Below are 72,089 nucleotides of genomic sequence, written 5' to 3' on the forward strand. Positions count from 1 at the left end.
CATATTGTAAGTTAATTTTTACATGGATAATAAATTCACATGGTTAAACAATAAAAAAAATAAAGGTGAATGTTCTCCCTGGCACCCCACTTACATCTGTTACTGATATCTTGGTACTTTTGTAGTTTCTTTATGCATGTAGATAAATTTTTTACCCCTCTCCCAATGTCTTTAGACAAAAGATAATATTTTACTGTTCTGCCCCTTGTTCTTTTCATATAAACATATCCTGTAGGTTTTTTGGGGGGGGTATTGGCACATTCTTTCTTAATAGTAGCATAGAGTTCGGGGCGCCTGGGTGGCTCAGTTGGTTAAGCGACTGCCTTTAGCTCAGGTCATGATCCTGGAGTCCCTGGATCGAGTCCCGCATCGGGCTCCCTGCTCGGCAGGGAGCCTGCTTCTCCCTCTGACCCTCCCCCCTCTCATGTGCTCTCTCTCTCTCTCTCATTCTCTCTGGCTCAAATAAATAAATAAAATCTTTAAAAAAAAAAAAATAGTAGCATAGAGTTCAAAGTATAAATAAACTATTATTTATTTAACCAGTCTCCTATTAATGGATGTAAGACTTGTTTCCAATCTTCTGCTACTATAAACAAAGCTACCGTGAATAATTGGACGTATTTATCATTTCACCCTCATGCAAGTATGTCTACAGGACAAATTCCCAGAAGCTGAATTGCTAGGTCTGAGGATGAATAAAAGGTAGTTTTAATGATGCTGCCGGAGTGCCTTCCACAAGGCAATGAATTAAGATGGTTATACCAATTTTCACTCTTACCAGCAATGTATGAAAGTACCTATTTTCCCACAGCCTCACAAACAGTGAATCTTTTGGATTATTACCGACCTAATAGGTGAAAAATTGTTGGCCTGTACAGTTTTAAGTTGCACTTATATTATTATGAATGAAAATGTACATATTTTCGTATGTTTAAGAGTCATTTGTATTTCCTTTTCTGTTAACACACTTTATATACTTTGCCCATTTTTCTCTTGGATTGTTGGTCTTACTCTTCCCGATTTTCTGATTATGACCATTATTGCTTTATTATTTGATACATGTATATTCATAATCTTGTGTCTTCGTTAGCATTATAGTTATCTTTTTTTCCTGTTTAATTCTTTCTTTCTTTATTTTTTGGTACACAGTGCAGTTTTCATCAGTTTATTCCCAGAGGCTTTTACACATCAGTTTACAAACACTTAAATCTTAATGAATGAAGATATTACTTGACACACACAGTGTAGGTTTAATGAGTTAACAATAAGGCTATTACCATATACATCTTTTCAAAAATTTTTATTTAAATTCTAGTTAGCTAACATACAGTATAATATTGATTTCAGGTGTAGAATTTAAATGATTTAACACTTCCATACAACACCCAGTGCTCATCATAACAAGTGTACTTCTTAATTCCCATCCTCTATTTCACAACACCCCCCCCCCCGCCCACCTACCTCTCCTCTAGTAATCCTCAATTTGTTCTCTATAGTTAACAGTCTGTTTCCTGGTTTGCCTCCCTCTTTCTTTTTTTTTTCCTCCCTATGCTTGTTTGTTTTGTTTCTTAAATTTCACGTATGGGTAAAATCATATGGCATTTGTCTTTCTCTGACTTATTTCACTTAGCTCCCTCCATGTTGATGCAACTGGCAAGATTTCACTCTTTTTATGGCTAAGTAATATTCCATTGTATATATATATACCACATCTTCTTTACCCATTCATCAGTTGATGGACACTTGGGCTGTTTCCATAGTTTGGCTATTGTAGATAATGCTGCTATAAACATTAGGATACATGCATCCCTTTGAATTAATGTTTTTGTATTCTTTGGGTGAATACCTAGTAGTGCAATTGCTGGATCATAGGGTAGTTCTATTTTTAACTTTTTGAGGAACCACCATACTCTTTTCCAGAGTGCCTGGACCAGTTTGCATTCTGACCAACAGTGTAAGAGGGTTCCCCTTTCTCCACATCCTCGCCAACACCTGTTACTTCTTGTGTTGTTGATTTTAGCCATTCTGACCAGTGTGAGGTGGTATCTCATTGTGGTTTTGATTTGTAATTCCCTGTCGATGAGTGATGTTGAGCATCTTTTCATGCATCTATTGAGCATTTGTATATCTTCATTGGGAAAATATCTATTCCTGACTTCTGTCCTTTTTAAATTGGATTATTTGGGTTTTTTGGAGTTGAGTTTTAGAAGTTCTTTATATATTTTGGATACTAACCCTTATCAGATATTTCATTTGCAAATATCTTCTCCCATTCTATACGTTGCCTTTTAGTTTTGTTGATTGTTTCCTCCACTGTGCAAAAGCTTTTTATTTTGATGAAGCCCCAATAGTTTATTTTTGCTCTTATTTTCTTTGCCTCAGGAGACATATCTGGTAAGTTGCTGCAGCTGATGTCAAAGCGGTTACTGCCTATGTTCTCTAGGATTTTAAGAGTTTCATGTTTCACATTTAGGTCTTTAATCCATTTTGAATTTATTTTTGTGAGTGGTATAAGAAAGTGGTCCAGTTTAATTCTTTTGCATGTTGCTGTCCAGTTTTCCCAACACCACTTGTTGAAGAGACTGTCTTTTTCCCTGCTTTGTCAAAGATTAATTGACCATATAGTTGTGGGTTCCTTTCTGGGTTTTCTATCCTGCTCTATTGATCTATGTGTCTGTTTTTGTGCCAGTACTATACTGTTTTGATTACTACAGCTTTGTAATATAACTTGAAGTCCAGAATTGTGATGCCTCCAACTTTGGTTTTCTTTTTCAAGATTGCTTTGACTATGAGGGGTGTTTTATGCTTCCAAACAAGTTTTAGGATTGTTTGTTCTAGCTTTGTGAAAAATGCTCGTGGTATTTTGATAGGGACTGCATTAAATGTGTAGATTGCTTTGGGTAGTATAGACATTTTAACAATATTTGTTCTTACAATCCATGAGCATAGAATATCTTTACATTTCTTTGTGTCCTCTTCAATTTCTTTCATGAGTGTTTTATAGTTTCCAGAGTATAGGTTTTTCACCTCTTTGGTTAGGTTTATTCCTAGGCATTTTATGGTTTTTGGTGCAATTGTAAATGAGATTGATTCCTTAACTTCTCTTTTTGCTGCTTCATTATTGGTGTATAGAAATGCAACAGATTTCTGTACATTGATTTTGTATTCTGTGACTTTACTGTATTTGCATATCAGTTCTAGCATTTTTTTGGTGAAATCTTTCAGGTTTTCTATACAGAGTATTATGTCATCTGCAAATAGTGAAAGTTTTACTTCTTCCTTACTGATTTGAATGACTTTTTATTTATTTCTGTTGTCTGATTGCTGTGGCTAGGACTTCCAGTAGTATGTTAAATAACAGTGGTTAGAGTGGACATCCCTATCTTGTTCCTGACTGTAGAGGAAAAGTTCTCAGTTTTTCCCCATTGAGGATGGTATTAGCTGTGGGTTTTTCATATATGGCCTTTATTCTGTTGAGGTGTGTTTCCTCTAAACCTACTTTGTTAAGGGTTTTTATTGTGAATGGGTGCTGTGCTTTGTCAAATGCTTTTTCTACATCTATTGAAATGATCATATGGTTTTTGTCCTTTCTTTTATTATTGTGGTGTATTATGTTGATTAATTTGTGAATATTGAACTACCCTTGAAACCCAAGAATAAATCCCACTTGATTGTGATGAACGGTTCTTTTAATGTACTGTTGGATTCAGTTTGCTAGTATTTTATTGAGAATTTTTGCATCCACGTTCATCAGGGAAATTGCCTGTAGTTCTCTTATTAAGTAGAGTCTTGTTTTTTTCTTTTTTCTTTCTTTCTTTTTTTTTTTAATAGTGGAGTCTTTATCTGGTTTTGGTATCAGGGTAATGCTGGCCTCATAGAATGAATTTGGAAGTTTCCTTCCATTTCTATTTTTGGAATAGTTTGAGAAGAATAGATATTAGCACTTCTTTAAATGTTTGGTAGAATTTTCCTGTGAAGCCATCTGGCCCTGGACTTGTTTGTTGGGAGATTTTTTATACTGATTCAGTCTGTTCAGGTTTTCTTTCTATTTCTTTTTGGTTCAGTTATATGTTTCTAGGAATGATTCCATTTCTTTCAGGTTCTCCAATTTGTTGGCATATAGTGTTTCATAATATTCTCTGATAATTGTTTGTATGTCTGTGGTGTTATTTCTCCTCTCTCATTTGTGATTTTACTTATTTGGGTCCTTTCTCTTCTTTTTTGGTAAGTCTGGCTAAAGGTTTATCAATTTTATTTTTTCAAAGAACCAGCTCCTAGTTTCATTGATCTGTTCTATTGTTGTTTTTTTGTTTGTTTTGTTTTTAGTTTTGTATCATTTATTTCTGCTCTAATCTTTGTTATTTCCTTCCTTCTGCTGGCTCTAGGCTTCATTTGTTGTTCTTTTTTTTAGCTCCTTTAGGTGTAAGGTTAGGTTGTTTGAGATTTTTCTTGCTTCTTGAGATAGGCCTTAATTGCTATATACTTCCTCTTATGATCGCTTTTGCTGCATCCTAAAGGTTTTGGACCATCCTGTTTTCATTTTCATTTGTTTCCATGTACTTCTAAAATTTCTTCTTTGATTTCCTAATTGACCCATTCATTCTGTAGTAGCATGTTGTTTAACCTCCGTATTTGTGGTCTTCCCAGATTTTTTATTTCAAATTTCATAGCATTGTGGTCAGAAAATATGCATGGTATGATCTCAGTCTTTTTTGTACTTGTTGAGGCTGGTTTTGTGGGCTAATATATGATCTATTCTGGAGAATGTTCTGTGTACACTTGAAAAGAATGTGTAATTCTTTCTATTTATTTATTTAGTTAGTTTATTATATTCAGTTAGCTAGCATGTAGTACATCATAAATTTTTGATGTAGTGTTCAATGATTCATTTTAAACCTGAATTTCACCTTGTTTGCTCTTAAGATTATAATCCTGGTTTGTGATGGATCATGAACTTGCATTTGCCCAGTTCTCCTTTATTCATCTGTTTTATTTCCAACCTTGCTGCGCCATATCTTGTGTATAGTTAAACTTGTTTTTATTTGTTGCTATTAGAATTTTGTTTTGTCTTAGTTCTGCCAGTGTATTTTATATTATATTTTCTTTTTAGAGTTCAAGAGCCTTTTACTCTATAGGGTCTGTTGCTTTATTTTGTGTCTCAGTGCGGAATGTTGAGAGGCAATTATTCTGACACACAGTGTGCCTTTTATTACTATATATGTAATTATGTATACATAGTATATATATTTCACATTTACTATTACTTCAAGATTTTTGTCTTGATATATACCTTTAATTATTTGTTTAGTTCTTCCTTAGGCACTCCAATTGTGAATAAATTAGATCACCTTTGTCTTCTTTCCCTATCATTGTGTGTATATGTGTAATCTTTCTTATCTCTTTATTTCCATTTTACATTGTTCACTTTTCATATATTCTATGTGTCACTAGTGCCTTTTTCAATGTCACTTCTCTCTTCTAATTCCAGTTTCATTTTTATTTCTGTGACACTTTTCATTTTTTTTCCTATTTGTTTCCTGAGTGAGTTCTGGTACTTTAATTTCATGCCCTGATATCTTACTCTCCTTTTAATTTCTATATTTCTTCAATGTGGTTTTTCTTCATTGAAATGACTACTTTATTACATGCTTTTAAATTCAGAGTGAATTATTTGGGCACAATTTTTATTTGCTGCATGGCCACATTTTTTAGTGAGTATTTTTGTTTGTCCTAAATTCTCTCTTTCTCCCTCCATATTTTTTATTTTATATTCTCTTTGATTCAGTGCTTTGCCAGTGACTTTTTCTTATAACTCATCCAAATACACTTTTCTTCGACTGGATTTTTGCTGAAGTTTGGTGTGTGTGTGTCTGTGTGTGTGTAGGTGTGGTGCAGCCTTCCAGGCTTCAAATCCTAAATGCTTTCTCCTTCTCTACCACACAAATTGTTTTATGCTAAAATGGTTCCTCCATGTTATTCTTTGGTCTTTTATCCTTTCCTTCTCTGAGCCAAATTGTGTCCAGGGAGACTTGTTCAAGCATTCCTGCTAATCCCAATTCTTACTCCCATTAATAAAAATGATCTATATTGGTTTGCACATTACAGTGAGACTTCTTATCTTCAGAAAGTATATTTTTCTTGGAACTGAGACATCTAGCCATCTTTAGGTTTTCTCCGAAATTTTATTGCTTTTGCCTAGTCTAAGCTCATTTGGCATCCCCACATATATTTTGAAGTATAGATAATAATTGTATCCTAGTTTTCCTAAGCACAAAGTTTGTGTTTTCCCCCCCTTTCTCCCTGTTGGCCTTCATATGACTTCCAGGATGAGAATAGAAAAGATACTGACCCAGCCATGTTTATCCTGGAAGTCTCTCCTCCTGTATTTGTTTTAATTATGTAGCTCTGAAACCCAAACGAGGAAACCATTGATCTAAACAGTAGTCTCTGACTTAGTTTATGTAGATTTTAAAAACTGAATAAATTCTTAAGATTCTCAGGTTCCAGTGATGCAACTCAGCACCACTGAGATACTTAGCAACTGATCCTTTATTTAATCTATCAATTTAGATAAACACAAGTACTATATCCAAAGTACCATAACAAGAAGGTGCCCTTTACTTGTTATAGGATGACCCAAGTACATGAACCAGAGTTCAATGAAGAATCTGAACCTAATGAGTTTTAGCTAAATAGGAAGGTGAATAAAGGAACTTTGTCAAACATGAGTGTTCAAGAAAGAAGGAAAAAAAAAAAACTACATGTAATTTGATCCACAAGAAAAACTCTCAGACACATTTAAATGCATAGTTTCCATTCAATTAGCTATATCTTTCCCACATTATTTCCATTAATAGAACATGTTTTCAACTATTCTTCTAAGCTGGAGCAGAAAGGTTAAAGCTATTACTGTTTCTGTATCTCTAAGAAGTGGAGCAAGAGTTGTTTTTGCTTTCATTACTTATTTTTTCATCATATGTACTTATTCAAGTGTCTGGGAGAGAGGCTTTCTTTATTATCTTCTGGCAATGATAAGAGATGATGGCCAATACAGATAGTTAAAAATAATTAAATTGTGGCTTGTTACTAGTCAATGGATACTTTATTTTAGTTTTAATCATAGATTTCTGTTTATTTTGTATGAAATTATACATCATTTGAGTTGGATAGATTTTAATATATAAAAGGGTGAAAAGAGCATCCATGACCGTGGAAATGACTTCACCCTTGCCCTTTACTTTTGCACATCTACAGAAGAAGAATAGACAAAATGATCCTAAGGTCCTTCCCTCCTAAGGTGCTGTTCTCTGCAATACTGCTCCAAAAGCAGTGTAAGAGACTGGAACTAATAGATAATTCAAGCCAACTTAACCTTCTGTCCCATTCTCTAAAGACCTCACATGAGCACACCCCAGGCAAAACCATCTCATTGTACTCTGGGAGTGTCTATCCTTACCTTGATCAGAGACCCAACCTTTGTTATAGTTTCTCAAGTGATCTCCTGGATTTTTTGATCTGGTTTCCCTTTAGTGGAATATTTGTATGCCTAGTCAAAACAACATCAATCATAGCCAAACTATGCCAAGAAGTCTGGGAAATTACTTTGCTGTTTATATTGAAAAAAGTCTTCAGTTGAAACCCCCTTAGCCCCACTTTGAAATCTAAAGTAGAATTAACTCTAAGGGGAAACCTTTTTAATGGGAGGTCCCATGTCATAGAAACGTAGGCAGCATAAAACATGCCCCTCAGCCTCACACAACAACCTCCAAACCACAAGGAAGTTATGCCTGCCATGTCTTTGAAGGTTCTTGAAGCTGTTGGCTATGAAATCTAAAGCCCTGCTATACAGATGTCAGTATAAATCAGAGGGTATTTTGACACAAGACAAATTATATTTGAAAGTTTTCAGTTCAGTAGCCAGGGTCTAGGTTTCACTAATTAAAAATTCTGTTTCTCATTCCATATTCCATGTGAGTCCCTCATACGAGAACCTTACAATCAGCATTCAGCCTTGGTGGCCTCTAATCAGGCTGCATTTTGCCAGCACTGTGGTCATTTTAAAACACTTGTGTATCTAATGGTCAGGGGTGTTGTCTTTGGAGTCAGGTGATCTAAGACCACATTCCCCTCCAATACTTAATAGCTGGGGGATTGTGGGCCAGTTGTTTAATCTCTTTTGGGTCTCTATTTCTTCATGTTGTGAGGATCAGATATGACAGATGACCTAAAGCAGAGTCACTGGCACAAAGTCACTTGACTTTACAAGGAAGTTACACCACACATTCAAGGAAAAGATCCTTCCATTTGCACAGTTCTTCCTGGTACATTTTATAAAGCTAGTAAAAAGGTTTTATAAATTCCACACAAGGAATATGGAAGACAAATCTCACTCATAAATGGTGATTTAAAAAAAAACAACTCCTGGGGTGCCTGGGTGGCTCAGTTGGTTAAGCAACTGCCTTCGGCTCAGGTCATGATCCTGGAGTCCCAGGATCGAGTCCCGCATTGGGCTTCCTGCTCGGCGGGGAGTCTGCTTCTCTGAGCTCTGACCCTCCCCCTTCTCATGCTCTTTCTCTCTATCTCATTCTCTCTCTCAAATAAATAAATAAAATCTTAAAAAAAAAATAAAAAAAAACTCCTGAATTGGTAAATTAAGTCCAATCTAGCTGTGTGTGTGTGTGTGTGTGTATAGCACATCATTTTAGGTTTATTGCAGGAATTGCAATGTTGATTTATAAGTAGAAAAATCTCCTATAAATTCAGCATGTTAATATATTACTTATGGAAGTAATATATTACTATTTTACATAATATATACTATATTACTACATTACATAATATATTACTAAAAATTACTTATGGATGACTGTATGGAAGAGCCATACAGTCATCTCAATAGAGGCATAAAAACATTCAGTAAAACTTAGCCCACTTCATGATAAAGTCTTAGCAAACTAGCAATAGAAAAGAACTTTTCAAACAGAGAAAGACATGTATCATATGATCTCACTGATATGAGGAATTCTTAATTGTAGGAAACAAACTGAGTGTAGCTGGAGTGGGGGGTGCGGTGGGAGGGATGGGGTGACTGGGTGATAGACACTGGGGAGGGTATGTGCTCTGGTAAGTGCTGTGAATTGTGCAAGACTGTTGAATCTCAGATCTGTACCTCTGAAACAAATAATGCAATATATGTTAAGAAAAAAAAAAAGATAGCAGGAGGGGAAGAATGAAGGGGGGGAAATCGGAGGGGGAGATGAACCATGAGAGACGATGGACTCTGAAAAACTGAGGGTTCTAGAGGGGAGGGGGTTGGCAGGATGGGTTAGCCTGGTGATGGGTATTAAAGAGGGCACGTTCTGCATGGAGCACTGGGTGTTATGCACAAACAATGAATCATGGAACACTACATCTAAAACTAATGATGTAATGTATGGGGATTAACATAAGAATAAAAAAAATTAAAAAAGAAAAGAAAAGAACTTTTTACATCTGCGGTGTATCTCCCAAAATAAGCACTAGCATTATTGTTACTGCTGAGGTTTTAGAAACATTTTCATTTATAATTAGGAAAAAGTCAAGGATGTTTATTGTTTTCTTTTCAATATTGAATTGTGATCCCAACCAATGCATTCGAGATGAGAAGAAATTAAGGTTATAAGGGTTGGAAAAAAGAAATAAAATGTCATTATTTGTAGAAGTTATGATTGTCTACATAGAAAATCCATAATGACTTTCAAATAAATTATTAGATTTAACAAGAGGTTTTAGCAGGGTTTCTAGATATATATCAATATACCAAAAATTACACTTCTATACAGTAGAGACAGTTAGAAAATATTATTTTTAAAAAGATATAATTCATTAAAGCCAAAAATAGTCATCTTAAAATAAATCGCATGAAAAATATGCAGGACCATTGTGCAGATACGTATAGAACTTTGTTGAGAGATAGTGAAAATATCTAAATAAATTAAAAAATATATTATGTTAATGTATAGGAATATTTACTACCACAAAAACGACACTTTTTATTCTAATAGACCCATGGATTCAAAAATAATAAAAATCCTACCGAAGTTTTTTTGAGGATTTGAATGAGTTGATTCTAACATATGTGTGAAACTCTGGGAAACAGGGTGGAGTTTCCTCAAAAAGTTAAAAATAGAGCTACCCTACAACATAGCGATTGTACTACTTGGTATTTACCCCAAAGATACAACTGCAGTATTCTGAAGGGGCACCTGCACCCCAATGTTTATAGCAGCAATGTCCACAATAGCCAAACTATGGAAGGAGCCCAGATGTCCATTGACAGATGAATGGATAAAGATGTGGTGTGTGTGTGTGTGTGTGTGTGTGTGTGTGTGTATGGAATATTACTCAGCCATCAAAAAGAATGAAATCTTGCCATTTGCAACGATGTGGGTGAAACTAGAGGGTATAATGCTAAGTGAAATAAGTTAATCAGAGAAAGACAATTATATGATTTCACTGATATGTGGAATTTAAGAAACAAAACAGAGGATCATAGGGGAAGAGAGGAAAAAATAAAACAAGATGAAATCAGAGAGGGAGACAAACCGTAGGAGACTCTTAATCATAGGAAACAAACTGAGGGTTGATGGAGGGGAGCCGGGTGGGGGGATGGGGTAATTGCGTGATGGGCATTAAGGAGGGCATGTGATGTAATGAGCCCTGGGTATTATAAGCAACTGATGAATCACTGACCTCTACCTCTGAAACTAATAACACACTGTATGTTAATTAATTGAATTTAAATTTTAAAAAATGAATATGAAACAAAAAAATTAAAAATAAAGATTAAAAAAATGAAATGAAATAAAATATGTGTGAAAAAGCAAAATCTAAGAATAGCCAAGACTCTCTCAAATAGATAATTGGGGGAACTTGCCCTTCCAGAATCAAGATTTTCTATGAAACATCAGTGATGATGAAGTTATAGCAGCAAGGAAGAGAATAATGGAGCAGATTGGAGGGGTCAGGAACAAATTTATGCAGATATGGATAAGATGCATGCCTGTACAGCAGGGCAGATCAGGGAAGGAAAGTCAGGCTGTTCACAAATATGCTAGACACTTGGTTATTCACCTGGAAAAATGTGACACTGGAGTCCTTTCTCATACACAACTCAAAAATTAATTTCAGTTGGATTAAAAATTTAAATTTGAGAAGTAAATAATGTAAACATTTAAAAGAAAACATTGGATGATTTCTTTCTGACTTTGGGGGTAGGGAAACTTTTCTTAAACAAGAAAAAAAATATACACAGACAATATAAATCAAAGAGCATATATTTGTGTAAGAATTGAGAAACTCCCATTAATAAAAATGATACTATAAAGGAAGTAAACAAGACAACCCATAAACTAGAAGACCTTTGTAGCACACATAATACAAGGCATTGTGTCCAGAACCTATAAAAAGTCTCCTATAAATCAATGGATTTTAACATACGCAAGAATTTTTACTGCAGTATTGTTTATAGTAGCAAAAAAACTGGAAGCAACCCAAAAGTCCTCATTTGAAAATGGGTAAATTTGATATATTCATATAATGGAAAACTGAACAGTAGTGAAAATGATTAAACCATATAAAGTATGGACAAATTTCAAAAACAATGTTGAGTGAAACTTATAGAAGACTATTTGTAGTATGATATCAATTATAAAGTCTCAAAGGCATAAAAACAAAAATATATAGTCAAATATACATACATATAAAATATGATTATAGGTTAAAAAAATGGCATGATAAATGTAAAAATAAAGGTAATGGCTACCCCTAGGAGTCAGAGAGTAGAATGTGACCCAGAAGAGACACATAGAGGCTTCAATGATACTGATGCTGTACTACCTTTTAATATGAATTGCTGTCATTTAAATGATCACAGAGATGTTAAAGTGTGAAAAGATGTGCCTCTTAGAATTCTTAAAATATTGCATGTCATAATAAAAATTTTAAGACTAAATGTGTATAGTATATATATACATAGATATTTTCTCAGACCTTTCCCATATTTGCTTTCTCAGACATTTCTCATATTTAAAATATTTTTAAGAACTCCTCATCTTCCTCTTTTAGTTTGTCACTATTCCTCTTAAATAAACTATTGTGGGCAGAACTGAATACAATACTCATTTAAAGAATGGATTCTACTGTAGCTGTCCTTACATAAGTGAACAAAGACTTCTACTTTATTTCCCTGAACAAAAAGATCACTATAGAAGTTGTGATATTTGCCCTACTATTATTAGAGTTTCTGTGGAGCACAGATTTCTAAATGATTGGTCTGGTAGACGGGAGAAAGGATGGGAAAGAAGCTCACAAAAGAACACGTGCTACTTGAAGGGTATGGGGAAGGAAGAACATGCAGTTGCCAAGCAACCAGCCTGTATCCTTCACCTTGAAATGCTGACTTCAAGTGGCACATGGGCCTCAGGTCTTTCTCTTTGTGACAGTGATGTAGCCCTCCTTACACCTCTAGCCTCCTTTTTCCTTTTGCAAAAGTGCCTTAATTTTGCATTGTCTATTGACCTCTTTGCATCTAGCTGCCCATGTTGACATGAGTTTGATTCACAAAAATAATCCTTGTCTTTATAGGATTCCCTAGATTAAAAGTATAAAAATTCTCCGGAAAGATCTTTTCGTGTGTGTGTGTGTGTGTGTTTTGTGTTTTCCATACCTTTCCTAGAAAGGTTTGAGGTTGCTAGAGTGTCATATGTTTTATTCTTAGTTGATAAAACCAGAAATGAAATTAATCCCCTTTTCCATGATGCATTCTGGAATAAAAGTGAGATTTTCAGCAAGAAAAGTGTATAATGTAAAACCATCTATTCCAGCTGCATGATAACGATGGCTGAGTTTGGGAGATGGAGGAAGATAGAATTATGAATAGGTGTTTGCCTTCATAAATGCCAAGGAATTTCAAAAGGTCTTGTGCCAGAAAATCCTATTAAGTCACTGTTTCCCAAGAGTGATCTTGAATGTCCTGTATCAACATTGCCTGGGATGTTGGATTAAAGTGACCATTCCCTATTCACTCCCAATCTTATTGGATAAGGCCCTGGGATTTGCATTTCTAATAAGTTTTCCAGGCAGTTTTTGGGACACACCTCTTTAAGTGATTTTTAAATGTCCCTAATCATGAAGTGTCAGAATTGTTACTAGCTTGGTGGTCTCTCTAAACAGAGGATTTACCATGCAATTAGCAGAGATAAGCCTTCACGGCATTTAATGAAATATTTTGCCAACAGTGCCCTAATACAATTATAGTAACTACATTTTCTCCAGTTCCAAATAATTTACCCTCTGGATTCTAAAATCTCTTACTTCTGAGACCATAAGCCTGATTGTTTTTTTTCATTGTATATTCGAGCTCTCTGATAGCAACTGACCCATACCTATACTTGAAGCCACGTTATGCCATTTACTTCTTGCCCTTCAGACAGTAGATAAAGGGGAAGACTATCAACCAGAACTTAGGGCAAATGCTCAGATTCACCACCTGTTTGATTCTTTTATTTTATTCAAGTGTAATTGACATACAGTGTTATATTAGTTTCAGCTATATAGTATAATGATTCAACAACTCCATACAGTACTCAGCGTTCATCGTAAGTGTACTCTTAATCTGCTTTACCTATTTCACCCATCCCCTTACCTACTTCCTCTCTGGCAGGCACAGGTTTGTTCCCTACTTGTGAATGTGGGGTTTTTTGTCTGTCTCTTTTTTTTATTTGTTCATTTGTTTTGTTTCTTAAATTCCACATGAGTAAAATCATATGGTATTTGTCTTTCACTAACTGACATTTCATTTAGCATAATGCCCTCTAGATCCATCCATGTTGTTGCAAATGGCAAAAATTTCATTTTTTTCTTTTATTTTATTATGTTATGTTAATCACCATACATTACATCATCATTTCTTTTTATGACTAATATTGCATCGTGTATATATATATACTACACCTTCTTTATTCATCTGCGGATAGACACTTGTGTTGCTTTCATATTTTGGCTATTGTAAATAATGCTGGGATAAACATAGGGGTGCATGTATCTTTTTGAATTAGTGTTTTCATTTCATTTGGGTAAATACACAGTAGTGTGATTACTGGATTATGTAGTATTTCTATTTTTAATTTTTTAAAGGAAATTCCATACTGTTTCTCCACAGTGGCTTCACCAATTTACTTTCTCACCACCAGTACATGAGGATTCCTTTCTCTCCACATTCTCACCAACACTTATTTCTTATCTTTGTCACCTTAAGTATAAGTAGTTTTTATTTGCATTTCCCTGATGATTAGGGATGTTGAGAATTTTTTCAAGTATCTGTTGGGTTGTTGTATGTCTTTGGAAAAATGTTCTTCTGTCCATTTTTAATTGGACTTCTTTTGGTATTGCTTATATTTTGGTGTTGGTTTGGTTATATAAGTTCTTTATATATTTTAGATATTAACCCTTTATAAGACATATTATTTGCAAATATCTTCTCCCATTCAGTAGGTTGTTTTTTTGTTTTATTGATGGTTTCCTATCACCTGTTTGATTCTGATGTGTTTTTACATGGTTGTATCCTGTCAGTTCTTCACTTTTTGGCCTTCCTGATTTGGAGCTCATCCCTAGTTTTCTTGGCAGTCAGGTCTAAAGTTTCTATTATTATTCTAAACTAATCTGGCTCTCTGGTATCACCCATTGTCAGGAGAGTAATCCTTGTTTCTACCTCATGCTTTTGGAAACCAACCCCAATATGGTCATGGTGAGCTCTGCCCTGTTTCTCCTTCAACAAAAGAAGCTGGAAGCCTAACTTGGTATGTGCCATGCCTTCCTACTGCTACAAGGTATTCCTCCCCACTGTCTCAAATTTGGTTTAGTATAGCTGACCCTAAGTATCCAGTCTTGTGATACCAGTTGAATTGGGCATAATATAAGGTGAGGCAGTTGTGTCTGAACTCTGATGTACATGGTTACTTGGTCTACTGCTACCTGCTGTGGGAAGGGCCTTCCAGTCTACAAAAGATCATATATCCTGGTGGTAGGGTTGAAACCTGCCTAGCTTTGTATCGTATCCACACTGAACTCCAATCCCCCACCAAAGTATATGTGTCTACTGATGAACTTGTCTGATTCACACCCATCCTGGCAACCAGGGAATCAAAAATATAGCCAAAGACTCAATAGTTTAATTAATTAATTTTTTAAACCTTTTATTTATTTATTTGACAGAGGATAGCGAGAGCCAGAGAGCACAAGTGGAGGAATGGCAGAGGGAGAGGGAGAAGCAGGATCCCAGCTGAGCAGGGAGCCAGATGTGGGACTTGATCCCAGGACCCTGGGATCATGACCTGAGCCGGAGGTGGATGCTTAACTGACTGAGCCAACCCAGGCACCCCTTAATGGATTAATTAAAAAAAATATTTATTGGGTACCTACTAGGTACTAAGGCATTATTCAAATCATTAGTAATATACTATTGAAAGAAATGATCTTGGGGCGCTTGGGTGGCTCAATTGGTTAAGCGACTGCCTTTGGCTCAGGTCATGATCCTGGAGTCCCAGGATCGAGTCCCGCATCGGGCTCCCTGCTCCGCAGGGAGTCTGCTTCTCCCTCTGACCCTCCTCCCTCTCATGCTCTCTGTCTCTCATTCTCTCTCTCTCAAATAAATAAATAAGTAAAAGTCTTAAAAAAAAAAAGAATGGTTTAAAAAAAAAAGAAATGATCTTGGCTCTTGTGCAGTTTTTATTTTAGAGGAGGTAGACAAATAAATAAATGTAAAATACATCAGGGATGATAAGTGCCAAGAAGAAAAATAAAGCAGCTAAGGAGGTGTCTTAACTTGGTTGACTCCCAAAACAATGGTTTAAGTGTAGGTAGTTTATCTTGGGTAGATCCCAAGGTACAGGTTTGAGGCAACTGGGAAGAATGAAGCAGTAAAGGAGGAAAAGCCCATCTTAGAGTGCATCACTGCTGCAGTCAACTGGGACTCAGTCCTCATGGGGATCTTCTGAGGAAATTTATTGAATGTGCCTTACAATTGTCCACCCAAATCACAGGAGATGGCAGTATTTATCCATAGCTCCTGTTCCCCATAGGTTAAGGACTGTCACATTTGGTTCCAGGTTTGAGCATATGCCAGGGTGGCTGAGTGGGCTCATATAGGCAGAGACAGGAAAGAAGCCTAAGGGCAAAAACAAGAGCTATGCAGCAGAGCTGGGGAGAGGCTGTTGGTCTATACTTGTCTGAAGCTAGTAGTCACAGTGATGGCTGGAGAGAAAAGTGGGCTAGAGGACATAAAATGAGACAAGGGTGGGGATGAGGTGGATAATGTTATATAGCTGCTCAGAGAAGGCATTGGACTACACTCTGTGTGCTGTATGCCCACCATCACCCCCAAAGTTTGCTGCCATTCGGGGAAAAATGGCCAAAAGAGCAGTCATGGCAACTTGACTCACATCTTAAGAATGCTTTAGAATAGTGGTTCTCAAACTTGGCTTCTGTGAAGCACCTTTGGGGGCTGCTGAAGTGGTGGTGGGAGAAAGAAGTGAGTTAGAAGGGGCCAGTGTGTGGGAATCTGGGTCCTATCAACTACTTCAACCAGAACTCTTTCACCCACTTTACATATGGACCTTTACCATAATAATTCTAGAGCTAAAATGAATTTGGAAATCACAAGATCACATCAGGAAATTCCACTAGGAGAACCAGGGAGGTCCCAAACCAGGAATGAACTGTCCATCTCAACTCTGGCCATCGAGCTGGGCTGATATGCAATGAACCATAAAAGAAAGCTGCAAATATCAACCTGTGTTCAAGGTAACTCCACTCCCTCCCTAACCCCATTTGATCTCAACCTGCTTTCACTGGGTCTCATTCTCTGGGTCACTCATTCATTCATATGACAAATACTTCTTGAGCATCCATTATGTGCCTGTGTTATGCTAGAGACCTGAGACATGATATAACTCTTTCGTTCAAGGAACCCAAGTCTAACGAGGAATAAAGGCAGATAGACAATTACTATACAATGCTAAGCAAACTGAGTACTATAACATGGAGATCTCAGAGAAAATCAAATATGAAATGAGTCCTGTGTAGTAGAGTGTGCAGGAGTTAGTCAAGCTCTAAACTTTTGTCTCTGGCTAAGTCCCACCTTCTGGTCTTGGCTTTCCTCTTTGAAATTTGGCTTGGCCTGAACTTCTGGAACTGGTTTGACATTATTCTAGAATATAAGATGTGACCTTGATCAAATCAGTCTTCTGCAAGCAGTGGCTTCCCCATCTATCCCTGATGGTGGAATGAGGATGAACCTGAGAGAAATAAACAAGTGTCACCTTGGAATGATGGCAGAGTGGAGTAAATATTATCCATTGAGCAAACACATCCTGAGCATCTACAATGTGCCAACCTCTGTAGCCAGTGCTGGATACAGAAGTGAAATATTTTCCTAGTCTGTTTGGGCTACTGTAACAAAACACCAGAGACTGGGTAGCTTATAAACAACAGAAATTTATTTCTCACAGTTCTGGAGGCTGGAAGCCTGAGATCAAGGTGTTTGTATGGTTACATTATATTGTAGACCCTCTTCCTTGTTGATAGCCAATGTCTTCTTGCTGTGTCTGCACATGATGGAAGGGGGCCTGGGAAGCTTTCTGGGTTCTCTTTGTAAGGGCACTAATCTGATTCATGAGGCAGAGCCCAAAGGCCCCACCTCTTAATAACATCATATTGGGCATTAATATTTCAGCATAAGAATATTGGGATGACACAAACATTCAGACCACAGCAAATAGTTATTCCATATCCTCAAATAGTCTACAGTCTAACAAGGAGAGAAATAAGAAAGGAGACAATCGCAGTATGGTAGGTAAGTGCTTTGGTGGAGGTAAGCAAAGTGCTGAAGGATCCTGGGGAGATCCTGAAGTGCAGAGGGGATTTGGTATAGTCAGGTGGAAGTGGAGAGGATAGTACGAGAGAACCTGACCCATGCTAGGGCAGGGCCCACAGTTCACTATGACTGGACATAAAGTGTGAGAGCTGGAGTGAAGTGATAGACTAAACTAGGTAAGTAAGAATCATACTCATCTTCATGTTCTATGTTATAGCCTAGACTATCTTAAAGGCCCTGGGGAGCCATTAATGGTTTTTGGAAGGATTCTTCTGGTTAGAGTTTAGAGTATACATTGGAGTGGGTTGGGCATAAGGAGTTTCTTTCCAATGTTATTACAGTAATCTGGAAGGGAATTAGCAATGGTCTACACTAACAGAGTGCAGAGGGCTTACTTAAGTTATCTACTGACTTATAACAAACCACCCCAAAACTCACTGGCTTAAAAAACTAATAATTTGTTATTTCTCATGGTTCTATGGGTTAACTGGTTATTCTGCAGAATGCAATGTTGACAGCAGTTTGGCAATGGCTGGAAGATCCAAATGACCTCACTCATATAGGTGGCAGTTGGTTCAGGCCAAAGGAGTTCAGATGTAGCTTTCAACCAGAGGTCTCAGTTTTCCTCCCCATTTTTGTTGTCTCCATGTGACTTCTTGGGCTTCTTCAACATCGTGGTTGGGTTTCAGAAAGGAATGTACCAGGGCACCTGGGTGGCTCAGTCGGTTTAGTGTCTGACTCTTGATTTTGGCTCACGTCATGATCTCAGGGTCGTGAGATTGAGCCCCAGGTCAGGCTCCACTCTGAGCATAGAGCGCTCTCTCAAAAACAAAAACAAAAAAGAATAATGGAATGAACCAATAATTCAAGACCCAGTGTGCAAGCGCTTGTCAAATCTCACACTTGGTTCTGTCCTGTTGGCCCAAACTCGATACATATTTAAGCCTATAGAGAACTACATAGGATGTGAATACCAGGAGGCATGGTTTACTGGGAGCCCACAAAGTAATGTTCTACCACAGAGATGGAGAGATGAATTGAAAGTGCCACTTGTAGTAACCACCCAAGCCATGGCTGCTCCATCTCTTCAGTCTGGTCTTCAGAATTTGTTCTGGTGACATATGCCTGTCCCCTTCCTCCTGTGGGAGCATGCAGTGGATGAGGGAGGGGTAGCACACTGGCTTATACTGCCTAAAAGATATGTATACCACTACTAAAATATTATTCAAGTGAAAACTTTCTACCTCTTTTTTTTTTCTTCAAGGTATTTGGCTTGAATTCATTATTGAATAATTTTGTAAGAAGCAAATGTGACTATTTAGCAATTAGTAACATTTTTTCTTCTCTTGGTGGAAAATTGGATATTATTCCATGTTATGGCCTGAAATTCCCACAGCATAATTAGTATGTAATCAAAAATATGAAAGTGAAGTCAGACTGGAAAAAGGAAAGCAGGAAAGAATATAGCTATGGAATGAGTTGAATTATTTCCAAATATGTTTGCATGTGGCCCCTTTACCATAATGAAAATGACTTTTAAGGTCATGCTAATTGCTTCCTATGATTCTTTGCAAATTTGATTCTTTTGCAGTGATTGAATGCTTGAGAAGACATTAATTTCTGTATGTTACAAGCATACTTTAAAAATAAACTCCCTGTGGGTGGCTCATTTGGTTAAGTGTCAGACTCTTGGTTTTGGCTCAGGTCGTGATCTCAAGGTCCTGAGATTGAGACCTGCTTCTGACTCCATGCTGAGCATGGAGCCTGCTTAAGATTCTTCCTCTCCCTCTGCCCCTCCCCCACCCCACCCCCCCAAGGGCACGTGCTCTTTCTCTCTCTCAAAATAAAAAAATTAAATAAATTCCTCGTGTACTCAAAGATAATGCACAAAATTATTCTTTTCTAAGCCCCGCTCCTGGTCCATGCCCCAGTTTCCTCATTAGTAGAAAGAGGATAGTAATAGTAACCTCATAGTTTAGTTGTGAGGACAAAATGGAATATAAAGTAAAAGTGCCTAAAACAGTGCCTGGTACTCATAAGAGCTCAATAAATGTGAGCATATGGTTCCTATATGCTTTAGGAATATTTTACAGGTAGCAATTGGCCAGGATATTGCCACATATACTAATGCTCACACACACAGCACCCAGGAGGCTCAGTATACAATCTCTCCCTCAGGAAAGTTTCTCACCCTTCAAAGGCACCAAAGAGCAAACCATACCTTGTTCACAGGCATCTGTGCCTGTTCACAGGGCTCTGAAGTAAGCAAAGCCTATCCATCTTAGAGTAAATTATACTCAACCCTAATAATTTCAGCTGGTACACTTTCCAGGGTCTGACTTAGTAACATGTACAAAAAGAAATCTGTATTTCTGAATACACAACAAGGTTCTGTGATGCCACGTTGCAGAAAGGAACATTCTCTGATGCTGTCCAGCTCATGAGCAGTGGTAGACAGAGCTAGCCCTGGCACCAGTAAAGGGTTTAAATCAAAAAGGTATCACATGACATATATGACACCTAATTTTCCAGTGAGAAATTCTCTAACTTGCCCAAGATGGTTATTTTCTCCTCTTTGGATTGAAAACTAAGGAATTTTATTTCAATACCTAAATGTATCACTTTTTTCATCATATGATATAAAATTAAAAGGATTCATCATCTAATGGCAAAGTGTACATTTCTTGGCATGTATGAAAGAAGGAAAAATGAGAAATTCAAAATACAACATGTTTCTAATCTTCTCCTCTAAAATATCTTCCTGTCTATCTAATATAAAAAGGATAATCCCAGCACCCACCTTCTAAGATTACAAGGCAGTTACCAGGCCATCCAACGAACACTTAACAAACAAGATTGTTTTTATTGAACATTCATAGCTGATTCTCACCTTTGAAATATGCATATTACATGAACAGTGGTCAGAAGTCTACGTTCCTCAGCTTCTTTGTTAATCTTTTTCCTTGTTCATGCATAGTTTATTTTCCCCAGTTGCATTCTGAACGTGCCTTTGACTGATCCACAAAGCTCTCCTGAGCGCATCCTCCCCCTTAGGGAACTATTACCTTATGTTTCTCTTCACCATCTGTTTGTTTTCTGCAAAGCTTTCTTGAAGCTCAGCCTCTTGGAACAAGAGAATAACAAAAATGAAATTTATTGCCATCGATCACTTTTAGATAAAGCTGAATGTCTTCCAGCCACTCTGAATTGATTTTCTCCACCACCCCCCACCCCCACCTTGAGAAAGTAACAGAAAGGATTTAGAAACCATGCAGGGGACTGAATCAATACAAAAGTGAGGAGAATTTCATGGAGGTAATCATGTGTAGAAAAACAAGAAGCTAGCAGCATTAGTGGATAGAGGTGAGTTGCTTACTCAGCTTTATTAATACCTCACTAGGCAGGACATAAAACCTCAGATTTTTCTACCTTAATCTATGTCCCTGCTCTTTTGTATAAAGAATTTGCTATCATTTGCTGCATCTTTTCCATTATTCAGACATGGTTAGGACCCCTCACAGTGACATGAGCAAGAGCCTATTGTATGTATCGCATCATAACGTTAAGAGTAATGAGCTCTGAAGTCAGGTAAGAAGGTAATAATTATAATGATAGTGATAAAGTAATGTTATTTGAATATCATTACTTATTTCCACCGAGAGCTAAAAGTATGTCAGCTGGTACTCCTTTGGCCCCTCAAAGGCAACTGACTACTGTACCTTCTGTACTGTATCTCTTTTAAATTTTTGTTTACATTTTGGTAAAACATATATAACCAAAACTTTGCCATTTTAACTATTTTTAAGCATACAATTCATGGCCTTTGACTACATTTCTAGTGGTGTGCCATCATCATCACTATTTACAAAACTTTTTCATTAGCCCAAATAGAAACTCTGTACTCATTAAGAAACAAATCCCCTATCTCCCCACACCCTGGTACCTCTAATCTGCTTTCTGTCTTTATAAATGTGCTTATTATAGAAATTCCACATAAATGGATTTATCAGCTTTTTGTCCCTTTGTGTCTAGTTCCTTTCACTATGCATAATGTTTTCAAGGTTCATCCTTATTGTAGAATGTATCAGAAATTTATTCCTTTTGATGGCTTGATAATATTGCATTGTATATGCAGTTGGTCCTCATTATTCACAGATTCTGTACTTGTGAATTTGCCTACTCATTGAAACTTATTTGTAGCCCCCAAATCAATACTTGGGGCTCTTTTGTGGCCATAGGTGGACATGTTCAGAGTGGCAAGAATTTGAATCATGTGGTGCTGATGTTCCCAGCTGAGGTAAACAAATAATGCTATAACAAATATTGATGCACAAATATCTAAGTCCCTATAATCCATCCTTTGGGATATACTGAGGAGTTGAGTTTCTGGGCTATATGGTAATTCCATGCGTAAGTGTTTGAGGAGCCATCAAACTGTTTTCTACAGTGGCTGCACCATTTCACATGTCTACCAGCAATGTATAAGGGTTCCAGTTTGTCCATATCCTCACCTACATTGGTTGTTTTTTTTTTTTAATTATAGACATTTTAGCACATGTGCAGTGGTATCACATTGTGTTTTTGATTTTAATTTCCTTAGTGATTAATGATATCAAGTGTCTTTTCATATGCTTGTTGACCATTTGTGTATCTTTGAGAAATGTCCATTCAGATTTCTTGCCCACTTAATTGTGTTGTTTATCTTTTTGTGGTTGGGTTGTAGAAGTTCCTTCTACATTCTGGAATACTCTAACCTTATCAGACATAAAATTTGCAAATATTTTCTTTCATTCTGTAGGTTGCCTTTTCACTTATCTTGATAATGTCCTTGAAAATTTTATCTTTAATCCATCCCCTCCCCACTGTTGCCTTTAGGTCATACCCTCACTATTTCTAGTCAGGATTACTTCAACACACTCTGGACTCCAACTTACGTCTTTGCCTTTGCTCTACTATCTGTTCTCCGCTGTGATCCATTCTCCATTCAGTTGTTAATTGATATTTTTAAAGATAAACCTGATTAAATTTTTCAGCATTTTCCCTTTGCAATCAAAAGAAAACCCAGACTCCTTAGGATAATATTATTATCTTCAGCCTCATTTTATAGACCATTCTCCAACTCAAAGCTGATGCTTCGGTAACAAATCAAAACTTACATTTGTACTCCAGGCAGCGTGGCACATACTCTCATAGCTCTGTTCATTTGTGCATGTGATGCTCTGCCTGGAATACTTATATCTCTCCAGTCTTCAGCTATTACAATTCTACTTACTTGGACTTTAATGCAAGATGCCTTGTGAGCATAGATGTGTTGGACAATATATCACTGAGGAGGAAATTAAGTTGTATGTGAATATACAACAGTAGATAGTTATATGACAGTGAAAAAGCATTGAGTCAGTTTAATGCTACTTGATATGTAAGATATAAAGGAAGCTCAATAATGTGACTCTTTACATAATTTGGATCTTGGAAAATTAATTTGGCTTGTATACAGCACCAATGTAAACTAACTAGCTTTACTTCTATCAAGGAAAGACTGCCCAGCTGCCAAACAAAGTAACTTGGGACACCAAACCACTATCTGTATTATTGTGATGCAGTAATGCACGTAGGAGGATGAACAAGCCTCATGAAAGCATGGAAGCCAGCCATGCTGCTGAATGGACTGGTGGAGACTGCCCGGAAGGTAGTGGTTGACAGGAGTCTAGGTGGAGTCAAAGTATAAGTATGTATGTTAAATCTGATTTGGGGAATTTTTGAGGTATAGCAACTCCTTTTTTTTTTTCTATTTGCTGATGAATAGACCAATGCTGGCTCATTGTTTGTACTTTTCATCTTCTTATCACTGCAAGGAATGGTTCTTAGAGTTCTTGCAGGGATAAAAAGTATTACAAGGTCAACAACAGTTGTAGCAATTGAGACAACTGACTGCTTTAACTTGGGGGTAGACAAACTTTTTTCTGTGAAGGACCAGATAGTAAATATTTTAGGCTTTGTGAGTCAAGAGGCCAAATAAAAAATATCATGTAGGTACTCATATAACAGGAGGGGAAACACATTTCCCCAATTTTTTTTAATTGATGAAATTCAAAATATAATAATAAAAATTGAGTACAAGTGTAATACTCCCAGATCTTCACAGCCTCAGCTCCCCCTGACTTGTCCCTGTATTATCTTTCAATGAGGCCTTCTCTGACCACCCTATTTAAAATCACAATCCCCTCTCCCACCAGTCACTCCTCATTCCTCTTACCCTACTCTATTTTCTTTTTACATAGCCTGTGTCACTTTTTAATATGTTACATGATTTCTTCATTCATCATTTTTATTGTTTATTTCTGTCTTTCCCTGCTAGAATGGAAGCTTAACATGAGCAGTAATCTTTTCTGTTTTGTTCACTAATATATCCCAAGTATACGGAGTAGTGTTTGGCATATAGTAGGTACTCAGTAAGTATATGTTGGATGAATCAATATGAAATAGATCATTTCATCTTTGCAAAAACCTGCTGAGATAAGTACTATTAACATCTAAATTTTACATAAGAGAAAACTTGCAGGTGCAGGGAGGCTAAATAATATGCTGAAGATTATATAGCTAATTCTACTACCACTGTCACCACTCCTACTCCAGGCAAATTAATTATTTCTAATTATTACACTAATCATATACTAGAAACTGCTCAAACATCTTATTTAATTTTCACAATAACCCTGTGAGATGAGTGTCAGAGTTAAAATTCAAACCCAGGTAGTCTGATTCCTAAGCTCATGTTTTGATCATGTATTTATTGTCTAAATTATAATCAGAAGTAAATTCATAGCCTTGGAAGTTTTTATCATAAACATGAAGAAGAAAAACTAATAAGAAAATCATGAATAAATCAATAATAAAATGAATGTAGAAATAATTATGAAAACAGTAGACTCTTAATAAATCCAAGATTTCTTTGAAAAAAGAATAAAAGATGAATTCCTCATAAATCTAATTATGTAAAAGGAAGGTAAATCAAATTAACAAAAGTATAAAGGAATTAAATTCAAATGTAGAGGCAGAAATTACAAGGTTGTTATGGATTGAATGGCATGTCTCCCCTTCCCCCCACCAAACTCATATGGTGAAGTGTTAACCCCCAGTTAACCTCAAAATGTGACTTTGTTTGGAGATAGGGTCTTTACAGAGGTAATCAAGTTAAAGTGAAGTCATTAGGACAGACTCTAGTCTAATATGACTAGTGCCCTAAAAAGGGGGAAATTTGGGTGCAAAGGTGTACAAAGAGGGAAGACTACATGAAGCCATAGGGAAGAGAGGTCCACCTACAAGTCAAAGAGCAAGGCCTGGAACAGATCCCTGCCTCACAGCCCTCTTAAGGAACTAACCCCTCTTGACACCCTGATTTCAGACTTCTAGCCTTCAGAGACAGTGAGACAGTAAATTTCTGTTCAAGTTACTAAATTTGCAGTACTTTGTTATAGCAGCCCTGGCAAGCTAATGCTACTCCTAAATTTGAATTTATTCATATTTTCAATCAGGATATGGAAATGTTACCTTGTAACATCTGATTTATTGTGCTAGAGCTGCTTTGTAGGATTAAAATTTAAAACTCATCTTAGGTTTTCTTTTCACATTTCCCACTTTGAATTTTGAAACCATTTTTTTAAAAAGATTTTATTTATTTGAGAAAGAGAACATGAGCGGCGGGGGGCAGGGGGAGGGGAAGAGGGAGAGGGACAGGAAGTCTCCCCACCGAGTGAGGACTCAATGCCAGGGCCCTGAGATCAGGACCTGAGCCAAAATCAGACATGTCACTGACTGAGCCACCCAGGTGCCCCTGAAATTATCTGAATGCAACCAATAACAATATCTTCTTCCATGAAACTTCTGGTATTCATCTTAGGGAATTTTTTGAGAAGATTTTTGAGCATCCCTAATTCAGTTAGTATTTAAAATGGATTTTGACAATGACAGAAAAATGTGATTCTAGGCCAAAGGAAATTTGACAGGAAGAGCAAACCACTATAAGGTAGGCAGGCTGCTTTTAGACTGGATGGGAACCTGTCTCCTTGGTGGGTAGAACCCTTGGCTTAGCTGAGCCTCTTGGAGCTACTACCTTTTTCATCATTTGGCTTTGCTGCTTTTATTGCTGGAATCCAATTGCAGTAATTAATGCCTGTCTGTATGTTTCCATCAGAAAGAACTCCTTGTTCTTCAGAACAAGATACAGATATGCCATGAAAAATATGTGAATTAATATAATGCCTCTATTTGAACATTCTACTCACATTATACATTGATTGCAATTTCCCTTGGTTTTGGCATTCTCTAAGGGAGTGGGGACACTTACCTGTGACCAGCACATTGGTGACCAAGTCAGTGGTCTGTATACTACAAGTGGTATGCATACCAGAAAAAACTCGATGATAATATTTACCTTGACGTGGAGCAAATAGTCTTCCCATGAGCAAGATCACCCCCAAGGTCCAGTCAGGGTCAAAGCTCAGAACTTACAGGCCTTGAAGTAGTTGAATTATGTGAGCAGATTCAGAAGCAAGCATACATGAGTCAGAAAGAAGTGTTAGGCAGAGCCAGACAGATATTTTAGGCTGTCTGTCTCCTTCTCAAGGTTGCTCTGACCCCCCAGTTTCCATGAGCAAAACTGAAATGGAAGAATCCTGCTACTCAGTGTGGAAGCAGCATGTATAGTGAAATAAACCAGGATTTGGGGTCAGGCAGACCTGGGTCCAAATCCTGGCTTGTGTATTTCTGGTTGTGTGACCTTAAGAAGATTGATTAACCAATATGACCTTCACATCCTGTGTCTGTATCATGTGAATAATAATGTATCATAGCTACCTCAGAGGGCTTTTGTTAAATGTGATCGTGTTTATAAATTTATGTGCCTGATATATAACAGCAGTTTAGCAAGAATTAAAGAATGCAAATGTGCCTCTGACTGGTTTGGCAAGCACTGTGGGAAGAACAATGGTACCCAGTCTTTGTTGGGAGACCGCATGAGACACAATGAGCTGAGAAGATCTCAACATGAGAGGATGATATGAGACAGTTACATGGAAGGAAGCCCTGGACTAATAGTTTAGCCTCCTAGCCTAGCCTTGACCTTGTATCATAACTCGGACCATACTGAGTCCTCCCAGATTGGAGGATTTCCTGCCTACTTCTTCTGTCCTTGAGCCACTTTTCCACCTGTCCTGAGGGCCCCAGGGTTGGGGTACCATCAGAGGATGAGTTTCTGGGTGCCTGAGAACCTCAACTGTTTTGTGAGAGCACAGACCGATAATGTATTCTTAGCAGACTCTTAGGTTTCAGTCCACTTATCCTTCTTCTTTTGCCTGAATGCCCCTAAAAGCCAATGAAGAAGGTAAAATCACCACCCTGCCATTGGTATCACATACACAATTTGGAATTACTTTGAGTTCAAGCACTCAATGTATGAAAATAAATTTGTTCCCTGCTGTACCAATGTGGAAAATAAGAGAGTCGAATAGTTTTAGCATTTTAAATGACAAGACTTCTTGAGTAGAATGCAACTGTTCTTCTTTATGAATATATCATTTGGGGAACAAAAATTGACATCTGGTCTCTCCAACAAAAAGGGGGAAGGTCTTTTAAAAGCTGATGGCGATTTGGGTAAATTTCAAACACTTTTCCCCCATAGAGCCTAATGAAATTGAAATTCCACACCCTTTAAAACATGGCTCATTTGGGTTCTCTGGCTTGGCAGAAACACAAAGTAGGAACAAGAATCCAAATCCATGTGGCTTATAAAGAGGGGCAAAAATTCTGGGCACATTCATGTGATCACCAGCCCAGTTCCAAAGTAAGGCCTTAAAATAGGTTAAGCATTTGTGACTACCTCCTCCGTATAGGCACATATTCCAGTGGCCTCTTACAGGATTTGGGCATGCAATTCAATACTCTGATTTAACACATACATCATTACTGTGAGGAAAGGCGATCCAGCTTAAGCTTGACAGGTCATAGCTTTGATAGTAGAAAACTGTAGACACCTTGAGAAAGACATTGGCTGGAAATCCACTGTCACTTAACAGCTGTCAATAGCATAAATACCAGAGACTGGGTGGCTTAAACAACGGACATTTATTTCTCATAGTTCTGGAAGCTGGGAAGTCCCAGATCAAGGTGCCAGAAGATTTGATTCTTGGTGAAGGCCTTCTTCCTGACTTGCAAACAGATTCCTTTTTGCTATATCCTCACAGGACAAAGAGAGGAAGCCCTGGCTCTTCCTTTTTTTATAAGGGCACTAATCCCATCATAGGGCTCCACCCTCATGATCTCATCTAAACCTAATTACCTTCTAAAGGCCCTTTCTCCTAATACTATCACCTTTTGGGTTAGTGCTTCAACATATGAATTTTGGAGAAATTCAAGCATTTAGTCCATAATACCCACCAGCTCCAAAAAACCTTGAGTGGCCAAGTAAATTACTTTAGGAATCTTTCTTAAGCTTTCCTTTCCTTGGGCTAAAAAATCCTGAATGCATTCTTGAGAACAATCACTTACTGCAAATCACTTTCCAAACTGTGATGAATAAATTGATGAATGGCATCTTGGAGAAGAGTCCTTACCCAAGAACACATTGCCTTGTTCAACATTTTGATCAGGAGTATAGGTGAAGAACCAGAGAGCAGACTTATCAAAATGGCATACAACATAAGGCTTAATGATGGGGAATTCAGTGGGTGGCAGAATTAGATTCCTAGAAGTCTCCATGGGCGGGAGCAGTGAATCACATATTACAAGATGAAATTTAATGGGGTTAGCTATGTAAGGCTGTGCACCTGCATTTGAGAAATATCAAAACCACACAAGTAGAGATTGGGCAAGATGTGGTTGTAGTAGCAACTTGGGTGTAAAAGGCACACATTCTCATCAAAGCAGTTTCATATGAATGGGAAATGCAATGTCTTTGCTGGAAAAAGTAATGCACTAATAGAAGCATAGAAGCATGTCATCTAGAGTGAGGTGGACAATAGCCTGCTCAGACCCACCACCTGTGCCCCTTGTTCAGGTCCAGACTTTGTACTTAAAAAAAGAAATGGACACACTGGACCATGTTCAGAGGAAAGTATCCAGGAGGGTGCAGAAAGGCAAACCTTTGCCACACAAAGAGAGCTTGACAAACCAGGGGATGTTCAGCCTGTAAAGAAGATGACTTTGGGCCACACCTGTTGCCTCCTAAATGAGCAAAAAACGATAAACCCATTTTATTTGGCGGTTTGTGTTAGGGAGGGATTAAGGCCACTGATGAAAGCTTATAGAAGCATAGATTTTGATATAATATAATTTAAAACTTGTCAATAGTCAGTTTGCTTACACTTCTTGTAATTCTCACAGCCTCAGCCTAGACCTCCTGACAATGATTTACTTGAGAAATCTTTAAACTTGGTATCACATGACATGCATTAGATTTAGGTTCAGCTGGGAATAACAAGAAATCCCAAAGTAACAAACCTCATTGGGGGGCGCCTGGGTGGCTCAGTCAGCTAAGCGTCTGCCTTCAGCTCAGGTCATAATCCCAAGGTCCTGGGATTGAGCCCCGCATTGGGCTCCCTGCTCAGCCAAGAGCCTACTTCTCCCTCTCCCTCTGCTGCTTCCCCTGCTTGTGCTCTCTCTGTCTGTCTCTCTGTCGATTAAATAAACTAAACTAAAACAAAACAAAACAAAACCACATTAGGCTTTATATCTCCCTCACATAAAAACCCAAATAAAACAAACAAACAAATCCAGAGGTGGGAGACTTAGGTAAGGTCTCCTGTCTTGCTCTTTGCCCATCTTCCATCTTTAGCCTGCCTTTAGGGAGCTGAGCTACCTCAGGGGCCATGATGGCCTCTTGTGCTGAAGATGTTATGTCTGCATTCCGGATGGAAGGAAGGAGGTAAAAGGTGGAAAAGGGAAAGTGTTCACGTTATTCCTTTCCAGGGGACTTTCCAGAAGTTCCACTCAACCTTTCTGCTTATACCTTCCTGCTAGAACTTAGCCTGAGTTGGAGTCTGGGAAACGTAGACTTTCTGTGAGTGACAGTGTGCCAGGCCCAAAAGGGAGTCCTTACTGAAGGGGGAGGTGGAGTGTTACAAGGTGGTTTCTGCCACATTCTTTTTATGGCCACAGCCTCCACCTTTTCATCTCTTGTTTTATGACTCCTTCTGTAACTACTCTTCCACTGTCACAGAGGTTGCAATTCCTTGATCCCTCCATTTTCCTCTAGCCTATCAGTCCCATGTGCTCCCTTCTTTCTCTTACCAGCTAGGGCTCTCGGGGAATCATCTGTCCTATTTACTTCCTTGTGAACATTCTCAATTCCCTTCATTACTGTCATTTGTGGCACTCACTGGTCAAGATAAACCCTGGATCTAAAATCTACCTTTTACCCCTCCACATATAAATACCCAGAAGTTATGACAAAACCATGGACATTGGTGCCATGACAATCCTCGGATTCCCATGTCAGGCAGGCCCCTGGCTTTGCCCATCTATCCTTCTGTTGCATCACAATTAGTACTTTTGCTCATGCCCCTCCATGGCTAATCTAAACCATCATTTCTTTCAGGTATTGGCTTCCTCACACTCAGAAAATTATCTAATTTCATAGTGCTTCCAAAAATAAAGTGGGAGGGGCGCCTGGGTGGCTCAGTCAGTTAAACGGCCGCCTTCAGCTCAGGTCATAATCCCAGGGTTCTGGGATGGAGCCTCTCGTCGGGCCCCTGGCTTGGTGGGGAGCCTGCTTCCCCTCTGCCTGCTGCTCCCCTGCTTATGCTCTCTCTCTCACTTAAATAAATGAATAAAATCTTTAAAAAATAAATAAATAAAGTAGGCCATCAGTAGTTGTCATACCTAATATTTATTGAGGGTTTATTAAACTCAAATACTATGCTAAATGCTTTAAGTCTATTGTCTCATGTAAACCTTAAAATTCAATAGTTATTATTGTTACCTTCAAATACGACCCTGTATTCATAGGATAAATATTGCTTGGTCATGACATGTTATTCTTTTAATATATTGTTGAATTTGATTTGCCAACATTTTGTTTAGAATTTTTTGCACCTGTGATCATGAGGGATATTGCCAAATGAATATGGAATCAATGGAAAGATTATAGTCAATCATATTTATTTTGACAGTTTTTTAAAACTGAAAAATAGGGGCGCCTGGGTGGCTCAGTTGGTTAAGCGACTGCCTTCGGCTCAGGTCATGATCCTGGAGTCCCTGGATCGAGTCCCGCATCGGGCTCCCTGCTCGGCAGGGAGCCTGCTTCTCCCTCTGACCCTACGCTCTCTCTCTCTCTCTCTCTCTCTCATTCTCTCTGGCTCAAATAAATAAATAAAATCTTTAAAAAAAAAAAATAAATAAAACTGAAAAATAGCCCTTTTTTGCTAGTAAAATTATTTCTAGGTCATTTGAAAAATTCCACTTACTGAGTTCATTGAAAAAGTTCATTTACTGAGTTTATATTACAGCTTTCTGCAAAAAGTATTTTGCCTCCCGGGTCCTCTACCAACACTATGGCAGAATCTCCAAAGCTAGAAGTGATCTCTTCCTTCCTCCCTTGCTGGAGCACTCCCACTTTAAGAACTAGACATACCACAATAGTCCAGGAGGGGTTCTTCTAAGAGTCAGTGAGCTCAGGGGAAATAGGTCTCTGAGGCCTATCAAACAAGTTTTCATTTCAGTCCTTTTACTAATCAGGAAATCCTATGCCTCAAGACATAAATATCTAGCAATCTAGATATTTCTAACATCTACTTCAAATCTAATTCTTAAATTTGAACTTTGAGAACAAAGGCATCCATCTGTTTTTGAATGAGGAAGATGACTCAGAATCCTCTACTAATTCAAGCCAATTGAAAGTGTTTTTCAGGAGGTTTGATAATATCCTGATATCAAAAAGGTCACTAAAGCATAAATGTATGTTTTCCTTCTTCGAGATTAAACATGAATTTATAAGAAACAAAGTAAATACAGTTTATGATTCAGGGTCCTAGAGTTCACTGTTAATTTGGTAGCTAAAAGGGAATAAATGAATGTAGATTTTTAAATTGTCCATCATGTCAGATCTCAGCATATTTAGTTGTTGGGGCATGTTTACAGATTTTTGGCTGTGGAATTTTAGCCCTAAGAGGGTAGGCTACTAAAATAATCAGATTGGCTGACCTATGGTAAAATTCATAGGTAAATACACAGATAACAGATTCAGAATTTATAAAATCTACATAAGACTAGCCCTTGGGAAAGCATCAGCCAGTGAGTCAAAATTGTATAAACTTAAATGTAAAATTCTTCTAAATATAAATAACAACATAAATGTGAAATGAGGAATGTAAGCCTCAATAATTCATGTGAAAAAAAACCCTTTTTTTTTGTTTTTACTTTTTATTGAAAATAACCTGAATATCCCACAGAGGGAAAAACAAAAATAAGAAACGGATGTCATATAGAGTGTTCCTACCAGGGAGATGATAATCCTGAATTCCACACTGATCAGACTAAGCAGGTAAAAAGGGACTCTAAGAAGCTAGAATAAATTCAAAGAATCACTGAGAAGAGGCAAACTTTCAAAATCTTTTCTTAAGATCAGCAATGCATATGAATGCTGTTCTATTTAGTATTTCACCTTATTGTTCTGGGCAATGCAAATATATCTGTCTGTGATAGCACTCACTGACTAAGAATGCAGTTGAGCAACTGTGCTTTTATTTTATCCTATTTTCTTTTAACAGTATGCTTATTTTTCTGCCTGTGTTTCTGGAGCAGAATGAGCAAGAAGGAAAGTAGGTTTTAGACCAGAGAGGCAACAGGGCTCTAGAACGTACAGGGTCTCCTGGGTGAGAATAAGGACTTGGGAATTGCTTCTGGTGTGGTGGTGTATTAGAATCAGAGAGTGGAAACCTCTCTGGCTAACTGAAGGAGAAAAGGATATAATTCAGTGAATTAATGCTTACAAAATCTTTGGAAAGGCTGGAGGAATGGGTTCTCAGTGGACCTCTGGGAATGCCTTGCGGAAAACTCCCTCACAAAAGCATGCCATGGAAGCTACTCTTCTGCCAGAATCAGGAGCTCCTACAGCATATGCTCTCCTCTAGAGCACAGAGTTGGCACTGTGGTCAGGGATGGGGAAGCTGCTGTTTCTGCAACTGCCTGTTTACATCCAAGCTGGTTCCTGGGCAGTGAGATGCTGCTGCAGAAAACAAAACTAAACAAAAACAGCCACGCCATTCATGACAGTGCTTGCCAGTAGCAGCAATCAAGGCAGCAGTTAGATGGCCTCTGTATCATTTCCATGTTCATCTTTTTTTAAAAATATTTTATTTACTTATTTGAGAGAGAGAATGAGATAGAGCATGAGAGGGGGGAGGGTCAGAGGGAGAAGCAGACTCCCTGCCGAGCAGGGAGCCCGACGTGGGACTCGATCCTGGGACTCCAGGATCATGACCTGAGCCGAAGGCAGTCGCTTAACCAACTGAGCCACCCAGGTGCCCCTCCATGTTCATCTTAACTGGCAGAATCTAATGTGTGTCTAAAACAACTGCAAGGCAGTTTTAAGCTCTGTGTGCTTGGGGATTTAGAATTAATGCTGAGTGTTGATCCACAATGTTGGGTGAAGATGGAAAGATTTCTAAGAATTTGTGCAGAGGAGTGAAAACATGATTTGACTTAAACTTTTATAGATATGGCGGTGGCTCCTCTGAGAAGGGACCACAGAAGGGAGCTTGAGAGGAAGGGAAATGGGTATGGGAGGGAGGAGCCCAGTTGGAGGCTGTGGTAAACAATAGGTGAGATGCAGGGTGATGGGCTTGGACCTGGGAGGCTGTGGTGCACGTAAGGAGAGTGGGAAGATTCTTGGGTTTTTTGAAAGCAACATTCAACACATCTGATGAAGTGGATATGGGGTACAAGAAAGAGAGGAGGCAAAATGTATTCAAAATTTTTGGCCTGCACAATTAGAAACCATTTATTGAGGTAGGGAAGACTATGGGAGAGTCAGAGTTAGTTGAGGACAGCAGAAGCTACATGTAGAGATGTCACATAGATTGGGGAGAGACTGGGCTAATGTCATCACCACATAGATGACATTTAAAGTCATGAGACCAGGTGATTTTAAACTATGTAAAGTGTGTTAGAAAGATGTCTGTGGGCTGAGCCCTGAGACACGCCAGTGTTTAGATGGCAAGAAAGTGAAGAGAACAGAGCAAAGAAGAGTGAAAAGGGTTGGCCATTAAAATGGGAGAATTGAGACAAAGGAGTGCTCTAGAAGTCAAGAAGAAAAAGTAAGTCAAGGAGAAGAAAGTTACCACTTCTGTTAGATACTGCTGGTGTGAGAGGGATGAGAGAGTGAGTGTGTGAGGAATGAGAATTAATCTATGGATTTGATCACATTGAAGTCATAGATTTTTTGGAAAGGCAGGGGCCAAATCCTGATTGGAATAGGTTCAGGAGAGACAGCAAGTATAGATATCGTTCAAGAAAATTTATTGTAAAAGGGAGCAGAGAAATGACTTACGGGCTCAAGGATGGATATTTGGGTTAAGGGATTTTTTTTCCAAGTTGGTCAATAATAGACCAAGCGTGTTTGTTCATGGAAATGGTCAAGGAGTGAGGGAAAATTTGATGACCAAAATGATACTTTATTACGGATTTTGGATCCTGTTTTTTTTCTGCCTAACATTATAAGTATGTTTTCATGTTGTTTTAATTTTTATAGATGGCTTTAGTGGTTATATTATATTCCATGGAATGAATATAATGATTTTAGAAGGCTTCTCCTTATGTGTTTGAACTGTTTACTTTTATTTGCTACTGTAAATAATGCTAGGAGGATCATCTCTCTATATTTGTCTCCCTATCTTTGTCTATTTTTCCCCACTTCTCATTTCCAGCTGAGGGGTTTAAATATTTTAAAGTCTCCTACACTGACACATTTACTTTCCAAAAATCACGTTCCAAGTTTTCAGTTTGGGATTTAAACATTTTTCTTTCAAAGGAAATATCAGACAGCTACTCTAGACATTATTTTCTAGCTCAGTGTCATGCTGATATATTGGCAAAAATATTGGAGGTTCGGAAAAATGCCCAAAGTGGCCCCACATCACTGCAGCAAGTTGCTTAGAAACAGTTGCCAAAGTTTCACTGTGGAGCAGTGTGCTTTTTGCTTTATATATATTTTATAAAGTTCCCCAGTGTGAGAGCTGAGTTATGCTGAAAGGAAAATATCATTGAGAGATTTATCTAGATCTTTCAGTTGTTATATATGAAATTGACTGATGTGTCTTAACTTCCTGCATGGAAGTTTTCCGACAGTCAAACTTATTGCTTCAAAGTGGGGGGGAAAGGTAGAGCATTTTTCTACTTATTTCAGAATGAGAAGGGGTATGAATAAGGTGATAAGTTTTTGATTGTCTGAAATGGGGGGGGCAAGGAAATAAGTGAAAGAAATTATAAATATTAGCAATGAGTTGTTAGAATCTTTTAATTTTCTGCAGCTGAAAGTCAATTTCTTTCTTAATTTGTGGGATAGAATTAAAGAGAGGGAAATATTTACTTTACATCTGCCCCTCCTTGCCCACCCCCAAGACACACACAATCATAGTTTCATACTTTTATACAGCCATATCTCCTTTCGAATTATGAATACTCGAAATCCCAAAAGAACCATATTGGTATTTTACTGATTTTGACATGGTGAAAATGGACATAATCTATAGTTCTCTCTAATTTTCTATACATTATTATTTGTATGGGATAGATGATCTTAAAGATTGAGGGGTTTTTTGGTTTTTGTTTTTGGTAAGGAAAGTTAATCACAAGCGTTTTATAATCTTTTTTTTTTCTTTTTCTTTTCTTCTTTTTTTTTTCCTTTCAGGAGTAGAATTCAGTGATTCATCACTTACAACACCCAGTACTCATCAGAACAAGTGCCCTCCTTAATGCCCATCCCCCATCTAGCCCATCCTGTACCCACCTCCTTCCATCAACCCTCAGTTTATTCTCCATGGTTAAGAGTCTCATAATTTGCTTCCCTCTCTCTTTTTCTTTTTTTCCCTTCCCATATGTTCATCTGTTTTGTTTCCTAGATTCTACATATGAGTGAAATCATATGGTATTTGTCTTTCTCTGACTTATTTTGCTTAGCATAATACACTCTAGCTCCATCCACATCGTTGCAACAATCATTTTAGATTCTGTATAAGGCCCTACAGAAAATCACTCAACGACAATATAAAACTCTTTTTTTTTTTTTAACTTTTAGGCATATACTTTCATTTGCTTCTTTTTAAAGATATTTTCATTACTGATTTTGAAGTAATTTATATTGTTGTAAGAGAATGTGCTATCAAAGTCTGGTCCAGGGACGGGTACCATCTCATTAGCTTATATTTGTTAGAAATGTAAATTCTAAAACTCTTTAAAAACAAAGTTACTCCTTTCAGTATAGGTTCTCAGTCTCTTAACTACATTTCCAGAATGTAAAAAAGGCTCTGAAAATGGAAAATCTTTTGTTTAACTCATTTGACTGCAAAACCTGATCTGACCTGAACTCATTTGGCCACAAAACTTGACCTTACCTGACATGAGGCTACACTTAGTCTTTATTCATCCACTTTATGTAAATATTCATATACTGCTATACAGAAACATTAGTGTATTTAATTACCCATGCTGCCTTAGAACACTGCTGCAGAATTCTGAATACTGAAGCACTTACGACTCCAAGGGCATCAGAAGAGGGATTGTGAATCAACATTACTTTTAATTTTCTAATACATCGCTCTCTACCACTTCCTTTTCTGAAAATAATTGGTGAGACATACAGACTTCCCTGATAATAGAGTTCTAAAATGGAATCAGACTCTAAGTTGGAATTGACTAGCACCACATTCCTATTTTTTTGGTTCTGTTGAAATTCATTATGCCCAGTCAAAATAATAAAAGGATTTTAATGGTTAAAAAATAAGTCTGGTTAAAGTATTGCATGCATTTCCATTTCTCCTTTTTCATTCTGAGGTTTCTCCTAGCACATATATGCTTCATATTTTATCATACACTTGATAATATATAATTGATACTTTCATCAGTTTATTGATAAGAGGAAGTACAGTTCTGTGACCAGATTGTTCCTGATTGAGTCTGTGGACACAGATAAAGGCTGAATAGACACAGCCTTCAAGAAATTCCCAGACAGTAATTTCTTCCTTAGCAGATTTTTGGAAAACTTAGTTTAAGCATATAGTAAAGGTAGAAAGATGACCCAAAAAGTTTTATTTTGTTTTGTGGTGTTCATGGTTTTTTACTAATTTACTTCAAAAAGACAATTTACCAAAAAAAAAAATGATTTGTCTCAAAATAAAGAGGTGCGTTAGTAAACATATAGTTTATTTGTTAATAATGTACATAAGATGAAGAGATGACTGGAGGACTGACTTCCCAGAAACCAGATGAATGAAAAACCAAAAACAGACCCAGATAACCATGAATAGAGCATCTTCCTTCTGCAACTTGAACATTTGCCCTCAGTCAGATCTTCTGATTTTATCTGATGTAGGCTGGGTATAGGGTAATTACAATCCTGTTCCACTTTGTTATTCTGTGTTATTCTGTATAGGGAGTTGGATTATGGATTTATCTAGGTAGGTAATAGAGATAAAGAAATACCTCAGGTTGGGGCGCCTGGGTGTCTCAGTCGTTAAGCGTCTGCCTTCGGCTCAGGTCATGATCCCAGGGTCCTGGGATCGAGCCCCGCATCGGGCTCCTTGCTCAGCAGGAAGCCTGCTTCTCCCTCTCCCACTCCCCCTGCTTGTGTTCCCTCTCTCGCTGTGTCTCTCTCATAAAATCTTTAAAGAAAAAAAAAAAGAAATACCTCAGGTTTTGCAAAGAAAAACCATAGCACCTCATAGAGAATGAATTACCAAGGACCCAGGTGCCTTAGGAATAAGGTTTGGAGTCCTCTACAAGGCAAAGAACTCAGACAAGTTGGGGCCTGGCCATGGTAGAAAAAGTTGGTAAAGAAAAGTGATAAAACTGCTTGTTAGCAACCAGTTGCTGAAATGAGGATGATGACATATACCCTATTTCCTTCTTGTATCATGTCATGATAATGTCTTTGAACTAATTTATTTTTATCTCTTTCATTTCCCTGGTATGCATAGGATGTGTTGTCGTAGTGAACTTTACAAATTTAGTTCAGAGGCTTCAGAGTACCAGTATGGAATTGTGAGAAAACTGGGTGAGAAATGGACTTGGCCCAGAGTTCCTGAATTTGGAGCTGGGTACAGTGAGAGACTCTTGGATTGTTTCCTTTTGGAAATAGGGTGAGTGAATTTTGATTTGCACCCTTGCATTATGTTAAGGAGGAGTAACTGTTGAAGTTATGATGCACATAAGAAGACTGTATATAGATCTTAGACAAACGGATACTTGTCATTCCTGGTGCCCGTCATCTTTGTTCTGTCTGCCTAATGCACAAATCTGAACTCAGAATCTCAGGCTTTCTTGCCGGTAAGATGTGAACATTGGAGTTGGGTCTAACAATCAAGTGCCTTGTGCAGGTTTTCCTTTTGGAGGTGAGCCATGTGAGAAACAGGCTCTGTCCAGAGCTCCCATTTTGCTGAGGCAGGTGGTAGTGGGAGTTGCTGGCTTTGGGCAGAATAACATGAGGATGCCAAGTGGAATTCTTGATGATGACAAGTGGTATAGGACTATGTCCACCCAATGCCTTTTAGCTTCTAAAAATTCAATAAATTATTATTATTGATATTAGTAGTAGTAGCATCAGCAGCAGATGACAGAGTTCTTTAACTTTGGATGTGGACATGGATAGTCCATTTGGATAGTCCATTTAAACATGGACTAGATGACCATCTGCAATGTTGCAGAATATCTAGGTTAGGTAACTGTACATCATGCTTTGCTTTTTTGTTATCCTTGCTTTTGTATCATAGGGGGAGCTGCTGCTTCCTTATCCCATGTGATTCTAGAGGACTTTATAAAGGGGTCCTACCTCCCTATCACCAGGTCAGAGTGGACACATAACTCAGATTGGTCAATAGAATTCTCTATCTCCATGGACATAGTGATTTCCCCCATGGAGGTAAATGGACATCTGATCCAAAAGGGCTAATTCTGGGATTGATTCTGATGCTGGGGTGGGGATATCTCTTTTTTTCTAAGATCATTACCTCCAAAGACTATTGAGCTCTCATGACCATCTTTTTTATGTAGTCAGAAAGCCTAGCCTCCACTTGGGTGAAGACAAGCAGAGGGAAATAGAGCTGAGAAATGAAGAAAGAGAGAGAGAGAGAGGAAAGTATATGGGGGTGGGGAGAAAGAGGGGGAGAGAGAGAGAGTGAGGGAGGGTGACAAGTAGAGAGGGAAGGAGGGAGGAGAGGAGAGAGGGATGGGCAGAAGGGGAGGAGGGAGGGAGGAAGGGACTCAATGGCATCTTTTGACACCTTCATCAATCTGTGCCTGAAGTCTCAGAATGAATTTCCTAGTGATGTGAGCCAACAATGCCATTTTGGATTTAAGCTATTTTGGATTGAATTTCTGTCCCTTGCAACTGGGAAAGTTCTACCTGAAAGAGCAAACATAGCCTTTTTAAATCTGAGATGCTGTAATTTTCTGTACAGGAAAAGAGGAATATTTTCCTTTTTTTCTTGAGCACCAAATCATATTCAAACCCATGTCACACCCTACGTACATATTTTATTTTTCAAACAGAAATTCTGAAAATAGATTTTTAAATCTATGACTAGGCAAGGGAAAGTAAGAGAAAATACTTGTAGGGTTAAAAATAGAAGATTGAGGGGTAACATGTTGCACATTCCAACAGAAATAAGTTTTGTGATGATTAATTTCACTAAAGGGGTCCACTCCTGTCTCCATGCATTCCTATTCTTGTCACCAGAAAAACAATTAGGTGGGTCCCTCAGTCCAAATATCCATCTATACAGTGGTACTCATGAGGTTCTTTAACTTTATGAATACAAAAAAAACTGAGAATAACTAAACCCATACGATGGAACAATGAATTGTATGTAGAGAGAAGTTCCAAAAACTCATTTTAAAACAAAAAAGATCTGTTTGTTTCAAAGAACAATTTGGGTTTTAACCAGATTTGGATTCCTCTTCTACCAGTCCATTTCTGAGCTTCTTCTTATTCTTGACACACTGCTTACAGTACTATTAAAAGATAATCTAATTTTATTTAATCTTTGTAGCATTCTTACACACAAAGGGAAAGACAGGCTTTAAGAAACTAAGAAATTAGCTCAAGTTTCATGATTTGTAAGTATGGAGCCAGAGCAAGACTTTCTTTCTCTTTTTAATTATTGTTGTGGTAAGAACATTTAACACAAGATCTACCACCTTAACAGATTTTTAAGTTTACAATACAGTATTGTTAAATATAGGCATATATGACAGTTCTCTGGAACTTATTCATCTTGTATAATTAGCATTTTATACCCACTGATTAGTAAACCCCCTCCCCCATTTCCCCGGCCCCTGGCAATCACATTTTACTCTCTGTTTCTATGAGGATAACTATTTTAGATATACCATATAGGTGGAATCATATGGTGTTTCGTTATGTAACTAGCTTATTTCACTAGCATAATGACCTTGAGTTTCTTTCATGTTGTCATATATTGAAGGATTTCCTTTTTGTTTAAGGCTGAATAATATTTCATTATGTGTATGTCATTTTTTATCATATTTTTAATCCATTCAGCCATTGATGGTCATTTAGGTATTTTCCACATCTTGACTGTTGTGAATGGTGCTGCAATATACTTTTTTTGGCCATTTGTAGGTCTTTGGAGAAATGTCAGTTCAAGTCCTTAGCCCATTTTTTAATTGGGTTATTGGTTATTTTGCTATTGAGTTGTAGGAGTTCATTATATAGTTTGGAAATTAATCCCTTATCAGATAAATAGTTTGCAAATAGTTTTCTCCCATTCCATAGGTTGCCTTTTCATACTATTGTTTCCTTTGCTGTAGTTCCACTTGTCTATTTGTGTTTTTGTTACCTGTGCTTTTGGTATCATCTCCATGAAATCATTGCCAAGACCAAACCTTTTATCCTATGTTTTCTTCTAGGAGTTTTATGGTTTCAGGTCTTATGTTTAAGCATTTACTCTATATTCAGTTGGTTTTTATATATGGTGTATGATAAGGGTCTGATTTTATTCTTTGCATGTAGATATCCAGTTTCCCAGTACCACTTGTTGAAGAAGCTATCCTTTCCCCATTGTATAGTTCTAGCACCCTTGTTGTACATTTATTTCTGGGGTTTGTATTCTGTTCCATTGGTCTGTCTATCTTTATGCCAGGACCATAGTGTTTGAATTACTGTAGCTTTGTAATATAGTTTGAAATCAGGAAGTGTGATACCTCCAGCTTTGCTGTTCTTAAGAGTGTTTGGTTGTTCAGAGTTCTTTGTAGTTTCATACGAAGGTTTTTCTCTAACATCAGGGACAAGGGAAGCATGCCCACAGTGACCACTTTTATTCAACACAGAATGAGAAGTCCTAGCCAGAGCAATTAGGTAAGAAAAATTGGCCCTGTTTGCAGATGACATAATCACATATGGAGAAAATGCTGAAGACTCCACAAAACAACTTAAAATAAACAAACTCAGTAAAATTGCAGGATAAAAAACTAACTTATGGAATTAGTTGTTTCTATACAGTAACAATGAATTGCCTGAAAAGGAAATTAAGAAAACAATCTCATTTACAGTGGCATCAAAAAGAATAAAATACTTAGGAATAAACTTAACTAAGGAGGAAAGGTTTGTACACTGAAAACTATAAAACATTGATGAAGGAAATTAAAGAAGATGCAAAAATATGGAAAGTATCCCCATGTTCATGAATTGAAAGACTTAATATTGTTAAAATGTCCATACTACCCAAAGCAATCCAGATTTATTGCTATCCCCATTAAAACCCAATGACTTTTTTTTTTACAGAAATTGAAAAAGCAATTCCAAAATTCATATGGAACCATGAAGGACTCCAGATAGCCAAAATGATTTCTGAAATGTTTGTTACTGATGTGATAACCACATAATGAAAAAAAAAATCTTTCTATTAGGAAGATGTAGGAAAAAAATAGGTGTAGATATGCAGTGATATACTGTAGTGAGCATACAAACACTAATTCTACACATCTTTTTCCAACTCTGTGTTCAGTGATGCCATTTGGTTATTCAAAATCAGATGTAATAGGAGTATTTACACCACAGAAATTGGCAGATTCTACAAATCAAGACTTTCATTTGGAAAGCCAGTTATTAAAGCTTTAACAGCATACCATTGCCTGCATGTTAATGAATATGGTGGCTCATTTTTGTTTTTCACAAATTAGTAAATACATAAAAATTATAACATATATAATGATATTGATATAATGATTCTTAATATTTGTTTTATTTATTTTATTTTTTTTTAAAGATTTTTTTCCTTTTTATTTATTTATTTGAGAGAGAGAATGAGATAGAGCATGAGAGGGGGGAGGGTCAGAGGGAGAAGCAGACTCCCTGCCGAGCAGAGAGCCCGATGCGGGACTCGATCCCGGGACTCCAGGATCATGACCTGAGCCGAAGGCAGTCGCTTAACCAACTGAGTCACCCAGGCGTCCCTCTTAATATTTGTTTTAAAAGAACTCATTTCCACTCAGTCTAAAATTTGGAGTTTTGAAACTGAAGATTTAAATAGACTCTAAAGCAACTAGGATAATTTAAGAAACTAAAATTAAGGAAGTATTCCTTTTCAAGATAAATTTTGACAAGAAAAAAAAACATTTCAAAAGAAGTATTTTGAGACATAGAATTTGGTCTTTAAGTTGGTATATGGGTCTCAGAGATTAGGATGCCAAGTATGTTTAATGAGGTATCCTGTTATTTCAATCCTCCTCTTCAGGGACGGGGGAGGGAGAGCGGGTAGGAAAGAAAAGCTTGACTAGGGCAGCCATAAGTACCAGCATTGTAGTCGCCTGTTAACCTGGGCTGGCTTTTCACGTGGAAAATATGGTCACTTTATCCATAACCCTCTAGAACAATGCACCAAGCTATACAGTAGAAACAAATTGCTGAGACAGTGCTTCACTATAATTGACATCATAGTGATATCAAGGTAGTTTTTCAGGAAGGAAAGATGTCAGGTAGAAAGATTTTGGGTGGCAAATGAACAATTAGGATGACACAGCTATCTCATCACTGACAGTGGCTTAATATGAGGGCCCCCTTGGAACTTTCACTTTTTAAAAGAAGTTGAAACACTCTGGTTCGGAAGGCAGTGACAAATCCATATTTAGAGCTTAAGTTTTGTTTGTTATGTAAATGTAAAATCTTCCTCTTCCCTCACATTGCAACAAAATATGAAAATGGGAATATAAATTTAATTGAATATTAAAATAGAATCCAACAAATCTGGAAGCCTATAAGAGTAACAACTTTGTGTGAGATTCTGAGATACTAATAATTTATTAGAAGAAAAAGTATATATACATATGGACAAATAGGTATTAATATGGGAAAGTAAATAATCAAGGTCAAAAGAGTGAGCAATGTATGTTTTACAAGAGATAGGAAAAAGGGAAATCACTCCTAAGTTGTGATGGAAGATTGCAAGGACCAGGTGGGATATAATCTGGTCCTAGATACTCTGTTTGCAATGGATAGAAACTAAGGACCAAGGGAGTATTCATCATTAGCAAAGATGTGAATACTTTCTAACTGGGAAATAAACTAGAGATGTGAATGAAAACTGACCCATATTCTCTCTGTATCAAAGTTTTTCTCTGGGAGTAAGTTAAGGGAACTGAATCTAGCCATTCTGGGTGTGTGACCTCCTTGAGTTCCCAAAGTGAGCACTGAGCTGCTATGAACTGGGCCAGTGGAAAAGTCGCTGGCCTAAGAATAAAAAGACCCTTCTGCACCACTGATTTCATTTGTTTTTCTTATTTGTAAAAACAGCTGGTTAGAGTATTGAAGCCTAAGGATCCCTTCAAGTTCATAAATAACCCTAACCCTGGAGCCACAGGGCCATCTGCAATGTCACTCCCCAAGCATGCTAGCCACTTTGTCCTTTTGGTCATTGTTCATATTAGAATCTGTGTTCCTCAGATAGCCAGTTCATACTGTGCGCTGTTGCATGCCAAGTCATTTTTGCTACTAATTCCCAAAATTGAGGTCAGATGTTTTAGTTCCTTACGATTGACATTCAGGTAGTTCTCAATCTTGACTGCTCATTAAAATCTCCAGAGGACACTTAAAAATACTGATGTCCCACTCAGGGATTCTGATTCAGTTGGTTTTGGGTGTAGTCTGGGTGTGGAGACCTTTAAAAGCTTCCCAGATGATTTTACTGTGCACCTTCTCAGTTAATTCTACAGTGTTGAGAACGATTATATTTAGTAGATTTTCCGATCCTTATTAACAGCACTAGTTTTATAAATCATATCCTGCAGTCTGGCAAGACTAAATTAAGTTTCCTAATTTGCCTATGTGATTCTAGAAGCAATAGGTCAGTCCTGTGTTAGCTGGTGAGAGGGCTGTCTGTTAAGCCTGTCCTCAGTCCCAACCCTCCCCTCCCCAAACCAAAACTCTTATGTCAAACCCCTAGTAGAAATATAAGGGTAGGGAAAAGGCTGTTCCTTCTTTTCCACGCTTGTCCAGACCCAGCTGCATCTGAATCATCAGCGAAACTTATTACAAAAGTTGAGGATTTAGTATAGATGGGAGAAGCCCAGGAATCCACTCCCAAATATGTATTTAATGCTTTTAATAATAGATGGAGCCTAAAAACATAATGACACAATTCCAAAGGAAAAGCCACTACACATAACTTGATAATAATATCTAAAGACATAGGCTTTAATAAATACTAGGAGGCCAGTATTTAAAGCAAGTCAAAAAGGTTTATAAGCCAGTAAAGATAGCTCCTATAATTTTTAACATGCTGTCATTCAGGAAAGACTACCTAGGAAAAACAGGGAAAATAGAAATCTCATAATAGATTATTGCAAAATGAAAAGCATATGGTATGCAACTGAACAAATTTGGCATACTTGTCCAAAGTAAATGCTTTCTAAATATAATCATTCCATGTCACACCAAGCCACAGTGATTCCACAGGAAAAAAAGCCTTTGACCACATGGCCAAATTAAAAGAGCATTCTTTGGAGTGAAATTATTCTTTGTTTACAGTGTGTGTTCTTGTCTTTTAAATGAAAAGTGCTATTTTACCATAATGTGTCTTCAATCAAGCAGCCAAGTTAAATTATTTAGCCTTTGGGAAAAACTAGTATAGAAGTCAAGAGAGAATATTGAATTCCAGGATTCCACCTAGGGTCTTCCTAATGCTGTTTGATTGTGTGTAGCAAAATAGAGAGGTTACTACTGAAGGTATTAAATCATTCTCTGAGGAGAGATTTAGGAAGTCCAGGGGAGGCAGAATTTCTCCACCTTGAGGTATGGAAAGGCCATAAAGTGGAAGCTAGCAAAAAATAGAACAAATGCCAAGTAATTTTTTAATTATTATATAATAATAATTTTTTTTAAAAAAGAAGGAAGAAAGAGACGAAAAAAACAAAAACACCCAGCATTTTTAAAGATTAGATAGGCAATTATTCAAAAACTATCTGAAAATCTAGGGGAAAAAGTCTAAAATATTGAGAGTAAATTAAAAAGATAAAAATGGAGAGATAAACCATATTTATGCATTGGAAAGTTTAATATTTTAAGGAGGTCTCCTTCCCCCCAAATTTGTATAGATTCAGTTCAAAGTCTCAACCTTTTTGTGGAATCTGAAAATATAAAATTTGTATGGAAACAAAATAAAAATAAAATAACATTAAATTAAATTAAATTTGTATGGAAAAAATCACAGATTTTTTTTCTTATGATGAGGATTTTTTTTTCTTAAAGATTTTATTTATTTATTCATGAGAGACAGAGAGAGAGACAGAGGCAGAGGGAGAAGCAGGCTCCCCGCGGAGCAGGGAGCCCGATGCGGGACTCGATCCCAGGACCCTGGGATCATGACCTGAGCCGAAGGCAGACGCTTAACCGACTGAGCCACCCAGGCATCCCAATGATGAGGATTTTTAAGATCCACCGTCCTAGCTACTTTCAAATATGTTACCATGTGGTACATTATATCCCCATGACTTGTTCATTTTATAACTGGAAATTTGTACCTTTTGATCCCTTTCACCCATTTTGCCCACTTTCCATCCCCTACCTCAGGCAACTCCCAATGTGTTCTCTATATTTATGAGAGCCTCAGATTCTTTGAACACCAGTCATAGAGCATCCTTCCTCAGGCTGAGGACCAGTTGTTTGAACCTTACCCCATAGGTCTGAACACCAGTCCTAAAGAGCCCCATCTTGAACTCCTAGCTTCTGGTGAACCCTGCTCTTCACTTAAGTTCCCTCAGCCAACATTGGAACAGACTTTTATAGTTATTTATCTCTGAGGGACCTCAGCATGCTTTTTTGCTCTTTCAATCCCACAATATTTATAAAACCAGCCCCTTTTATGTGATATGGTTTTAATTTTATTTTTCTGACTGGACCTTAATGGATACAGAGACTAAACCAGTTGCTTTTCCTTTTGTGTTTCTTGCCTGGTTTGGGAGAGCTGTTGCAGCCTATGTTCCTGAGCTCTTTTTTTTTTTTTTTTTTTTTTGCCATGGTTAATATGTCCTCCCTCTGCCTCAGGTAGGCTTAGCCCTATTCAACAATCAATTGCATAGGTATTTGAAGAAATCTCTCTTAATCTGAGGAGCACATGCTACAAGTTTACCACTATCTTTCCTATCAAAAGAATTCTTAACACTAAGGTGGGGTCAAGCAGGCTCTGCCCTAAGATCCATGGCCAAGCCCCATGGTCTGTGTGGATTCACTCATATCAAACAGCTCCCTAGGTGCTATTCCAGATTCTCCTTTTATGTTCTATGGCTGTAGCTAGGGTCAAAGTTGCACATATCAGTGACAGCCATATTTGTGCAATTGAACAGCCCACCTCACCTTGCAATGCTCCATGGCCTCCGAAATTGAAGTACATATTTTATAAGCACCTTCTAACTTTAGAGGAAAATTCCATCTATCATTGCTAAAGCTAATACTTCGGGATTTGACAAAGAGGTATCTAGTTCAGTTGTTCTCAGCATCCCAATTCAAATAGCTACATTTCATATACTATTCACACTCCTATATTACTAGGTTCAGCCTCACTCTCCCAGGCAGATGTTCTATCAGATCAAATATTGTCCTGTTGTGTCATCTTTGGAAATTCCCGAATGGGTATTATTTCTGCCACTCTTCTTTGCCATAAGAGAATATTGGAGAGAGGGTTCCATAGCTGAATTTAGGTATGGAATCTGCTATTTAAATGCTATCCCTTAGATCTAATCTAAACTATCTGATCCACAGATCTACCCAACTTTCCATGCTATGTCTGCATTGCTAGCCAAGGTCCATGGTCTAGAATGTCAAATTATTCTTTGTTCTGTCAGCTGATTGTGTATCTATGACCCAAGACCTCTCCTGTCATGGAGAGGGGGTGTTTCTCACCTATCTGGGACTCTGAGATTTGACTTCAGGGGTTGATTAGAAGGTATTCTCTGGAACAACACTGACACAGGAAGGAGGATTGAGCAGCAGAATCTGAACTGCAATACAGCTGCAGCAGAAGATTCAGCCATTCCAAAATCAAGTCAAGGGGGTCTGGACATTGGACATCCTCAATCACTGGATATTGGCTACCTTCATTCAGTAATGCAGCTGCATCTGAATGATCAGAGTAGGGACTACAGTCTAGCTCTTGCACTACTTGGATCCACTTGCTCCATATAATAAGTTCAGTGCATTTAGGAATAGCTCCCCCAGGATTCTGGTAGTTTCTTTTCCTGGGAAAATTTTCAAGAGGATGTTTATTGGGATGAAGTATAGCCCCTTTTGCTGAAACTGATCTCAAGACCACAATTGATGCTCATCATCACCCATCTCTACTACTTATTCCAGATTCTTCTTTCCCTTGACTAGGATCTCTGCTATTGTAGGTAACTTACCTGGTAAGGTGGCCCAGAACCTCATGCTGAGGTGTCTGAGCCCATGGTCACCTTGTCCTTCTAAGGTTATGGTTATTGTCCTTGTTCATTTACTACCAGAACTGAACAAAGGTATACAAAGAGCTACTGCAGTGATCACCTAAGTGTCAAAGATCTTTTTTCTGCAACCAGTGTGTAATAAGACCTCTCTTTCCTTCTGATGACCAGAATAATCACTCCTGCCAGTTGGTTACTCCTCCTTCTTTGCTTGCAGGTCCTTTGGTACAGGAAGCCTAAGTGACTCAGCAGCAGTCATACTTAAAGATAAATTGGATCATTTCTGTGTCCCATGAAGGAAGCATTCCCCTTCTAGGAACCAGAAACTTTAGATCTATAAAGCCTACAGCTATGTGGATAGGAAGAACAAATTCCCAGGTGGGACACTGAGTGATGATAACAGGACAGTTTCTACTTACATATTTTGGTTCCTGGACCCATGTATTCATCTACTGAGGACACAGTACTGTATATTTTCACAGCATGATTTACCATGTTACTGTATCCTGGAGAATAATAGCACACCATCTACACAGGGTATTCTTTCCAAATTGGCTCTTCAGCTGCACCTTCAAGAAATTTCTATCACCCTATTAGGCTGGAAGCCTCCAGATAGTATGGTGTATGAAAGGACCTGTGAATTCTGTGGTCTCATGCCCACTGCTGCAACTTGCCAGGACTTGTATGCCTTGGTCTGTGTAATGTCATGTGAGATTTTTGTGTCAGTGGATAAAACACTCTAAGTCCTCAAATAATGATGTTGTCTGAGGCTGGTGGGCAAGGAAGGCAAATCCATACTTGGAATAAGTGTCAATGTCAGTCACTATGAAGTACTGCCTATATTGGTTTCCTAGGGCTCCTGTAAAAAAGCATCACAAAGTGGATGGCTTAAAATAACAGCAATTTATTCTCTCACAGTTCTGAGGCTAGAAGTCTAAAATCACAGTGTCACCAGGGCCATGCTCCCACTGAGATTCTGGGGAGAATGCCTTGCTTCTGTCTGCCTTCTGGTAGTTTCCTTGAGTCCTTGCTCCCTGTTTTACAGTTGCATAACTACAATCTATACTTCCATCTTCATGTAGTGTTCTTCCTGTGTGGGTGTGTCTTTTCTTATAAGTGTACCTGGATTAGGGCCCACTCTAATGACATCATCTTAACTTGGTTACATTTCAAAACCCTACTTCCAAATAAGGTCTCAGAGATAGCAGTCATTAGGACATCAACATATCTTTTGAGAGACACAAATCAACCCATAACACTACCCCTTCAGAGGTAACAGGGATCCAATGTAGTCAAATTACCACTAGGTGGCTGGTTGGACTTTTTGAGGGATGGTGTCTTATTGCAGGCTCATTGTTGGTCCCTGTTATGAGTAGGTTGGATATTCAACAGTAGCAGTAGCCATGTCAGTCTTACTTGGTGGAAGGCCGTGTTGTTTGACTCATGCATAGCATCCTTCTCCCAGGGTACCTGGCTGATTCTCTTGGTAGAGCATGCAACTTTTGATCTCGAGGTTGTGAGTTCAGGCCCCACGTTACATGTAGAGATTACTTTAAAAAAAAATAACATCCATCTCCCCCATCAGAGCCACTCCATCTTGCAGTGCCAGAGTGAAAAATGACAGAGACTGACTTATGTCAAGTAGCTAAGTCATTCTGTCTACTTGGGTGTCAAATGCCCGTTCTGAATAATTACTGTCTGAGGGGCATTAACCTGAAATACAAAGATCTTTCATTTGGTGTTCATTCCCATAGGTCCATACACTTGCTTTACCCAAGATCTTAGTCCAGATCTTCCAGTGCTTTTCCTTTTAAGCCCCTGACCAACCAACCAGCCCATTTACTACTGTTCATGACCCTGACTTACCCTTTCTTCAGGCTACCTTTCTTTATACACACAGTGAATGACCAGATGTGCTGTTTATAGCCCTGGAAGCCCATTGGAAGAATTTCTTCTCATGCTATCATTAGGACCACTTCCAGTGGGGTGCTAGTGCAACAGAAATCCATTTCTATCTTGTACCCACATACTGTACCAACCTACCCATGAACTAGGCTTGGTTTGCTTACTCCTTGGTTAATGGGTTATAGGGATACCCTGCCCCCAGCCCATGTCATCAGAGGTGTGAGCTGAGACAAAGGTGCCAGTATAACAGTGGTGGATGACACACAGGTTTGGGTCACCTGCTCTTATAGTCTACTTTTGGCCTCTGGCTCTGCTCATGCCTGATCCTGCACATCTCACTGCCATTTAATAGTGGATTCTTCCGGGACCCACTGGACCTCCTGATTTGGTGGGTCTGAGAGAACCCAGCTTATGATGGGCAGCTGTGGCTGCAGAGTCGCTTGATGACATATGCCAAGTACTCTGTCTTTATTAAGGCCCAAAAGTGCGTCAAGATCTGTGTTTCAGTTGGTATATAATACTCTGCCACAAATATCTCCAGAAACTTAGGGGTCAACAGTGTGATTCTCCTACTGTGGCTTGCCCTAAATCCCACATGACATCTTTTGCCTCCACAGATTCCTCTGTTACTCTAGCGTTTGCCCAGATGTATGGCCCAGGTGACAAGCTGCTTCCACAATAGCCTGGATCCACTGCTGAATTCTTTTCTCTTCTGAGCCACACTCAGAATGAGTAGCCATCTGGTCACTTGTTTAATTGTTCAGAGTAGTACCCCCAGGTATATCTGGTGCAGCAGCTACAGTTAAAGCTAAAACTTCCGGGGCGCCTGGGTGGCTCAGTTGGTTAAGTGACTGCCTTCGGCTCAGGTCATGATCCTGGAGTCCCGGGATCGAGTCCCACATCGGGCTCCCTGCTCAGCGGGGGGTCTGCTTCTCCCTCTGACCCGCTTCCCTCTCGTGCTCTCTGTCTCTCATTCTCTCTCTCAAATAAATAAATAAAATCTTAAAAAAAAAAAAAAAGCTAAAACTTCCTTGAGTTGGTAGTAGTCCATGGTCACCCTCTAGTATCTGTCAGACTTTGTTGGGACCAGTCTTTTGTGAATTGGAAACATAAAGGAAACCACCATCTCTGCATTTTTAGGTCTTTAAGGGTTGCACTAATTTTTGCCATTTCCCTGTGATTTACTTTCGGGGCTAGAGGAGGGACATTTCCAGGGGCTTCCACTCAGCTTTCCCAACTACCATAGCTCTTGCCAACACACCAAGGAATAAGTGTGCCAACTGCACCTATGTCCATTCCATTGTACATTGAGAGACTAGATATATGACTGCTGGGCAAGTGGTCCTGCTGTGGAACTAGATCTGGGCTGATCCCGTGTACTGCCTGGTGTACATGAATCTTACTTCTGTGAAGACGCCCTTGATGATGTTAGTTCCTGGGTATCAATATCAACTCAGATTTTGCTCCAACAGTTCTCAGATGTCTGGTTCTTACATACCTGTGGCACTTCCCTTCCACAGCACATGATTACCCAAGGAAATGGTCGAAGCCCTTTGGGGAAGGACTGGGGGAGCTATTACTTGTTGTAGTGGTGCCGGTTCCTTCCTCTTAGGCCTCACTTCTAGGTCAGTGTGTCCCAGGTCTGAAAAATGGCTTAGGTCTGGAAACTTGGCAAAGGAAGGTGACTTTTTATTTGGGACAACTGCCCTCAGCCTTCTGATTATCCATCCTTGATTTATTTAGGTGGTATAGATGGAACAATATACTGTTGGCTGCCCATACATTTTGTTCCTAGGGATGCTGTCTTATACCAACCATCACTATATCTCTTTGCAGATCAAGCTCCCTGGCTCCCTGACCTTGCCACTTATTATGATAATTATAATGTGCCCACCTTGCACATGTCTGATGGGAGAGCATCACCTCCTTGCCTTTATTTCAAGATCCTAGCTATGGATCAGGCATTGCATGGGAGCCTGTTAGAAATGCAGACTTTCAGACCCCAAACCACTTCTACTGAATCAGAATCTTCATTTTAACAATTTCTTCAAGTTATTTGTATATACTATATGTTTGAGAAGCCTTACTCTGTCTCAAATCTTGATCTTTTAGTTTTCAACCCCAGCCTTATAAACCAAAACATGATTACTCCTCCAGTTTTAATGCTATGGTTTTAAATCTAGGTTCTCTTTTGACACTTATGGTCCCCACCATTGTAGTTCAGCAGGCTGGGCCCAGACCCTTCCCCTGATGTTGTCATTAACAGAACTGTAGAAGTCATTTATCAAAATCAAGAACTGTGTTTATCCAACCTAATCATACAAATTTATGTAAAATCCCTTGCTTTGATTATAGCCATTATTGAATGGAAACATTTTTGTACTTTCACAAGTACATTTTATTTTTAAACATCATGCATTTTATATCACAGTTTTAAAGCCACCACTTTTACCTATGAGATCAAGAATGTGGACAGAAACATCATTTAAGCATTTGTTAATTGACAGATTGTGCTGTAACAGTTAATTGCTTTATGTTGTAACTTTAGCAAGCACAAGCATAAGGTTTGCTGGATCAATAGCCACACAGGACACTGGTGCTGGGGGAAGAAAGCTAGGTCCAATGATAGTAGGGATTGGTAAAATTTACCCAGCTGTAAAAGCTGACCTTTGTGAGGTAAGTCTAGAAGCCTTATGTGCAATGCTAGGGAGCGTGGCAACCCTTTGGAAGGCATTTTGACCATATCTCTAAAATGTATGTACCATGTGACCTAGGATTTCCATTTGTATCAATCAGGATTGATTTGGTAGCATGCAAACAAATCCGATTAGTGACTTAACCAAATAGAGCTTATTTTTGTCCTAAGGAATAAGGCATTCATCTGTTCTTGGCGTGTGACTTGCATCCTCATGATTACAATATACGTGTTTCTATACCAGACAAATTCCAGAGTAAAGTATAAAGATCAAAGGACAAAAGGGACATGTCCAGCTGGGCCTGCACCCTATAGTAAGCTTTGTCAGAAGGGAAAAATCTGTCACATCCCCTTATATACCACTGACTTTGTCTCCTTGGTCACTTTTCACTTGCCACCCAAGTGCAAAAGAGTTCAGGAAGCTGAGCATTGGAAGCAGGGCACTTTGTCACCCCACACAAAATTGGGGTTTGGTTAGCAAAGAAGAAAGGGAGAGTGGGCATTGGGTGGACATCTAGCTATGGTTGTCACATCATCACTAGAAATATACCCTTCAGATTTATTCTCAGCAATACACACTGATATGTGCAAAGGTGCTCATGACAGCAAAAATCTAGCAATAATCTTAATGACCATCAATTGAGGACTAGTAAAGCTAGTTATTAATTTATAATTTGAAAAATTATGCAACAATTAAAAATGAAGTTTATCTCTGTGGACGGGTGTCCAAAATGCTATTAAGTGAAAAAAGAAAGTTGAACTATTTAGAACTATAAAGAAATATATCTATTTTATATACACACATATTTACACACACATATATAGATATATAAATGATTCCATTAGAGAAAAAGGAGAGCGAGATAGAATGAATTAGATAAAGCTAGTATAAGTAGAAAGATGAAAAATCCTGGAATAATACACCACAGTAGATTATAAATGGAATTTCCTCTGGGATGTGGAAATGTGAAGCTGAGTTTGGGCTACAATGGGCTTTTACATCCTTTGGTACTAAATGAAAAATTTTAATAAACCTTTATTTCAAAGTGAATAATAAGGCATTAATATCAGGACACAAGAAAAAAGATAATTCAAAGTATTTTAATAAGGAAATGTATCAATTGTGTAACTGAAGACAAAGGACAAAGCTTCCAGTCTGGCCTGATGGCCAGCTCTGGCTGTATTTCTCCATGATTCTGTCATTCTTGTGTTGGTTTTGTTCTTAAGTTGACTTCTCTCATGTGAGAGCATAGCTGCAGCAGTTCTAGAGTTTATACCAATATGCCATAGCATCTAGAAAGAAAGGAGAGAGTCATCTGGTGGCTCCCTCTTTTAAAATCAGTGTAACATCTTTTACAGAAGCCTTTGGCATATCTGCCCTCATATATCAATGATGTAATTTTGGAGTGGCCCCTGTGGCCTGGGGAATGTCATGTTTTATTGGGTTTAGACCTGGCTCCCTGAGTCCTAAGTTCCACCAGTGGTTTTTAGTCTTGATTGCTCTATGAGTTTGCAAGGACTGCTCTAACAAAGTACAACAAACTGGGTGGCATACACAACAGAAATTTATTGTCTCGTGATTCTAGAGGCTAGATGTCCAAGATCAAGGTGTCAGCAATGGGGTAGGTTCCTTCTGGGGGAATCTGTTCTGGGTCTCCCCCACCAGCTTCTGGTGGTTTCTGGCAATCTTTGATGTTCCTTGGCTTCTGCCTGATCACCCTAATCTCTGTTTTCATCTTCACATGGCATTCTTTCTATATATGTGTCATAGTCCAAATTTCCCCTTTATATAAGGACACCAGTCATATTGGATAAGAGGCCACCATATTCTAATATTCCAATAATTTTAATTAATTACATCTGCAATGACCCTATTTCCAAATAAGGTAACATTATGAGGTACTAATAGTTAAGACTTCAACAAATAAACTTTTTGCAGACACAGTTCAACTCATAATAGATGCCCACTAGAATCATCTGAGAAACTTTAAAAATTAATGCCTGGCCTGAGCCCAACTCCAGACCAATTAAGTCAGAATTTCTGTACAAGGGGCCCAGGCAATAGGCATTTTTTAAAAGTCTCCCAATATGAATCTAATATGCAGTGAGGGTTGAGAAATGTTGCCTTAGGGAGCTGAGCCCCAGAGCTAGGGCAGTGGAGTTGGATTTTCCTAAAGCACATGGCCTGCATGGGGAAGAAGTGGAAACTGCGATATAAAACAGAAAGCAATGCTGGGGAGGCCATCCTCAATGTCCACCACATTATGGCAAACTCCAGCTTGGATCAGATAGACATTTGGCTCGTGGGGTAGGTCACACTTTAGGTATTGCTGATAGGCAGGCAAGCAGTCCAAGTATGGTATGTGTTTATTCCCAACGGACACCTTACCAGAGAATGGGAAGAATATCAGGAATAGAAGAGAAGACCTGTGGAGAAGAGCCTGGATGGAACTAATATGAATTATAGGGCAAAGAATCAGGGACCTATCTATATGGCATGGATGAGTGGGGATTAATGATGCACTGTGATCATAGACTTCAAAGACATCTCAGTTTCATCTCTTACACAGTAAAACAACAGGTCTGTAGGCAATGAGATGGAGGCTTCTGGTATGTAGATAGTCCCTCACTTACAATGGTTTGACTTACAATATTTAAGCTTCACGGTAGTGCAGAAACAATATGCATTCAGTAAAAACCATACTTTTAATCTTTAATTTTGATCTTTTCCCAGGCTACTGATATGTGGTACTATACTCTCTCAGGATCCTGGGAGGGGGTAACCTTAGCAAACAGCCCGTGATCACGAGGGTCAACAACCAACACTGACAACCATTCTATACCCAGACAGCCACTGTGATTTTCACTTTCAGTACAGTATTCAATAAATTACATGAGCTGTTCAGTACTTTATTATAAAATAAGTTTTGTGTTAGATGATTTTGCCCACTGTAAGCTAAAGTGAGTGTTCTGAACATGTTTAATGTAGGCTGGGCTAAGCTAGGTTAGATGTATTAAACGAGTTTTTGGCTTATGATATTTTCAATTTACGATGGGTTTACTGGGATGTGACCCCATTGTAAGTTGAGGAAAAGCCATACTGAATTACTTGGGATTGACCTTAGAGTTGGCTACATAGGTGAGTTACTGGGTAAAACTAGGAGAAGATGGGAAACAGGGAATGGGGTCTTTGGCTTCAGACCTCTCACAACCTGGCTGTGACATAACATCAGATGTGTTCTCACCAACTCAGACTCCAGCCTTGGCATTGGGCCTTTGTAATGAGTGTGATGCAGCACTAGCCTTATGGATGTAGAATACAGACCCAGAATGAGGAGTGATGGTATGAGCATCAGAAAACGTGTAATATGTTCTATGGAGGATTCAGGAATTCTTGGAGTTGAGTCCAAATTGAAAAGCTGTAGAGGTCACTTTTTTCAGGTCAGTAAATTACTATCTGTCCCTAGCACTTAAAAAAAGGAAAAAGGGGAAAAAGTCAACATCACCTCTTCTGGGTCTTTGCCCTGGATCATTTCCCCTTTATGCTCAAACCACAGTTCTTGCTTTTATCATCATGGTGGCATTTCTACTCAGCCCTTTCAATTTTAGTGGATCATTCAAGCTGTTCTCTTGAGCTTATTGGTCTCAGCCTCTACTTAGCTCTCAGCTCTGCATCATGCCCTGGCTCTGGCTCCCCAGTCCTATTAAAATCTATAGATGTAGTGTGTCAGTTTTTCTTCTCATACTTCCACCTGAGTAAGGATAGATTTTTTAGATATTGAGTTCAGTTGACAAAGTTTAATTCACCCTGAAGAAATTCGCCACTTTTTCAAAACCACTCTCTTAGGTTGATAAGCTAACCAAAAGAAAGGGGCAAGGGAGGAAAGTTAGTGTTTATTAAGGGCCAGATACTTTATATAATTTCTAAACTCACAACAATCCTGTGGAGAAGGTACCATTATCTGCATTTCAGTAACTGAAGAAACTGAGGCCTGGAAAAGACAAGTAATGCCCCAGATCACCTAGTTAATAAATTATAGAACTGGAATTCAAATTAGAAGATAACTCCAAAGCCTGCTTTCTTTTCCCTTTTGTTTTATTCTGTTTTATTTTGACTGGTGAGGCAGTCTGGAAGCCAAAAGGTAGGAATCAGATCAGGTGGCTGCAACTTGTAATGGTCCTTTAGGGCAAGAATATAAATTTCCAAGAAGATAAGGTGAAAAATAAACAAGGCCATGGGGTAATCTAGCATTCAGCCATTATTTCTTCAAATATACTTTCTTCCCCTTTCTCTCTTTCCTCCTCTTCTGGAACTCCCATTATGCATATGTTGGTATGGTTTATAATGTCCCACAGGTCTCTGAGGCTCTGTTTATTTTTCTCCATTCTTTCTTCATTCCATTCCTCAGACTGGATAATTTCAAGTTCTATGATTATTTTCTTCTATTTCAATGTACTGTTGAGCCCCTCTAGTGAATTTTTCACTTCAAACTCCGAAACTTCTATTTGGTTTTATTTTAAAATTTCTATTTATTTATTGATATTTAATAAACATCATTCTCACACTGTCCTTTAGTTCTTTGAGGATGGCTTTCTTTAGGTCTTCAAACATACTTATAATAGCTGATTTAACATTTTTTTCTGCTGATTCTACCACCAGCTTCCCCAGGGGCAGCTTTTATTGGCAGCTTTTTTGTTGTTGTTCTCTGTATGTGCATTACTTTCCTGCATTTCTTTGCATGTCTGTAATTTTTTGTTGAAAACTGGGCATTGTCAGTAATCTAATGTGACAGTTTGGGAAATGAGATTTCCTCCTTATAGGGGTTTTTGTTGTTGTTGTTGCTATTTGTTTTTGACCTTCCTGGACTAATTATTTAAAGTCTTTATTCTGTCATATGTGACCACTGAAGTCTCTGCTCAGGTAGCTTGGTGATCAGCTAAGAATTGGTTGGAGATTTCCTTAAATGCTTTAATCCAGTACCTCTATCAGCCTTTGCTGAGAAACTCTTTGTGTGTGTTGGGACAGGTCTTCAGCAGTCCAACAAGCTGCTCACAACTCTGCATTCCCTTCCCTGCTTTCACAAAGCCTTGGAAAAATGGAATGGTTTTCTTTTCTTGAGGCTGCTTTACTCTAAAAAAATCAGGGGAAAACTGCCACAAGTTTTCATCATTGCATATCCCAGTACCTGCACCTAGATGCCCTATTCTCCCTTCTGCTACTATGAATTAATTGTCCATGTTCCTAGCTATGGTTCCTCCCTCTGCACAAGAGCCAATCTCTTCTTTCCTACTCAATGTCATCACTTCAGAAATTCTCCTTTTCTCTCTTGCCTCTCCTTCTCTACAGGATCATTCTCATCAGTATACAAAATGCAATTGTTAAAAAGTAAAACTTTCTCTTGACCCCACCTTCCCTCCAGACCACTTCATTTCTCTGATCCCCTTTCAAGCATAACAAGTTTTTAAAATCATCCAAACTCATTCAGTTCTTTTCCCATTCCCTCTTGAACCCACTTCAGTGAGGTTAAATCTCAGACTTCATCACGCTTGCCCTCCCAATCACATTTGAAGCAGCTGATTACTCTTTCCTATTTCAACTACTTGTTTCCTGTGTTTCTCCCAGTTTTCCCCTTACTATTATGGCTACTGAGTCTCAGTCTTCTTTACCTACTCCTGCTCATTCCCTCTACCTCTTAAAATTAGGGTGTTCAAAAGTTTGGTCCTTACATCTCTTTTCCCCCCTCTGGCTACATTCAGTCTCAAGATGACCCATCTAGTCCCATGGGTTTAAATACTATTATATGCTGAAGATTCCCAATTCATATCTGCAGCTCTGACCTCTCCCTGAACTTCAAATTCATATATCTAATTGTTTGACATCTCCATTTGGGTGTCTAACAAATATCTCAAACTTACCATGTTCAAAATTTATCTTTCCTCCTTCTCCCCTGCAATATCTGCTCCTCTGTCAGCCTTTGCCTTTTCAATAAATGTTAACTCCATCCTGCCAATTGTTCAGTCTCTCAGAGTTATCTATGGACTACCCCCCCTTTTTTTTCGCTGCCCATTTCACATCTAATCCATCAGCAAATCTTGTTGGCTCAGCCTTCAGACTATATCTGAAATCTGATTGCTTCCTGTAAGCTCCACTGCTGTCACACTGGTCTATCCCATTGTTCTCTCACCTGGATAATCACAATAACCTTGTAACTGACCTGCTTGCACCACCTCTTTTCTCTTCCTATCATTTGTTCTTAACCCCAACTCCAGAGTGATCCTGTTAGATCCCAAGTCAGATCATGTCACTGTCCTGCTCAAAACCTCCAGTGCCTTCCCATCTTATGCAAATAAAAGCCAAAATTTTTACAATGGCTTATGAAGCCCTAAGGATTTGATATCCCTTCCTCTCTAACCTCATCTTCTACTGCTTTCCCCCTTATTCTCTCCTTTTCAGACAGGTTGATCTCTTTGTAGTTCTTCCAACATAACAGACGTATCTTAGCATCTGCTAAGATACTTCCTATCCTTCTAAACTGCTTTAATTTTTTCCAAAGCGCTTCTTAACATTTGACCTATAGTATTTTTCTTATGTGACATCCCAAGCACCTAGAACTGTGCCAGGCATGTAATGGGATGCTAAAAAAAAAATATTTGTTGAATGAATGTCAGTTCACCTGGAAGAAGAATTACTGTGTCCTCTCCCAATGAAGACATTAGGACAGTGGGAAGCCAGAGGGCAGGGAACTACCTTCAGAAGAAACAGCCTCCCATATGATTAAAGTTCCTCCACTTAGGCCTAAAGAACTAAAAGCAAGCATGATCTTAGAAATAGTAATTGCCACATTATTTTTTAAAGATTTTATTTATTTATTTATTTATTTATTTATTTATTTATTTATTTATATTTGAGAGAGCAAGAGAGAGATAGCATGAGCAGGGTGAGGGGCAGAGGGAGAAGCAGACTCCCTGCTGAGCAGGGAGCCTGATGCAGGGCTTGATCCTAGGATTCCAGGGTTGTGACATGAGCTGAAGGCAGACACTTAACTGACTGAGCCACCCAGGCACCTCAGTAATTGCCACATTATTGAAGTGACAAACTATGGAGTGGAATTTACAGAGTCAATTTAGGGTCTTAAATATGTGGATACCAGAGCAATCAGATATAGAATGCAGAATAGTTGTATAAAGATTTTGAGGACACAGTTATAATAATGAAATGTTAGGAATTCATAGAGAAACTTAAAAAACATGAAGCAGAATTTCTGGAAATGAAAAATATGTGTTGATGTCAAAACATAATGAATGAGTTTAATAGATTATATACAGCCAAAGAGAAGGTATATCTGAAAAATTTAAACAACATTTACTTAAGAGAGATATCAAGAAAGAAAGTATGAAAGAGAGGTTGAAAGACAAGGAGGGTTGAATGAAAAGATCTAATGTATGAATGAATGGTGTCTCAGGAAAATAAAAGAAAAAAATTGAGAAGAGGAAATATTTTAAATGATGATGGAAAATTTTGCAAAACTTAAAAAAAAAACGGAAGACACAGGAAGTACAGTGTATCTCAAGCAGGACACTAAAAAAGAAGTTTATTCCTAGAAACATGCAGAGGAACTACATACCAAAGGTACAGGAAGATCTTGCAAATGTCCACAGAGAAAGACAGACTATGGTAAATGAGGGCAAACTTCTCCACAGCAGAAATGGAATTTAAAATCCAATGGAATAATAATTATAAAATGTGGAGAGGAAATAATTCAGCCTAGAATTCAGCATTCCACAACATTGTTATTCAGGGATAAAAGTAAAGTAAAAAATTTATAAATTTAGAAAATGGGAGAGCCTACTCCCAAGAGACTTCTGTCAAAAGAACTTTTAATTATTGACTTCAAAAAGAAGGAAAATTATTCTAGAAGGACATTTGGGAATGCAAGACAGAATGGTAGACAATAAATTGATAAATATGTAGGAAAATTCTGGGGTATCTGGGTGGCTCGGTTGAGCATCTGACTCTTGATTTCAGCTCAAGTCATGATCTTGGGGTCCTAGGGCAAGCCCCACAGCGTGCTCCATGCTCAGCAGGGAGTCTGCTTGAGGATTCTCTTCCTCTCTCTCTGCCCCCTGACTTGTGCTTGCTTTCTTTCTTTCTCTCTAACATAAATCAATCTTTAAAAAAATCTGTAGGAAAATTCTAACACATACTGTCTATATAAATTTACCAACTCAGCATTCCAATGTCTGCCTACATTGTGTCACCCCCAGAACCTCCACCCTCCACTCAGCGCCCCACTTGCCATTCAACATGCCTCTCAGAGTCTCACTTAGCCCATACTCTGCTGAGTATTAGTCTAGATCTCAAGGAGGTTTCAATGCAGTTTTCTGAAGTTCTTTATTTTTGAAGTGGTCTTCCCTGCAAATTCCATCTACCTTAGCAGCTCTGAGTTTCCATCTCTGTCTTCTACTATACACTGCTTTCTGTGTGGACACCGCTTCTCTGTGCTACAGTTTGAAAAGTGCCCCAGACAGAAAACCAGCATGAATGGTGAGCATTGTGTGTTTCTTTTTCTCAAAATTTGTAACTTTGTGCTGCCTATCATCCATAGCCTGAAAATAGTTACTTCATATATTTTGTACAGGTTTATAGTTCTTTACATCAGAAAGATAAGTTACTTGTTACTCCCTCATGGTTGGGACTAAATCATTAATCATTAATTTTTTAGGCTATGGCCTTCTTTTATGGCTAAAAAGGACAAATTATAGCATGTAAGGCTATCAGTTTTCTTCAAGGCTCTTTTTTTATTGCATTCCCACAAGTTTTGTGTAATGCTTTCAATGTAATTCAGTTCTAAGGTTTTGTTTTCATCATCATTTGGTTTCTTTTCTGAAACGTGACTTACATAGAATTGTATTTTTTTTAAACTAAAGACATGTACACAAATCTTTATATCCACTCTAAAGCCAAAAACAGGAAACAACCTAAAGGATCATCAACAGAATGGTCAAATTGTTTATTATACAATGGAATTCTACTTAGCAATAAAAACCACTAAATTCTAAACTTGTCACAACATAGACGAGACTCAAAAACATGCTGTGAGGAAGATGCCAGACATTAAGGAGAACATGTATATGATCCCATTTGGTAGGAAAGTCTAGAGAAGTCAAAACTAACTTATGGCATTAGAAATCAAAATAGTGGTTACCTCAGGATGGGGGTTGGGGATTGCAGGGATTGACTGGGAAGGAACAGTTTGGTGGGTATAAAACTCAGTGAAAAACTTAGAAATGAGAGAAAATAACTTCAAAATTTTTCTTTCATGCAACTCAATTTTTAATCCCTTAATGCCAGGCATTCCCAATGTTTCCTTCTCTCCTTTCAGTTCCTGCCGTTGCAGGACGTTCCAGTGCAGCTTCAAAGCCCTGGGGGCAAGCGACACTCTAGTCATTGGTCAGTGGCTCTCAGACTCTCTTCCTCCTGACTATGGTGTCCCTTTGTTACTTCTGCACCTCCCTGGGCTATCTGGTCCACTTTGCTAGACACGCCATGCAGCATTCCCTCCAGAGCAGAAGCATCTTTCTAGGAAAGTTACTGAGAAGCAGATTCTAGAGCCCCTCTGCTCTGTGGATCCGCAGATGTCTCTATCTCTCTCTTTCTCAGTTCATGGAGAATCTGTTAAGTTTGGGTTGGGGTCCCCACAGTCACTTCTACTTCTCCAAAATGTTTCTTCTCCTCTATGCATGAATCCTCTCCTCCTTTTGGCCATAGACTTTTGGAAGTACAGCCAAGAGAGGACCTGTGTGTCAGGCAATCCTAATTCTCCACCACCCCCCCCCCCTGAAGGAAGCCATGAACTCAGAGTCAACTCTTTAGAAATTGATAGGACAAAGAGAAAAGAAAGGGGAAAAAACCCCACATGGTAAGGTCTTAATATACAATATCACATTGCTTTCTATTTTCTAACTCTGTTTATGGAAAACTCAGACTCAGTTTAAAACTCCAGTTCAAAGTCCACTCAGATATTCTTTCTCTTGAATAGATACTGGAATGTGCTCATAATCACCTCCCTTTAAAAATGATTCCATGAGGCTTCTTCAGTATTTTTTGCTCATCTTAAGTGTTTTCTTGACTGTGAGGCAACCAGTAATGTAACAGGATTCACACTGCTATAAACCACTGGAATCCCAGCTGTCAGAAGCAGGATTCTCAGTTTATATAATCTGCTTGGCACCATGCCATCAGTCTTCATTCTGTTTCTGCAGTCAGCCTGATCTGAAGCACATACAGGTTTACTTCCTGGCCAAGAAAAAAGGCCTACCCACTAGTCAAGGATTTCTGTTTCAATCTGAAAATGGGTAAAAGTTTCTGCCTGGCTAATGGCTAAGATGGATAAAGGACAGATGAAGTTGTTAAAAGGGTCAAGGGAAAATATCCTTTGGCTATAACTGATTCAATCTTCTGTAAAATATACTGAAATAAAAAGTATGCAATTGCAAGCAGCTTTGGTTCAGAATTACTTCTTGCCTTGCCTTACCTAAGGGCTGTCTCTGACCTTTCTCCTGTCCCATGATTCAAATTACTGCTCCACTAAAAAATTAAAAGAACAGAAGAGCACAGTAGCCTTGTAACCCTATCCATTGTCATAAGTGTCCAGTATGTAAGAGCCTTGTTCAAATAAAAGGACAACATGGACAGACTGAATTGTCTTACTTAAGAGCAACCAATTAAAACAGAACAAATGTGGTGAGTTTTGGCTTGTGTTGACTTTTGGGGTTAAGGTTGTGTGTTCAAGTTCCTGAGACTGGTAAGCCTTAGCGCATTTGGTTTTTATTTATCTGTGGACATGCCTATATAGATGTTCTGGGAAAAAGCTCCCAATTCCCCTGTGTTATGCTCTGTACCCAGTTTCTCCACTCCTTATACTATGGGTCACTGAGGTAACCCATGAGCCCAGCACTGTCTCATGTTGCTGAGAATCCCCTAGCCTGTACTCCACATACCAGAGGTAAAGGAAATTGTTCTAGATCAAAACTGTCTTCTCTACCTCTCTTGAGAGGTATATTTTTGAGACATGTTTGTTAACAAAGAAGCAGACAAGTGAGATGATTTGGATCTTTTGACACATTCATGGATCTCAGAGTACCAAAAGGATTAATTACTCTCCAAGACACCTACTTCTGAAGTTATAATTTTGCTTGTAAAGTTAATATTTTGCTTGCCCAATCTTTGGTAACAACTTAGCATCAATATGCTTATTGGATATCAATAATCAGGTAAGTAATTACCTGTTTACCTAATGACTAAAAACACTAATTTACTAATCTAAGCCATTCTTGGAGGCAATGTTACTTTATAAGCTGATTTCTAAGTTAAACTTTAGAATTTACATAGAATAGAAAATAGTGTTTCTGATCTGGCAATAATTAATTTCATGATTTATAATTTATATAATTTTACATAGGCTTTATTCATTAATTGAATTAGAATAAATGGGGTAAGTGATTTGAAGAATCAGAGAAAGTGCTGTATACCACCTTATATTTTCCTAACACTTTCCCTAACACTTTAGTCTAGATTGGCAAACGTCTATGTACCAAGATTCAGCAGCTGACAGTTTGGCCAGATGTTTTGCTGCTGCACAATGAGGGTCACTGCTTTCCAACATGGAATGCTTGGGTTCTCACCCACCACTTCTCTATCTCCTTCATTCAGTCATTTTCCATGTTTTATGGCTTGTAACCAGTAACCACCTTGCAGTACCTTGCTTCCAAGAATCATACACTATTAGCGATGGATATGAATATGAACATGTGGAGCTGAAAGTAAAAGAATACGTTGTGTGTGTGTGTATACATATATATATATGTATATATTTATATCTATATATGACAGGTCTGGGGGTGGGTGGTTGTTTACTTGTGCAGCTGTTGAGTGACACCATCAGAGCCTCAGGCTCTTTTCACCTTATTTTCATCACTCTCAGTGTGGGAGCTTCTGACCGCGGGCTTGTTTACCTCAGTGATATTTAAATACCTGCTCCAGCTCCAGCAAGGCAGAGAGGGGATATAGGAGGAAAACAATGCCTGCTGGCTGTTTTCCCTGTAAATAGAATGCAAATGCCATCCCAGAAATACCAGCAGACTTCTGCACAGATTTCCTTGCTTTGAACTATGTCATGATAACCTTTGGCTACAAAGGACACTGGGAAAGTGGAAAATAGAATTGTCACACTGGCCTTAGAGCAATCATTATCCGTCATCTAGTGATGGATGTGTAATCTCCCTGAACAAAGCAGTTATTTTGGCAGGGAAGAGCAGAGGATGGATATTGAGAAGGCAATTGCCACCACAGTTTGTAGCTGCTCCAATTTCCTTGAAAAAAGGGGAGGCAAATTCTTTAATTCAGTGTTTGATGTATCTGCTCCTGATTTAGCCCCACTGGGCAATGAGAAGCATTTTGGAGGAAAAGAGGGTTAGTGAGCTCAGTATTCTCTATCTCTGTATCTGGAAATGAAGCCTGCAAACCGGCGGTACAGAATTAGATTAGAAGGAAGACAGTTCAGGCTGCTCAAGTTATTTGCAGTGTATTAGTGAGGCAAAAAATTGATAAGGGTATTAATAAGTAAATTTCAATAGTGTTATGAGCTATGACAAAAATAAAGCAGACTAAAAGAGTAGAGCTTACCTGGAAGGGAAGTGGGAAACAATGCTGAAACTGAGTATTTCAGATAGGACAGACAGGGAAGCCTTCCCTGGGAGGTGACTATTGACTTAACACATTGAGTTATGAGAAGGTGCCAGTCAGGCAAGATCGGGGCGGGGGTGGGGGGGGTGGGGTGAGCATTCCAGGCGGAGATGGTAAGTGCAAAAGTCTTAAGTTGAGAATGAGCTTGGCTTGTTTGCTTGGAGTAGAAGGAGCAAAGAGGAGAGAGTGGTAATGTGTATGGGAGGGGGATGGTAAAAGAATAAGGAAGAGCCACATAATATAGGGCCTATAAGCATGGTAAGGAATTTGAAATTTAAGTGTAGTGAGAAACAAAATAGTGACATAATCTCATATTAGCAGTATATGAGGGGCATTAAAGCATTCTTGGAATAAATTAGAAATATGGTACTGGTATGATAACTCAGATGTCCTGATGTAACTAGCCAAATGTGAATTTGTTTCACTGTTACTCAAAGAAAAAACACTATATAGAAGAAAAAAAATAAAACATTCCTCATAGCCGCTACCTCCAAAAATATAAATGTTCAACAAATATTTCTAAAATACTTATTAAAAGGATTGATAGGTTTTTAGTTTGGGACATCCATGTGTCTTCATGCAGTGACTTCCTTTAGGTGATCTCTCAAGAAGCGCTACTTTGAAAATAAGTGGATGGGTAGACTTCTGGTTTCCAAGAACTTGGAAATTTTCACTTGAGTTTTTATGACACACACATACAGCACACCCACCACACACACACACCAACTACATACACAGCTAAAGAAACTGAAAATCACAGACTCTTCTTAGATCCACTAGAGAATTGAGGTTACAGGACCAACCATTACTCTCAAAATTGGAGGGACAGACAGGCTGATACAGAGAATCACAACTTAAGTAGAAGCCTAGGAGCAGAAACCGCCACTGGAGCTGGTACTGAGATAGGAAAATTTAACCTTTGATTGATAAATTGCTGGAGGCTCAGAGTAGAAAGATTGAGAGTTTAAAACTCCAGGGGCCCAGACATAGGAAAGTCCACACAGTTGTGAATTTTACCTCCAGGAGGCCTACCATATTCTCACAGTAAAGATTACAGAAAAATCTCCTCTTACTTTTGGTAGGGTGAAGGGAAGAATAGCTACTTTGAAATATACACAGAGCATTAAAGGCCTGTTCTCAAGGGAATCTCTTTTATCAGAGCCTAACTAACTTGGGGAAAGGGAAATATCCAACTGTAGCCCACTGTAGCCTTCTATGTAGGAGAAGGGAAATACCCAACTCTTACATCCTCCAGTGTTATCTCACCCAAGGAAGTGTGGTTAGTGAGAAGCACATATAAAGGCCACCGCTCAGGGGCACAGCCTCACTAAAAAACTGAAATCTAATTGTTAAGAGTATAGAACTAACCCCCTTCACACATACACATACACCTTAATTAACACATCAGTAGGCTCCTGTGTAATAACAGGAGATTACAATGGAGAGGACCACATGCCTCATATTTAAGAAGAAATCTCTAGGGAAACTAAAAGACAACAGGGAAGATGAAAACAAGTGCACCAGAGGGAAATTCAGCTTCTGACACCTGTAGCGACAGTAAACGCAGCCTAACTCCTACCTAAACATAAAACCTCACACTAAAGGCTCATTTACCTCAATTCTTTATACCCAGTATCATGTTCAGCTTGTCAATAAAAAGTTTCAAGGCATCCTAAAAGACAAAACAAAAAAACAAAAAAAAAAATCCCACAACTTGAAGAGACATAGCAAGCCCCAGAACCATACTTAGATATACTAGAGATGTTGGAAGTATCGAATCAAGAATTTAAAACTACGATAAATACACTAAGGACTCTAGTGGAAAAAGTAGACAACATGCAAGAACAAACGGGTGATATAAGCAGAGAGATGTAGAACTCTAAGAATGAATCAAAAGCAACTGCTAGAAATAAAAAAAACACTGTACTGAAAATGAAGAATGCCTTTGATGGTCCCATTAGTAGAATGGACGTGGCCAAGGAAGGAATTAGTGAGCTTGAAAAAATGTCAGTCAAACTTCTAAACTAAAATGCAAAGGGGAAAAAGAATGAAAAGGATGAAACAGACTATTCAAAAACTGTGGAACAATTACAAAATTTTAGCACATATATATGTTATATATGTGTGTGTATGTATATGTGTAAAATGTGTGTGTATATATATAGAAATACCAGAAGGAAAGGAAAGAAAAAAAGAACAGAGGAAATGTTTGAGGTAATAATGGCTGAGAATTTTCCAAAATCAATGACAGGCCTGAAACTAGACTTGGGAATCTTAGAGAACACCAGATAGGACCAAATGTTCTATACATAGGCATGTTGTATTCAAACTACAGAAAACCAAACACAAAGAGAAGATCTTGAAAGAAGCCATAGGAAAAAACACCTTACCTGTAGAGGAGCAAGGATAAGAATTACATTAGACTGAGTCTTCAGAAAGCGTGCAAGCAAGAAGAAAATGGAGTGTAATATTTAAAGAAGTGAAAGAAAAAATCCACCAACCTAGAATTTTGAATCCTGTGAAATTATCCTTCAAAAGTGAAGGAGAAATAAAGACTTTCTCAGACAGACAAAAATTCAAATAATTTATTGCCAGTAAACCTTGCTAGAAATGTTAAGAACAGTTCAGAAAGAAGGATAGGAACTTGGATATACATAAAGAAAGGAATAGCATTAGAGAAGGTATAAATGAAAGTAAAATAAAATTTTAGTTTTATTCTAAGTTGATCTAGGAGAGGAGAGAAAATGGAAGCATATAAAATGTCTAATTAAAATGAGAGAAGGCAGAAAAAGAGTAGAATACAAAAAAAAATTAAAAAACAATGACAATGACTAGAAAACCATAACAAATACAAAGATATAACTCTGACTATATGAATAATCACTGTTTTTTTCTGAGTCCTCATGCTTTATTGATTGTTAGATACAATTCTACAAGGCAGCCCCACCCTGTTCCTGAGCCCCTTCTAAGAGGTTATAAGACATTGTAAGTGTTCCATGTTTACCAGTTAATAGAAGGCAGGACAGATGGATTTTTACAAATCCCTTTTTCTCCCATCTAAGGAAATAACCCTGGGTCTTCTGCCTGCCTGTTCCTCTACACTTTATTCCCCTCTGTCCTGATAACCCTACTGCCTGAGAAGCTTGTCTGGGACACCTCTCCATGGCAAAGTACACAAACCTCCACATTCCCTTTAATTTTGCATAGTGTTAAGTCTACAGGGGAATGAATAATCACTTTAAACACCAACAGTTGAACTTAATAAATGGAGTGATAGTGCACATTCATGGATTAGAAGACTTAATATTGTTATGATGTTGATTCCTCCTAATTTGATTTATAGATCCAGTGCAATCCCAATCAGAGTTCCAGCAAGTTATTTTGTGGATATCAACAAACTGATTCTAAAGTTTGTATGGAGAAGCAAAAGACCTATAATAGTCAATCCCAAATGCTGGCAATGCTGTAAAGCAACAGGAACTCTCATTCATTGCTGGTAAGAATATGAAATGGTATAGTCAGTTTGGAAGACAGTTTGGCAGCTTCTTACAAAACCAAATATACACTTAGCATATGATCCAGCAGTCACACTCCTTGGTATTTACCCAAAAGAGATAAAAACTTATGTCCACACAAAAACCTACACACAGATATTTATAGCAGCTTTATTCATAATTGCCAAAACTTGGAAGCAATCAAAATGTTAGTAGTGTGTGAATGGATAAACTGTGGTACATCCAGACAATGGAATATTACTTGGCAATAAAAAGAAATGGGTTAACAAGACATGAAAAGATACGGAGGAATCTTTTTTTTTTTAAAGATTTATTTATTTGGGAGAGAGAGATCATTTGCGAGTGGGAGGAGGGGTAGAGGGAGAGAGAGAATCTCTAGCCAACTCCATGCTGAGCAGGGAGCCCAACAAGGGACTTGATCCCATGATCCTGAGATCATGACCTGAGCCGAAACCAAGAGTCAGATGCTCAACTGTCTGAGCCACCCAGGTGCCCTAAGATATGGAAGAATCTTAAATGCATATTGCTAAGTAAAAGAATCCAGTTGTAAAGGCTACATTCTGTATGATTCCTTTATGTTTGTGTGGACAACATTGGAAAAAAAGGTTAGGTAATTGCAAAAGGTGAAAAAACATGGAAGAGATATAGTTCATTAAGTGTATTTATTACTAACCACACCAAACATAACTGATCTCAGGATAAACTTGCTATGTTTGTAAAGTATTTTCAGTCAGTAATTCGGCTCTTTTGTTCCACATCCTCCATAAAAAAGCTCAGTCTAGTCTCTGAGATTTGAAATAGCAGCTTCTCTGTTTTCTCACTGCGGCTGCTGATTAGGATTGCATAAACTGAAGATGTTTCTGATGGTTTGAAAATCTGAAACATCACTCAGAACATTGTTCATTCTTTGGCACTATCACTAGCCATTTAACAAGCACAGGAAGAGAATAAGAGGTTTTGGTAGTGATGATAATATGGACAGGTGTGAAAGTACAAGAGAGGGAAATGTAGAATGGAAGATCTGAGGTCCTAAATCCTACTGCTTCCTCCCCACAAATGGGCCCCTATTCCAAGGTCCATATTTCTTCCACTAACAGTCATTCTCATCAGACACATATGGGACTTTGATGTCATCCTCAAACCTTTTTTTCCCCTATCAACTGAGGCCAAAGGAGAGCTGTCCCATGAGCAAAATAGCCTGGAAAGGACTTGAGCTGCCTATAATAAAAGCTGGACTAAACTAAATAAAAGGTAGAATAAAATATGGTATAAGATTCTGTAAGAACAGTAAGACCCACTACCTCCTAGCACACCTAGTAGGCTCTGTCATTGGCTTTTTCATTGTCTATTCACTCTGGTTTACTTCAGTCTGCCTTATTGGTCACTTAAAATTTGCTTCTCACCAGGACTTCACATTGAGAGACTTAAATCAACTAGTCAGAAGCTGCCTTTGTGAAACTCCATTCCTACTAGCATCTCTTGCCTCAATACCTACTGTCTCAGTGCCTGCTAGCTTGCTTATAACTGGGCAACTCCCACTTCCAGTCAATCGACAAGCCATTATCTTGCTGGGACTCAATAAACATTATTCTTTGGCCATCATCCCTTTTCTCTTTGTGTCTATAATTCCTTTTCATCTTTCTAGTCCAATTTCTTATCACCTTGTGCCTAGACAGATCTCTCTTAACTATTCTTCCTATACTTAAAGCTTTTCACTGTGCAATCTATCTAAAATAATACAGCTATTCACCTTTTTGACTCATCATCCCATTTACCCTCACCCCCTCTGAATCTTTCCATGACTTCCTATTAATTGCCAGAGATATCCAACTGTTCTGCAGGGAATCTGGTTCCTACAGTCTGACTCATGACTCCTTCTGTTCTAGCATAATTTCCTTCATACGTGGACATGAACCCTCTGTTCCATCAAAACTGACCATTCAGTTTTTTTAACCATTCAGTGGAAATGACTTACCCCACCATCCCCAGTCTACTCACTTGGCCAGAATAAATGAGAATCAAGAACTGTGAAGGGTCTGATACATTTCCCTACTTGTAATGTAATATGTTAGTTTGCTATAATTTCCTGGATGCTGGTAGAAGACACAAGACTCCTGGGTCAGAGACAAAGAACTTTGTTAGTCACAGTAGTCACAGTAACCAGAGTATAAGTACCAGTTTTAGAAAAGCAAGTCCTACAGGGCAACACATAGAGGCCAGGTTAGATCAGCAGTCAAGGTAGGTTGTATTATAAGAGAGGAACCCTTTAAAAAAAAGAGGAACCCTGAGTTTAAGGAACCCAAACGTTTTATAATGGAGAGTAATTATGCTAGCTGTTATTCCTGAGGGAGACACTGTCACTATCTTTCAAGGGACTTCTCACTGTGAACATCCTTGGAAAGACAGTTCAGAACAAAATTGGGGGATGCCTCTGCTCACAAGATGTGCAGAAACACAAGAGATCCATGGCTAGATGTATCTCTGCGAAGTACCTACTTCTTGAAAAAGGAGGAAGCTTGATTTGTTGGTGAAGTACACAAAGAAGGTTATAAGGGGCTCTTGAGTCAGACACCACCAACCCATTTAAAGCATTTAGCCTAATGCCTGGCCAACCATTAAGTGTCCAATATACATTAACTATTATTATTTTGGTTGCTGTTGTTAAGTAACAGCAATAACTGATGATTTCCTAATTTCCTACCCTTGGTTCCAGAGCAGAAGGTCCTCCCAGTCAGCATTTGTCTCAGAATACACATGGTTGGTGATTATTATGGATTGCATTGTGAACCCCCAAAATACATATATGGAAGTTCTGATCCTCAGTCCTTCAGAATGTAGCTGTATTTGAACATAGGCTCTTTGAGAAGATAATTAAGTTAAAATGAGACATTTAGAGTGGATCTTTATCCAGTATGTCTGGTGTCCTTACATATTTTAGGACACAGACACACAGGGAAGACCATGTAAAGACACTGGAAGAAGAAGGCCATCCATCTACAAGCCAAGGAGAGCAGCTTAGGAAAAACAACACTGCCAACACCTTGATCTTGGACTTCTAGTCTCCATAACTATGAGAAAATAAATTTCTGTTGTTTAAGCTACCTAGTCTGTGGTACTTTGTTATGGCAGCTTTAGCAGATTAATACAGTGATGAACAAAATATAT

Source organism: Neomonachus schauinslandi, chromosome 3 (assembly GCF_002201575.2).
Source record: "Neomonachus schauinslandi chromosome 3, ASM220157v2, whole genome shotgun sequence".
Lineage (NCBI taxonomy): Eukaryota > Metazoa > Chordata > Mammalia > Carnivora > Phocidae > Neomonachus > Neomonachus schauinslandi.